Below are 72089 nucleotides of genomic sequence, written 5' to 3' on the forward strand. Positions count from 1 at the left end.
AATATTCAAAAAGAGAGAAAACACTGACAGCCTACCAGACCCCTGTCCCCAAGCAGATGGGCATGAAAGGGGATGTGTTCAGCAAAAAAACATTCTTTAGATCTCAATGTGAAAACTGCAGAATTGCAATTGGGCCAGATGAAACAAAATAAAAGCAGCCAGACTTAGCTATAACGGGCAAAGGATGCTACATGCTCCAACAGCATCAGAATATGTCAACAGTAGACAGGGAGGTCCCATGTAAAACCCAAGGCGTGCCTAGAAAAGCATTTTCAACCCATTAAAAATGTCCTGTCTGCAGGGCATCCTTTCAGCAAGTATAATTAAAGAATCTGGAGAAACAATAGACCAGTATGTTACCAAACTGCAAAATGACTGATTCATGCAATTACCAAATCTTAGAAGATGAACTAATTTGTGATATATTAGTAGTAGGCATGAAAGAGACAAGAGACTGAGAATGCTCAGAAAGACCAAACTAACATGACAAAGTGCTATAGACTAGTACATAACTAGTGAACAAGCTCACATCCAAATGTGGAGAATAAGTGGAGCAGACAGATAATTCACCAAGTAGCACAGAGAAGGCTTGAAAATACAAGGGAAAAAATCACCAAAATTTATAAGCAAGTAAATAATCTTGCTGCAAGCGAGGCAAGATCCACCTTCATTTTGCATGGTGTGGTGATGCGATTTCAATATTAGCTAAGGGGGACAGCATAATCTACACAACATGCCATATCAGACACTAAGAAACAGATTGTTGCCAAGAAGCTCACTCAGCTTGTTTTTAGGAGTGTTTTTTTTTTTTACTGCACTGGTGGAATCAAAGGTTAGATACTCAGAGGTGGCATTTGCATTTATACTGGGCAAAACATAAATGTTCCTAGGAAATACTCTGGTGATCCAGACACTTGTAAGAGAAGATTACCTGCATCTGGAATGGACTCTGAGTCAGGGCTGGAAACTCAACACCTTCCGTCAAAGACTTCGGTCCATTCGCTTAACAATAAATTGTGGAAATATTGATGGCAATTGTGTGCTTACCCATAGATTCCCCTACACAAGGGAGATTACTAGCTAGCTGTTTTAAGCCAGCTATCTTTTGCATTGCCAGAGCAGCACATAGAGGACAGAGTGAGACTAAGGGTCTGGCTCAGTTTGTGATATATTGGAAGTCAGGCTTTCCTTTTCAATCTGTTACAAAATACAAGACCAAGGGGGCACTTTGGCTTCAGTCCTGTCTTGCATGATGTGCAGTAAGGTGCAAGACTCTTGCACTTCAGCACAAGTGTGAGCAGAGGCAACATATGGGCACAAGCAGAAGCACCATATGAATTCTTCTGTACTGAAGGAAGCCTCCAGCGCACTGTCTGCCTGCTCCCTTATTCTTAAGAGCAAAAAGTTGTTCAGTGTGAGAAAAGAATGAGTATCCAAGGAGACCATGTGTATCCAAGGAGAAGCACGATCTTCAGCTACAAATGAGGTGCTTAGTCACATGCTCCCTTGTTGAGCATAAACCCCTCTATGCCCACAAAGCAGCACTGGTCATCACTCTTTTTTGCTTTGCATTCAGATGGCAAGCTTTTCAAGACAGGAACTGCCTGTTACTATAAAGGAAATGCTTATTTTTATATACAGTGTCAGAGGCATTTTTCCCAGTGTTTCGTTATTGTGGGAATTCACAAACCTCATGGAAGTGATTGAGGTAAAGAGTTGTGAATATATACACAATTTTTAAAAATCTGGAATGCTGTCCTAAGCTGCTATTAAAAGTTACAAGCTATATGAGCCCACATATCTCCAGGCATAAACTTTTTGCCTACTGTTTCAGAAACGAGTTTTATCTCCTTCAAAAATTTAACATTGTACAATTGTCTAGGTGCATTATAAAGAGTGTGTGTGTGTGTGTGTGTGTGTGTTGGGGCTGTGGAGAAGGACTCCTTTCCCTAAATGATCAGGTACTGGCCATTGCTGCAGTCATTGAAGTAGGTGCATTAATCATTTGGTCTGTATGGAAACCCCTATATTTCTGTGTTCATACTGTAAAAGTTGTTCTATTAAATGCTAGAAGCTACAAATAAACTGTCTACTGGATTAATAGCTACAATCTGTCCTTCCACCACAGAGTTTTAAAGATTAGGTTGCATTTTAAATCTCTTGACATTGTAATATAACCTACCATACTTGACAAAAGTGCAATATAAGACAAAACTCCCAATACAAAGTATTACATACAACAATTAGAGTAATTCCCAAAGAATACATGGCAAAAACATAGAAGAGTTGCTTCCATCATTGAAAAAATATAAGTATACATATATAATCTTAACCTTTTAAATCCCAGTGCATGGGTACTTCTCCTTAAGAGCAAGAAAATACCAAGAACTACATCCATGCTTGCTCTGTGTAAATTAGATGTCAGTGGTTTGCCATTTTGTAAGGCATAAATTATATCTATAGGGACTACTTTTCATTCGGGGTCTGAAAAGGGTGTCAGCCATTCATCTCTAACTTTTTTTTAACTGCCTGATGTATAGATTTACAATTTAAAAGATGAAGTTGGATCACTCCGGGATCTTAATGAAGAATGACATATCCATTCCAGGAAGCTCTGTAGTACTCTGAAGACTATCATACATTGGAGCACAATCCAGCATCACATTGAAATCTCTCTGATTGCTTCTGGGCCTCTGAGAGGCCAACCCATTCATCAGTATTTGTTTTGAGAGGAGCAAGACATGACAATATTGAACTTTTTAATACTGAATTATTTATTTTAAATAAGGTTCTACCAACAGCCAAAACACTGAGATTTGGTTTGGTTTCAAATATGCCTGGTTATCAAACCTTGCAAGAGTCCAAACTTTGCAAACAAAGGTAAGTTTTAATAAATCTGATTGTGTTTCATAAAGATAGAAACTCAAGATTAAAATACACAGTAAACATCTGCAATTCTTATACATAAATGGAAATCCTTGGGATCAGATAACTACTTTTATATACATTTCTTTTATTTAATCATCTTAAGTGAATTCACTATTAGTGAAAAGCAACAGTCTCTGATATTGAAGTCGTCTTCTTCTTTCACATGGCTTGGGTAGCTAGCAACTGCTACAAATTTATATCTAAGTTTGATAGCCAGAACATTGCTTCAGCAGTGAGCTGGTGAATGTCCTTCAGGCCGCTGGCAAAAGAAGGAAGGGGACACTCAGATATGATGTTCTTCATCATTTGTGCCTGGTGACCACACTCGCATACAGGTGTTATCCTCATTTTCCATTTAAAGAGGGTTTGTCCACATCTCCCATGTCTTGTCCTGATGTGATTCAATCTGCACCAGTCTTTCTGACATAAATCAAAAGCCAGTGGTTCCTCAGCAGGGTCAATGATGAGCTGTTTTTTTGAGCGGTCGAAACGCTCCATGTGACTCTCCATTGAGCCTCAGCATCGAAGTTGAGTGTAAGGGTTCCATAGAGGGTTGCGCGATTGAAGTAATTTTTCTGCAGTGAGCATCACCTTGGTCATCCTCAGTATCTGAACTCTAGACCTTCACAACTGAAACATGGTTTGTTATGGTTTGAGCAGATTCACATTCTCTGTGGATTAGGCACAGAGGGATATATGAAACGCGAGTTACATATTCACTGAAGAGGTATTGATTAGGTAGCAGCAATGCAGATTTTCCCATCCCCACACCTGGATTTCCATAACCCTAATCTTAAAATCCAAGTTATTTTTGTTATGGTACTGAAAGGAATATGTGGTCTTAGTTCAGTTCCATGCAACCTTGTCATCACCAGTGCCGATAACAAGGTTGCATGGAACTGAACTAAGACCACATATTCCTTTCAGTACCATAACAAAAAAAAAAATGTGGACTGAGTCAGCATAATCCTAAATCTTAAGAAATATTCTGTCTGGCCTTTGCTTAAGCACTGCCAAAAAATGCTTGAGGCCCTGAGAAGATATAACAAAACATAAGCCAAATCTATTATTTATTTAATCTGGCTGTATATGTTTCTTAATGCACATAAATGTCATGATGGTTAGATTCAATAAATTGTCCTCACTCGAGAATTGTCTCTTTTAAAACTGTAAACAAATAGCTTTAACAGATGTCATATGGGTGAGATTTTTCAATACTTAAATAGCCACATCTTTCTGTGGATTAAACCATACTTCCAGGAAGGATTTACTTTAAGCTGCACACTAAATCAGAGTTTATGGTGCTGTGCTACCGTTCCCAGAAATGCCATCAAACAGTGTGGTACTTCCAGGAATTATATTGCAAAACACGGCTACAGCCCAGCTGTTAGGTAAAGAGTCAGGTCTAGATGTAGCCCCTACCCTGAATAAGGAAAAATGCACACCATAGTGGAACCTTGGGGAGGAATGGGGCCTCAGTAGGCATATTCCCATCCATAGCTTCCCAGTATACAGGAAGGGCATGTAAACTGTTCCATACTTTAGGATAGTATAGCCTGGCAACAATCCCTATCCTGCCCAAACCAGGGACTGCTGTTTCCTACATCCCTTATGTGTGATGCCCAAGAGGCAGGGGGAAGGCTCCTTGCAGATGCATAGGGGAGGAGAATATACACTGAAGGTGGGGATAATGTCGTTTGTGGATAGTTTTTCAGGGAGTTCACATATTGGAAGTATTGGCATAATTTCAGGAGTACCCATTGCACACTTTGCTAAGGCCATGTCTATACTTGCAAGCTTACAGTGGCACATCTGTACCGATATTGCTATGCCACTGTAAGAGTGTTTGTGTAGCCGTGTTATGCTAGTGGAAGAGAACTCTCCCGTTGACATAATAATAAAACCAGCTCGAGTATTTTTTTCACACCCCTGAGCAACAAAAGTTTTGCTGACATGAGTGCTAGTGTAGACATGGTTTAAGTGTAGGCTTCAGTTTTCTGTCTGTAGTAAAGGAAGGGAAGTGCGGCTTCCAGTAGGACCTTAACAGCACAAGCGTTGACCTAATATTCCGAGATTAAGTTCTGTATTTCCACCTTGATGCTTGTGGTTGTAATTATGTGAGTTGAGTGTATAGTTAACCAACAAATCTAGCCTCTTTCCATTCGCAACATATATGTGAGCCAATTGCAATTTCCTCAGATTTCTTTGTTGTTCGGAGTTGTTTGATAAACATTTTGCATTTTTTAAAAAAAATATGGATTGCAAACAGCTGTCTGTGAGTATTCAATATTCCATTTGAGCTCCAACACCAAGTTGTGATTGGTCTGAGAAGTCACATGATTGTTTGTATTTTTCCTTTTCCCTCGCTGGAAGATCAGGCAAATGCTTCTGGCACAAATACCCATTTGTACAAATTCAAAAACTATCCTGCAAATACTTTTGAACCACTTACAATTTAACATTGATATTGGCATAATTTGTTGACATAATTTGTGGGAAATTAACACACAAAGATGGCTGAAGTAATTGTATTTAAATAGCGGAACAGGTAGTCACCAAAAAAAAAATTGCAATATTTTCCCCAATCCAAAGTGCTTCTAAATACACAAAGTTTCTGCTGCATGAATTAACTAATAGGATTGTATGCAGAACTAATTTGGAAAAGACCAGATACCCCAATCACCGGTGAAATATACTGGCCACCAAATAGTGTGCATTCTGTGTAGGTCACGGGTGATGTTCATCCCCTGGAAAGAATGTATTTGTTAATACTTTGCAGCTGTGACTGTCCCCTGTCTTGGAGTCGGCTTCATGACATGTATTGTAACAAAGCTGGCCTTTTTTCTCCCAGACATTGTTTGTGGAAATCAAAATGAACAGGTGTGCTTCCCATCATAGAGATCTGGCACTGTACTCTGATATAAGGATTTCATAGACCAGCTGCACTGCTTGCTTCAGATATGATAGGGCATAACAAAACACACTGTCATTATCACTTATCCTACAGAGTGTGGGCATAAATAATGTGCCCACATTTGTGAAACTCAGAGGGATCTCCATGGTAACACTTAATGGTTGACATTTAAGCTCCTGGTGCTGATAAGAAAAGCAGCTGACTGTGACCTATTGCTAACACTTTATCAAGGTAAGAAGCAGGCTTTCTGCCTTGAACTGGCTAGCAACAATACTGACAGCCCATCCTATTGTATCTTTCCACTCTCCTCTCTTTTCAAAGATAATCTTGAGTTTTATAATCAGTTTTTTCTTTGACCCTTTCTCATTTGGTGTTGTACCTCATTACAGAATGTGATTTGACTTGAAAGAAAACTCTCTGTAATATCAGATTTGGGGGTAAGAGTTCACCAGTTGCCCACTGTTTTTATTCCAAAACAATTTACTGGGTTTATTGTCTTCATGGTAGCCACACATAATTCCCATTAGCACTAATAGAAATGATAGCATGCAGAGAGGGTGCATGACTCACAGAATACAGAGCCTCACATCTCTAACTTGTACAAGTTAACATCTGATTACTATTTGAAATGAATAGATTGTCTTGGTATCATTCCTAGTGAATAAGGACTAGATCCATAAAGGGATTTAGGTGCCTAGCTGCCACTTCAGTCTCCTAAATCCAAAATTTAGATCCTCTAAACACCTGCTCAGTTGCTGTGTAACCTTGTAGATGCCTAAATTCCTTAGGTGTCTGTTTCCATGGTAAAGTCCCCATGGTGCTAACAAATCTGCCAGAGCTGCATACAAGTCCACCACATCCTGATGCCCAGACACCTAGCCAGGGGTGGAGTAACGCACAGATCCATGGGGCCTGTGGCCAGGGGCCCTGGCCAATTTGGTGTTCCATGGAAAAATCTCATGATGCTAGAGCAGGATGATGTAGCTGCTGTGCCCTCTGCTCTGCTGGACAGGCTGGCCGGGCTTGGGGCAAGGTGTCTTGGATGAACCGGTGAGGGGATCAGCTGGCAAACGTGGCTGGAAGGAGCAGCTGCCTCCGACATCTCTTCTTCTCCTGCTTGTTGTTTTCTTTGCTGCTGCTCATGGCTTCTCGCTACCGCAGGTGTCGGGCTCCCCCTGCATCTTCCCATGCCAGGCCAAGCACCCGGGGCTAGGCAGTGAAGGAAGATGGGGAACACCAGCTCCTGCTGCGTCTCCTCCAGCCCCAGGCTGTGCAGGAATGCCCACTCCCAGCTGGAATCCTATTGCCCCGAGCCCGAGCTGAGCCATGAGGACACAGGCTGCAACCTGCAGCACATTAGTGACCAGGAGAACATAGATGATAAGAGGGTGGAGGGGGCAGGGATGGGGAGCTCCCTGCAGCCAGGACAGCAGGGGGAAATCCCCACTACCTCAACCCACAGGGGTAGCTCCCAGGGAAATGCAACCCCCACAAGCTCACAGGGAGCCAAGGGGTGGGGAACTCGCTGCTGTCCTTCTCAAGGGGGGACACATGGAAACCACCAACACTCCCCACACAAACACCATGGGAGCCTCCATCGCCTCTTCCCTCCTCTCCATGTTCAATCACTTCTCTCCTCCAGGTGTGACCTGTTCTCTCCCCTCCTCTTCCACTTTTCCCCCCTGTATCTTCTGGTGATTGCAAAATATATGGTGAAGACAGGCTTTGTTTGGGGTTTTTATGCCTCCGTCCACAGTTTCAAGGCCTTTGGATGCCCCTACTCCTGCATCTCACAATGAAGGATTATTTACCCCATCCTAATATGTCATGATGTAGATTTATTTACCCCCCACCTACACACCAAGTCATTTGTGGATCCCACCTCCCCATGCACGTGGTTCATCACCTTGGGATCTTAGTGTGCATTCTTGCCATGTATGTTGTGATATGACATTATTTACCCACCTGCTCAGCTGATATGAGGCCTTCCATAGAATAGTTCTCCCACCTTAGCATTAGATGAAAGACTATCGTGCTATTTAACCCAGACCGTACTTTTAGGATCTTTGTGTGTACTTCCCCCCTCACCCAGCGTGGACTAATGTGGCACTGTTTACAGTGGTCCAGACCCAATTCACTTAACTATGAATCTGACAAACGAATTGTGGCCCACCAAAATTTACTTAACAAAGGTGGACAGTAGAATCAACTGCTATCATGCGTTAATGGTCATCTGTTGCTACGTGAATGCCAAAGCCAAGGTTTGTTGGGGGATAAAGCATCAGACACATCAGAGTCTTTCAACATTTTTTCATAGCTTATGTGATCAATTGCAAACTTTGTTTTAAACCAGTTCTCACCATTGGTTGGAATTTAAAGATCTTAATAATAGAGTAATTTTACCTCAGGTTAGGATTATTTCTTTTAATTGTTACTTTCTGGAATTATGACTTGTCTTTCAGACATCTTTGCTTCCACAGTAGAAAAACTGGATTGAAAACGCTAAGTCTAAGTCCTTTCTGTGGATCTACCCATAAGTGTCGAGTTCAGGTCACAAAATCCACCATCTTTGCTGGCATCCCATTTTCCAGTTTGTCAGGCATGATGTGTTTTGTTTTGTTTTCATACTTTCTCATTATTTGGAATGATAGTTTTAGGGAGGGGGTGGGGTTTAATGGATGACATCAGTGCAGTGCTAACCGAATGCACATACAGGAACACAGTTTGGTGGACAGGGCACTGATCTAGGAATTGATACACTTGGCCACTGACTCACTGTGCCACCTTGGGCAAAACCACTTGCCCACAGTGTGCCTCAATTTCTCCTTGTGTAAAATAAGAAAAATAGTAAGATCTACAGATGAAAAGAACTATTATATATGAAAGATATATATTACTACATTGGTGGTCCCCGTTGAATAGGCTGAGGCATGCTGGCCAAGCAGCACAGGGAAACTTCTGTAAACCGTGCTAGGAAAGTGTGAATCTTTAACTGCATCTGCCAACTATAATTCCTTTAACTCATGCAGCAGAAGTTTCTGCTTTTAGCACTGGCAACCCAGACAAGAGATGGTTATAAAAAGTGGTGTGCTAGGATGGGACTTGTACTTTGGGAGACTTCAGGTGCTTCCCCAGAGTGTGTATAACCAGTGACGAACTGCCAAAATCTGAAGAACTGGTTCCTTCAGTCACTCCGGGTCTTCGGCAGCACTTCAGCAGCACATCCTTCACTCACTCTGGGTCTTCGGCAGCACTGATGCACCCGCCGCCGAAGTGCCGCTGAAGACCCAGAGCAAGTGAAGGACACGCCGCCAAAGTGCCGCCGAAGACTCAGAGTATGGCCGGGTAAGTAAAAATTAAAAAGGGATTCTCAGCCAGGGAAGCCTCCCCAGCTGGGAGCTCAGGTGGGCCGGACAGCACAGTCCTGTGGGCCAGATGTGGCCCACGGGCTGGGGTTTGCCCACCCCTTTAACAACTGGTTCTAAACCGGCTTCAAAATTTAACAGCTGGTTCGCACAAACTGGTGCGACCAGCTCCAGGTCACCACTGCTGTATAACCTACACTAGGAGTAGTGTGGGTCTTTGCCTCTATTAGCTGGTGCACAATAAGGTAAGAACCTACTACAGCTGACAACTATAGAAATTATGTCATTAGTTCAAGAAAAAGAAATGTGTTTTAGCACTGAAAGTAGGGGATTCAAACCCTGCTTTCAGCCCAGGTAGAGTTAATCATACTTGCACTCCTCTTTTGCACATATTTACGTGTTCTGTGGCTATATAATTTTCTACGATTATTGAAAGTTGGCATCTTTCACAAGCACTACATTTGTTATTTGTTTGTTTTGTTTTTAGTTTATATGCCTGACCTGGAAGGTTACTGTGCCCTAATTTTACAGGGTTTGGATTATCTTTCTTTTGGAGAATGTTCCTGGGTTTGGAGTTTTTGCTGTTTTTATTTGATCACCGCCCCTCAATTATTTCTCAGGGAGTTGAGAAGCCTGATCCAATTTATTGAAAGATTTCACCATGCACCAGTGTTTCAGAAGTAACAAGTTACTTTATTATTCAGCACCCTGTACTCCCAGCATCATCAGTGCCACCCCCAGAATCTGAGAGGGATGCTGGGATATGAAGAGAAATCTTGATAAATAAGGGATAATTGTACTCAGCATCTTGCCACTTTCAATGCTGAACTGTGCATTTGAAATGGAAAGTCAGCTCTGTTCCTACTTCCATCTGTTATTAATCCTGACACACTCAGAGTTGTTTTGGTTTAGGCTGGGGGGTTTTGGTATACTCTGTTCTAACCATATTTATTTTAACTCAGTTTAGCATCCTGGATTCCCCTCCCCTCCACCACCACCCCCCACCCCCCATGACTGTAATGTATGACTTTGCTTTATCTCAGTAATCCTAACCTTTTTCCTCTGAGTAAAAACTCTTCAGCACAGCATCTTGGCCCTGGGGGAGGGAAAAACACCCTTATCTCTGCCTGGAGTGTATCACTACTTGTTACCATAGAACTAATGCTAGTTAATAACATCTAAATAATAATTAAGGTTGTAAAATAACAATTTGTTTTGTGGCTGCTTAATAAGACCAACTTCCACCGATTCTGAGTACTATCACCCGTGGATGCTTAATAATAGGCACTGGGGAAAAAAATAACAAAGGAACACGTATAATGAGACATTTATTTCTGGCCTTTCTAGGTTTTCTGAGGATTTCCAAGCCTACTCTTCTTTGAGCCAGGCAATTTTTTCTCCTCCCCATAATGTTCCTCACTGAGCTTAATTGCAATATTACTTTTGAAATCTGGCTAGGCAAGCAAGATGTTAAATAAATTTAAATATGTTATCAAAAGAGTCTTTTGATAACACATTTAATTCTGGAAATATACCGATAGTGGGTGCAGAGATATGTACAGTAAAAATAAAAAGTATATATGTCATAGGGTAGCTGGTCCCTGTGAGTACACCAGGCCCAATGCCCCTGTATTAGAGCAAGTGGAACCAGTTGAGCCCCGGGGCAGGGCTACACCTGCAGCTATAAAGGCCTGTCAGAGGGGGAGGAAGAGGGAGAGGCAGTAGGTGTGGAAGAGGCACCACAGAGGAGTAGTGCTAACTCTGGTGGTAGGGCCTTGGAGCTAGGGCATCAGGGAGGTAGCCCTGAAGCTGGTGTTTCAGAGGAGGAATGGGAGATGGCTGTGAGAAGGGATCTGTTTGCGGCTGGGAAGCTTCAAGAAGCAAGATTACCAGAGACCCTTGGAGAGAGAGGCTGTGAAACGCCAGGACAAGAAGTCATCTGAGGAGCTGTTTCTGTCTGTTATCTGCTTACATTTGGAGAAATAAACCTTGGTCCCTTTAATTGGCTCCACTTAAAGGTGAGTGGGATGCTTGTTAAGGAAAAAAAGTGAATTTTGCTTGGTAAACTGGGAAGAAGCCCTGCCATGTCACAATACATCATGGAGCAAAGACTGGAGAAAAGTCCAGGAGTTCTACCTACTGGGCTCTAAAGGGCATAAATTATTAGCCTGGTCCCATAACCCTTACCTGTGTTAAAATCAATGGGACAATTAATGTGAATAGGATTTACTCACATGTTAGGGTTGCCAGAGCAGGCCCAGTGCTCTGATAATGTGAGTGACACTCGGGGTGTGGGGAGGGGTAAAGGATCTGCAACATAGCAAATGATATTCGAATCGGCTTTGGAAAAAGAAACATCAACACGTAGCAATTTTTCTGCCTGGTGATAATAGCTGGAAAAGAGAAAGAGGAACAACTGAATGCCAAAAACAGAGAGAGAGAGAGACTGAAAGTCTCCACATCATCTGAGATACAATTCCTTTTCCTTCCCGAAACACATGGCTATAGAAAAACAGAGTGAGGACAGGTCTGTCCTACAGAATGGTATCACCTAGAAAACTTTAAGAACTTTAATCCTGAAAGGGTCTGCATGAGAAGGTAAGACAGGGCAGGGGTTGTTGGTAATCAGTGTTTCTCAGGAACAAGCCATAAGTTCTCATACTTATTGTAGCCTTTAGGAATTCAGAGACTGATTCACCAGTCTCACACGTATTTTTATGTCAGTGTATCCGTTGACTTAGTCTTATGGAATCATGAAACTGCTATAATACAATAATGAATCAGACCTTCAAAATTTTGACATTTACTAGGTGTGCATGGACAAGTGATACATACAAGAATATTTGATTTCACTCTTCTGAGGCAACCTGGTTTTTAAGACTTTCTACTGAGCTAATGACTTTTCTGATCTTCACCTACTGTTTGTTATTGATTGTTACACTAGATAGTACAGCTACAGAATATTCTGATGGGAACATGGGTCTCAGTTACTCTCTCCTCCTGAAACTGTTCCTCTTGAGCTAAATAATTAAAGAATTATGTATCTGTGAATCCCATTGACTTCAATGGAAGTAGTCAATGTGCATTAAGTTAAGCCTATGTGTAAGTCTTTGAACATGTGTAAGTTTTTGAACAATCACAGTCTAGTAGACAAGCACACTTTACAATAATGTAACTCTCTTACTATAACATACTAAAAATCAGGTATAAAGCACACTAAATCAAATTAATTCCTGATATAACTCCCAAGGATGAATTTGAACAATTATATTTATGGTTTTTGTTTTATTAATAGTAGCTGCTTTGTATAAAAATGAAATAGAGCCATACTGACTAAATGTGGATTTTTTAAAATCAGTTTTTTATTAGCTGAAAGGAGCTTTGGTTATTTTAAGAACTTTGCTACATCCAATACTTACAAAACTATGTTAGTTCATATTACTACTAGAAGTAGGGAAAAAATCCATTTTTATTAAATAACTTTCTGGGAATTAAGATAATTCTCCCAAAACCCAGTACTTCATATTTTCAAATGTGCCAATAATATTTTATTTCCAAAGCAATTTAGAAAATAAACTAAAAACAAACCATGCCAGTAAGAAATAAATGGGATCAATAACTCACCTTTCTCAAACTATACTAACAGTCTAAGGAAAAAATATTAATAAGAATAACATAATATGTAAAGGTCCTCTAAAAGAGCTTCCTTGTTTTGGACAATTGTAGATGTGATATGTGACAATACACAACATAATAGTGTTTTTGATGTCACTTATAATGCATGGCAGTATACTAAAAATATTTGCCAATTCCCAGCATTACATGCCTGCTCTGTGTAAAATGTATGGGCTAAATAAAGTTGGGGAAACTTTCTGGGCTAAATTTAACAGTGACATAAATGGTAGCGTGAGTTATTTGTATTACCGTAGTGCATGGAACACACAATTAAGATGAGGTGGTGGTTGTGCTTGGTACTGTACAAACATAGTTGGAGACAATCCTGGCCCCATATACCTTATTATCTAAACAGACATGACAGACAAATTGTGGGAGGAGAAACAGAGACACAGACAACTGAAGTGACAAGGACTCAGCTCCACAAAGGGACTTAGATATTGCAAAGCTCAAAATCGGAATACATAACTTTTTAGGCACCTAGAAATAGTGACTTAAATAATTGCTAAGCTAGAGCAGGAATGATTCCATAGTCTGGTGGTTAGGACACCCTCTTGGGATGTGGGGAAACCCAGGGTCTGAGCCTCCTGCTCCAATAATTCTTTAGTCCAAGTGGAGTTTCAGCATGGGAGACTGACTGAGACCTCTCTTCCCCATCCTCCCATTAGAACACCCTGTAATATCCAGTGATTGAAGCACTCTCCTGTGGGGTGGGAGACCCGCATGCAAATATTTTCTTCTCTGCTGCTGGGAGGAGGGTATTAAACCACGGTCGTCTACATCCCAGGGAAGTGTGCTAACCGCTGGGCTAAATGCTGTAAGGAAGACAGCATTATTTCTTCCAGCAGCCAGATTTTGAATGGGACCCAGGCCGGTAGGCATGCTCAGAGCACACCTACTAGGGAATGGTGTGTGTTGGGAAGATAAGCACTAGGATGCCTATGTTGCCCACGTCCATGGAGCATGCTGGTGCTTAGGTGGGAGATAGGTGTCTAGATGCCTAGAGTGAGGCAGAAACCTAGGCACCTCGGGAGCTCTTACAGTAAAATTTTAGGCATGGAGTGAGTTTAGGTGCCTACAGGGTAAGGCAGCAGCTGTGCATTGTGGATTGCAGTGATGCCTAAAACTGGGACTCCGGAGCCTCAATACCTTTTGTGCAGCTGGGAAAAAGTCACTAGCCCAACTGAGAATAACACCCAGCTAGCCTGACTTCCAGTCCAGTGCCCCAGCTGCTAGAACTAATTTCTTTGTAAATTGGTGTGGCCCAGGGGCTAGTGATTTGGCTTAGAAGTCTGGTGATGTGGGTTCTTTTCCCAGGTCTGCCGATGACCTGGTGCAAGTTGTCTTTCCCCCTCTGAAATATGGATTTAATGATAACCAGAACTCACATCTATGTCTGGACCAAGTCCCCTATTCAATTATATTTCGCATAAATCTGGAGCATAAAATTCCAGTGATTTCAACTGAGAGCAGACACCACTGTAAGTTTGGTGTATGTTTTTCTCTGAGAATGGCCTCATTTGGCTGCAATTATATTGTTTGTGGCCCAGGTTTCTTTACCTCTTAAACTCTTTTGACTTCCTTCAATCTCACCTATAGAACATCTTATAATAAATCCTTTGCCACTTTTCTACACAGGGACATCATTCTCCACAGCCTTGCACCTTGTGTAGTCACTTACACTTGTGCAAAGTGGAGGATTGTTTGATATCCACTTTGCATTCAGGTTGCACAGGAGTAAATGATTAGCCTAAGAGCAAGACAGTTGTAACACTGAAGTCTTAGATTTGCAAGAGAATTCTCCTTTCTACTGTGGACCAAGTAGCCGAAGTTGGCCATGTATTACATTACTACACTTGCGAAGACTCTCAGGCTTATCATAGTAACAATTTATCATGTTCCCAGATAAATGCAGGCTGTAGAGGATTAGGTCTCTTCATGGAAGTTGGGATCATTGCTTTGGAGCAGTGGTTCTCAACTGTGGTCCACTGCTTGTTCAGGGAAAGTCCCTGGCGTGCTGGGTTGGTTTGTTTACCTGCCGCATCCGCAGGTTCGGCCGATCGCGGCTCCCACTGTCCGTGGTTCGCCGCTCCAAGCCTATGGGGGCTGCAGAAAGCGGCGCGGGCCGAGGGAAGTGCTGGCCGCTGTTCCCGCAGCCCCCATTGGCCAGGAGCGATGAACCGTGGCCAGTGGGAGCTGTGATTGGCCAAACCTGTGGATGCTGCAGGTAAACAAACTGGCCCGGCGTGCCAGGGGCTTTCCCTGAACAAGTGGTGGACCACAGTTGAGAACCACTGCTTTGGAGGAACTACAGACCGGAGCTGGTAAGGTTTGGTAGCTCTATTATGATCTATTTTTGCATGGCATTATATGCTTGAATTACGGTAATTTTTGTCCTTGTTTCTATTGGTATGGTAACTTTAGTCAGTGTTATACATATCTGGTGTCTGAATTTCACTGTGCCATCTTAAGTTATTAGTGAGTTAAGAGATAAAAGATGAATTAGGAATCAATGGTGTTCTCTCTTAGTTTCTCCACTAAAACAAGAATGGTAATGGTTGTTTAATTCTGGAAGTGAGTATTATGATCTTGTGCAGACATGCTGTGTCCTGAATTTAGGAACCATTGCAAAGTTATATGAACACCATATTACTTAAATGAGAGTTGCAAGTTCTCAGTGCTTGACCATGTGGGATGAGTTTATGGTGTCATATGTAAACTCATCACATGAAGTAATTCCTGCTTCCTGAGCATTCCTATTGAAGTCAAATGTCCCTTGCTGGACCTTTAAATTATTATCAGAAATCTGTGTTACTGCTACATGATAGATATTACAATTGTAATACGTGTGTGTGTATAAATTCTTATTTTGGCTTTACATTAAAATTTAGTTATTAATAAATATCCCAATGCAGATTTTATTGTCATGGAATCATAAGACTGGAAAAGACCTCGAGAGATCACCTAGCCCTGGTCTACACTAGGACTTTAGGTCGAATTTAGCAGCGTTAAATCGATGTAAACCTGCACCCATCCACACAATGAAGCCCTTTATTTCGACTTAAAGGGCTCTTAAAATCGATTTCCTTACTCCACCCCTGACAAGTGGATTAGCGCTTAAATTGACCTTGCTGGCTCGAATTTGGGGTACTGTGGACACAATTCAATGGTATTAGCCTCCGGGAGCTATCCCAGAGTGCTCCATTGTGATCGCTCTCGACAGCACTCTCAACTCAGATGCATTGGCAAGGTAGACAGGAAAAGAACCGCGAACTTTTGAATCTCATTTCCTGTTTGGCCAGTGTGGCAAGCGGCAGGTGACCATGCAGAGCTCATCAGCACAGGTGACCATAATGGAGTCCCAGAATCGCAAAAGAGCTCCAGCATGGACCAAACGGGAGGTATGGGATCTGATCGCTGTTTGGGGAGAGGAATCCGTGCTATCAGAACTCCGTTCCAGTTTTCGAAATGCCAAAACCTTTGTCAAAATCTCCCAGGGCATGAAGGACAGAGGCCATAACAGGGACCTGAAGCAGTGCTGCGTGAAACTGAAGGAGCTGAGGCAAGCCTACCAGAAAACCAGAGAGGCGAATGGCCACTCCGGGTCAGAGCCCCAAACATGCCGCTTCTATGATGAGCTGCATGCCATTTTAGGGAGTTCAGCCACCACTACCCCAGCCGTGTTGTTTGACTCCTTCAATGGAGATGGAGGCAATACGGAAGCAGGTTTTGGGGACGAAGAAGATGATGATGATGATAGCTCACAGCAAGCAAGTGGAGAAACCGGTTTTCCCGACAGCCAGGAACTGTTTCTTACCCTGGACCTGGAGCCAGTACCCCCGAACCCACCCAAGGCTGCCTCCTGGACCCAGCAGGCGGAGAAGGGACCTCTGGTGAGTGTACCTTTTAAAATACTATACATGGTTTAAAAGCAAGCATGTGAAAGGATTACTTTGCCCTGGCATTCGCAGTTCTCCTAGATGTACTCCTAAAGCCTTTGCAAAAGGTTTCTGGGGAGGGCAGCCTTATTGCGTCCTTCATGGTAGGACGCTTTACCACTCCAGGCCAGTAACACGTACTTGGGAATCATTGTAGAACAAAGCATTGCAGTGTATGTTTGCTGGCATTCAAACAACATCCGTTCTTTATCTCTCTGTGTTATCCTCAGGAGAGTGAGATATAATTCATGGTCACCTGGTTGAAATAGAGTGTTTTTCTTCAGGGGACACTCAGAGGAGCCCATTCCTGCTGGGCTGTTTGCCTGTGGCTAAACAGAAATGTTCCCCGCTGTTAGCCACAGGGAGGGGGGAAGGTTGAGGGGGTAGCCACGCGGTGGGGGGAGGCGAAATACGACCTTGTAACGAAAGCACATGTGCTATGTATGTAATGTTAACAGCAAGGATTACCCTGAAAGAGTGTAGCCACTGTTTTATAAAATGTGTCTTTTCAAATACCGCTGTCCCTTTTTTTTTCTCCACCAGCTGCATGTGTTTCAATGATCACAGGATCTTCTTCTTCCCAGAGGCTAGTGAAGCTTAGAAAGAAAAAAAAAACGCACTCGCAATGAAATGTTCTCCGAGCTCATGCTATCCTCCCACACTGACAGAGCACAGACGAATGCGTGGAGGCAAATAATGTCAGAGTGCAGGAAAGCACAAAATGACCGGGAGGAGAGGTGGCGGGCTGAAGAGAGTAAGTGGCGGGCTGAAGAGAGGGCTGAAGCACAAATGTGGCGGCAGCGTGATGAGAGGAGGCAGGATTCAATGCTGAGGCTGCTGGAGGACCAAACCAGTATGCTCCAGTGTATGGTTGAGCTGCAGCAAAGGCAGCTGGAGCACAGACTGCCACTGCAGCCCCTGAGTAACCAACTGCCCTCCTCCCCAAGTTCCATAGCCTCCACACCCAGATGCCCAACAACTCCGTGGGGGAGCCTCCGGCCAACCAGCCACCCCACCACAGAGGATTGCCCAAAAAAAAGAAGGCTGTCATTCAATAAATTTTAAAGTTGTAAACTTTTAAAGTGCTGTGCTTAAAGTGCTGTGTGGCATTTTCCTTCCCTCCTCCACCACCCCTCCTGGGCTACCTTGGTAGTCATCCCCCTATTTGTGTGATGAATGAATAAAGAATGCTTGAATGTGAAGCAACAATGACTTTATTGCCTCTGCAAGCGGTGATCGAAGGGAGGAGGGGAGGGTGGTTAGCTTACAGGGAAGTAGAGTGAACCAAGGGGCGGGGGGTTTCATAAAGGAGAAACAAACAGAACTTTCACACCATAGCCTGGCCAGTCATGAAACTGGTTTTCAAAGCTTCTCTGATGCGTACCGCGCCCTCCTGTGCTCTTCTAACCGCCCTGGTGTCTGGCTGCGCGTAACCAGCAGCCAGGCAATTTGCCTCAACCTCCCACCCCGCCATAAACGTCTCCCCCTTACTCTCACAGATATTGTGGAGCACACAGCAAGCAGTAATAACAGTGGGAATATTGGTTTTGCTGAGGTCTAAGCGAGTCAGTAAACTGCGCCAGCGCGCCTTTAAACGTCCAAATGCACATTCTACCACCATTCTGCACTTGCTCAGCCTGTAGTTGAACAGCTCCTGACTACCGTCCAGGCTGCCTGTGTATGGATTCATGAGCCATGGCATTAAGGGGTAGGCTGGCTCCCCAAGGATACATATAGGCATTTCAACATCCCCAACAGTTATTTTCTGGTCTGGGAATAAAGTCCCTTCCTGCAGCTTTTGAAACAGACCAGAGTTCCTGAAGATGCAAGCGTCATGTACCTTTCCCGGCCATCCCACATTGATGTTGGTGAAACGTCCCTTGTGATCCACCAGAGCTTGCAGCACTATTGAAAAGTACCCCTTGCAGTTTATGTACTTGGCGGCTTGGTGCTCCGGTGCCAAGATAGGGATATGGGTTCCATCTATGGCCCCACCACAGTTAGGGAATCCCATTGCAGCAAAGCCATCCACTATGACCTGCACATTTCCCAGGGTCACTACCCTTGATATCAGCAGATCTTTGATTGCGTGGGCTACTTGCATCACAGCAGCCCCCACAGTAGATTTGCCCACTCCAAATTGATTCCCAACTGACCGGTCGCTGTCTGGCCTTGCAAGCTTCCACAGGGCTATCGCCACTCGCTTCTCAACTGTGAGGGCTGCTCTCATCTTGGTATTCATGCGCCTCAGGGCAGGGGAAAGCAAGTCACAAAGTTCCATGAAAGTGCCCTTACGCATGCGAATGTTTCGCAGCCACTGGGAATCTTCCCAGACCTGCAACACTGCGGTCCCACCAGTCTGTGCTTGTTTCCCGAGCCCAGAATCAGCATTCCACAGCATGAACCTGCCCCGTTAGCACCATGATGCATGCATTGGCAGGGCCCATGCTTTCAGAGAAATCTGTGTCCATGTCCTGATCACTCACGTGACCGCGCTGACGTCGCCTCCTCGCCCGCTATCGCTTTGCCAGGTTCCGGTGCTGCATATACTGCTGGATAATGCGTGTGGTGTTTAATGTGCTCCTAATTGCCAAAGTGAGCTGAGCGGCCTCCATGCTTGCCTTGGTATGGCGTCCGCACAGAAAAAAGGCGCGGAACGATTGTCTGCCGTTGCTCTGACGGAGGGAGGGGCGACTGATGACACGGCTTACAGGGTTCGCTTCAGGGAGCTAAAATCAACAAAGGGGGTGTCTTTACATCAAGGAGTATTTCAGGCAGGACTTCACGGAGGGTTCCAATAAGAGAGGGTGCACCTAAGTTATTGTTCTTATTGGAACAAGGAGGTTAGCCTGGCCTCTGATTGATACATGGCTAGATTTTCCTCGCTGCACCTTCTCTGTGAGTGACTGCAGTGTGACCTAGAGGAATGAGTCCCCTAGACAGGGGAGGGGGGGAAGCAAATGAGTACAAAACAAATCTGGTCTATTTCTTGTTTTGATCCACTCCATCTATCTTTTACATCTTTGGCTGGCAGCAGACGGTGCAGAAGGATTGCATGCCATCCACATCTCATGGCTGCTCGTCAGAAGATGGTACAGTATGACTGCTAGCAATCCGTATCACCTGCCTGCTCACCATAAGATGGTTCAATAGGACTGACTGCAGGACTAAAGAGAATGACCTGGTCAAGTCACTCCAAATTTAGTCCCTGCGCCCATGTCTGCCCAGGCGCTCCCAGCCGACGTGGCCAGGAGCACCTCGGACACGACGAGGACGACTACCAGTCATACTGCACCGTCTGCTGCCAGAAGGCAATGGGTTGCTGCTACTGTGTAGCAAAGCCGTACCGCGTCTGCCAGCACCCAGGAGACATAGGGTGACAGTTACCTGAGCGGGCTCCATGCTTGCCGTGGTATGGTGTCTGCACAGGTAACTCAGGAAAAAAGGTGCGAAACGATTATCTGCCCTTGCTTTCACAGAGGGAGGGAGGGAACGGGGGCCTGACGATACGTACCCAGAACCACCCGCAACAATGTTTTAGCCACATCAGAGTGCTCCATTGTGACTGCTCTGGACAGCACTCTCAGATGCCCGATTGTTTGCCGTTGCTCTGACGCAGGGAGGGGCGACTGACGACACGGCTTACAGGGTTGGCTTCAGGGAGCTAAAATCAACAAAGGGGGTATATTTACATCAAGGAGTATTTCAGGCAGGACTTCACGGTGGGTTCCAATAAGAAATGGTGCACCTAAGTTATCGTTCTTATTGGAACAAGAAGGTTAGCATGGCCTCTGATTGATACATGGCTAGATTTACCTCGCTGCACCTTCTCGGTGAGTGACTGCAGTGTGACCTAGAAGAATGAGTCCCCTAGATGGGGGAGGGGGGGAAGCAAATGAATACAGAACAAATCTGGTCTATTTCTTGTTTTGATCCACTCCATCTATCTTTTACATCTTTGGCTGGCAGCAGACGGTGCAGAAGGATTGCATGCCATCCACATCTCATGGCTGCTCGTCAGAAGATGGTACAGTACGACTGCTAACAATCCTCATCTCTTGCCTGCCTGGCAGAAGATGGTACAGTACGACTGCTAGCAATCCGTATCGCCTGCCTGCTCACCATAAGACAGTTCAATAGGACTGACTGCAGGACTAAAGAGAATGACCTGGTCAAGTCACTCTAAATTAAGTCCCTGCGCCCATGTCTGTCCAGGCGCTCCCAGCCGACGTGGCCAGGAGCACCTCGGACATGACGATGACGGCTACCAGTCGTACTGTACCGTCTGCTGCCACAAGGCAAGGGGTTGCTGCTACTGTGTAGCAAAGCCGTACTGCGTCTGCCAGCACCCAGGAGTCATAGGGTGATGGTTACCTGAGCGGGCTCCATGCTTGCCGTGGTATGGCGTCTGCACAGGTAACTCAGGAAAAAAGGCACAAAACGATTGTCTGCCCTTGCTTTCACGGAGGGCGGGAGGGAACGGGGGCCTGACGATATGTACCCAGAACCACCCGCGACAATGTTTTAGCCCCATCAGGCATTGGGATCTCAACCCAGAATTCCAATGGGCAGCGGAGACTGCGGGAACTGTGGGATAGCTATCCACAGTGCAACGCTCCGGAAGTCGACGCTTGCCTCGGTACTGTGGAAGCGCTCCGCCGAGTTAATGCACTTAGAGCATTTTCTGTGGGGACACACACACTCGAATATATAAAATCGATTTCTAAAAAACCGACTTCTATAAATTCGACCTTATTCCGTAGTGTAGACATACCCAAAGTCCAATCCCTGCACTCATGGCAGGACTAAGTATTTTATAGACTATCCCTGACAGTTGTTTGGAGACTTTTAAGAGCAGGTTAGACAATGATGGAGATTCCACAGCTTACTAGGCAATTTGTTCCAGTGTTTAACCACCATGACTGTAAGAAAGTTTTTTTCCTAATGTCCAACCTAAACTGCCCTTGCTGCAATTTAAGCCCATTACTTCTTGTCCTAGCCTCAGAAGTTAAGAAGAAAAAAAAAATTCTCTGTCCTCCTTGTAACAACCTTTTATGTACTTGAAAACTGTTATCATGTTCCCTCTGTCTTCTCTTCTCCAAACTAAACATACCCAGTTTTTTCTATCTTCCCTCAAAGGTAGTATTTTCTAGACATTGAATCAATGTCTATCTTCCCTCAAAGGTAGTATTTTCTAGACATTGAATCAATACTCTTCTCTGGATTTTCTCCAATTTGCCCACATCTTTTGTGAAATATGGCACCCAGAACTGGACACAATACTCCAGTTGAAGCCATATCAGCACGGAGTAGAGTGGAAGAATTCTTCTCGTGTCTTGCTTAGAACACTTCTGCTAATAGATTGCAGAATGATATTTGGGTTTTTTTGCAAATGTGTTATGCTGTTGACTCATATTTAGCTTATGATCCACTATGACCCCCAGATCCCTTTCTGCAGTATTCCTTCCTGGGTAGTCATTTCCCATTTTCTATGTGTGCAACTGATTGTTCCTTCCTTCATTTGTCCTTAATGAATTTCATTCTATTTACTTCAGACTATTTCTCCAGTTTGTCCAGATAATTTTGAATGTTAATCCTATCCTCCAAAGCACCTGCAATCCCTCCCAGCTTGGTATCATCCACAAACTTTATAAGTGTACTCTCTATGCCATCATCTAAATAATTGAGGAAGATATTGAGCAGAACCTGACCCAGAACTGGTCCCTGAGGGACCCCACTTGATGTGCCCTTCCAGCTTGACTGTGATTCACTGATAATTACTCTCTGGCAATGGTTTTCCAATCAGTTATGCACCCACTTTCTAGTAGCTCCATTTAGTTTGTATTGCCCTAGTTTGTTTATGAGAAGATCGTGCCAGACAGTATCAAAAATCAAGATGTATGACATATACCACTTCCCCCATCCACAAGGTGTATTACCCTGTCAAAGAAAGCTATTGGGTTGGTTTGACATTATTTGTTCTTGACAAATCCATGTTCTTACTTATCACCTTATTTTCTTCTAGGTATTTGCAAATTGCTTGCTTAATTATTTGCTCCATTATCTTTCCGGATACTGAAGTTCAGCTGACTGGTCTGTAATTACCCGGGTTGTCCTTATTTCCCTTTTTATAGATTGGCACTATATCTGCCCTTTTCCAGTCCTCTGGAATCTCTCCCGTCTTCCATGACTTCTTGAAGATAATTGCTAATGACTCAGATATCTCCTCAGTCAGCTCCTTGAGTATTCTAGGATGTATTTCATCAGGCCCTGGTGACTTGAAGAAATCTAACTTGTATACATAGTTTTTAACCTGTTCTTTCCCTATTTTAGCCTCTGATCCTACCTCATTTCACTGGCATTCATGATGTTAGATGTCCAGTCACTACTAACGTAGTCCAATCACTACTAACGTTTCGTTGGTGAAAACAAAAATAAAAAAGTAATTTAGCACTTTTGCCATTTCCATATTTTCTGTTATTGTTTTTCCCCGGTCATTGAGTAATGGGCCTACCCGGTCCTTGGTCTTCCTCTTGCTTCTAATGTATTTGTAGAATGTTTCTTGTTACCCTGTATGTCTCTAGCTAGTTTAATCATAAATAGTAATGGAAATTTTTTGAATATTTGATGCTTTTTGAATCTGTCTACTCTGGTTTATCATTTTGCTCTCTGGATTGTACGAGAGAGTTAGATATACACAATAGTACAAAAGTGATGGCTTAATATGACCCACTTTCCAAGAGACTTCTAGAACTGTGTCTAGCATAATATGTAAAGAAGGAGACACATTCAAGGTGAATTATTTAGTGTTTGTGTGGGTTGTTGGTGTTTGGAACAAGATCAACACTTTAATAGAAGGTTCTTATTGTGTGTTAAATTAGTATTAGTTTAAGAAGTACATTCTCTTTATCTATGACATGAAGTAATCCATCAAAAATCACTCTTACCAATTTGGTTAAGAGAATTTCAGTGCAAAATTTGTGTTCCTCTGTTAAATTTGTATTTGTGAGATTTATGTTGCTTTCAATTCATTCCAGCTTTTTTTAATCTTCATAGATGGTAAGCTCTTCCAGTCAGAGATGATTTGGTATATTGTTGCTACTACATTAATAATTATGACCAATATTAATACAGTTTTTCTCCAGGTTTCAAAATGTCAATAGAGAAAGTAGAACATTATTTTTGACCATTACTACTGCCAACGTATAATGAGTGCTACACTGAATGTAATTATACTTGAGCCTTGATGGCTTAAAATAACATTGTAATGTTCACAGAGTATGAGTTTACTCTTGGGTATAACAATTATGTTCTAAGTCATATTAATGGATGACTGATGAGGCAGGAAGACATTCCTATGAATGTGACTTCTACTTTACTCTTAGTCTCCATGCCAACAAGTGTCAGCAGCAAAATGTACTGGTGTATTCACCAAGGCAAGGGCAGGTAACTGCTCTCTGCAAATAAAGGTCCTGATTCTGATCCTATTTACACTGATGTAACTTCAAATTCAGTGGAGTTACTCTTGATTTAGGCTCCAGTTCAGGACAGCACGTAAGCATATGCTTAAATCCCTTTGAAGTCAATGGATGTGCTAAGTGTCTTGCCTAATCTGAACTGGGACCTTACACTGCCATAACTCAGAGAAGAATCAGTTCCACAATATCTAAAATAATCCAGACCTTCACATTTCAGATTATTACTTGTATTGTTTTGTTTCTTTTTAGCTCTAACTGGAATAGTAGAGCTGTGTTTACATTTATTCTTCAGAGACAGTTTGCATTTTTCTATCATATTATACGGTGGGTGTCTGTTAAAAAATAATAGCTGTCATATTGTCATTCAAGACAATATTTTAAATCTCAGGGTTCTAATGACCTCTTTCCCAAAAGAATGTTAAATTCCAGTTGAATCTTGACAAACCCCTGATGATTTCTTTTTCAGAATAGCATGTGTCATGGTGAGTCATATAATTTGAATGCAGACACTGTGAGATTTGAACACTGGCAAACATCTCCCCAGCTTGATGTACTCACTACCTTTTTTATTCATTAAGGGCCTGATTTTTCATATGACCTCAGCACCCATCACGCGGAGCAGTTTGAAGAAATCTGACCATTTTATTTTGGTACCTAAGTGGGAGTTAAGCATTCTAGAAAACTTGGCTCAGAATGTGGGTGTTGATCTCTTTCAAAAATCTACACCTAAAAATATACCCTGAAAGATTCTATGGATTTCAGTGGGAGTTAACAGAGGCTCAGAATCTCTCAGGATCATCCCCTACACTTCCCTTTGCAAGTCAGACATCAATGACACTGATCCATTAATCCCTTAGAAAATTTCTGAGTGAATTTTTGCAAAGACTGTAAATTAATGCTCAGTTCAAGACTACTAAGATCCCATTTGTCACAGCTGTACTTGTACTTGTAATCTAGATACTGAGTGAACCAATTAAGAGGGAAAAAATCAACTCTTCCTTTTGCTTCCAACTCAAACCCAATCTGAACCAAATATTTTATTTCAGGTTTTGAACTTCTCTATGCCTGCCCATACCTCTAAATGTCCTGCTTCAAATAGGAACAGGATGCCAGCTAGACTGAAACACTATTCAAGCCAGTGGTTCTCATGATTTCTGTCTACATTAGAATCAGGAAGACACAGAAATATCATGAACGCCTGTTCTCACAAAGTTTCTCAGTAGATGAAATCCTGGCCCTATTGTAGTCAATAGCAAAACTCCTATTGATTTCACTGGTATCAGGATTTTACCCAATGAAAAGGATCTGATATTTTTTCTGGGCTTATCCAAATTAAACCTTGGACTCTTTTTTGCGTTGTTATCACCCTTGGACACTTATCTCACATACTGTACACTAGATAGGAAACATTGTAAAGTGAGCCTCAGTTCATTGATTTTTTAAAAGCTTTTTCTTCTTAACCAGCAGAAAAACAGAGAGGTTCCACTGACTTTATTTTTTTAAGCTCTCCTTCAGCTATGAACTCCCACAACTCAAAACTGAATTGAAACATGCTGCAGAGCTAAGCACAAGATAGATCACCCACAAAGGGTAATTACTTTCATAGAAAGAGTCCTTGTATATGTATTGTGCAACCTCTACAAGTGAGTCATGAGACCTGTAATGAAACAGAATACTAATAATGATCATACTCCTTCTGCGGAAAGGTGATGTTTAGCAGCTATAAGTACAGCTGGCCAAGAAAATGAATTTCTGTTCCATGATAGGGTTGCCAGGTGTCTGGTTTTTGGCCGAATGCTCAGTCGAAAAGGGACCCTGGAGGCTCTGGTCAGCACCACTGACTGAGCCGTTAAAAGTCCGGTCAGCGGCGGAGCGGGGCTAAGGCAGGCTTCCTGTCTGCCGTGGTTCCGCGTGGCTCCTGGAAGCAGCAGCATGTTCCCCGCTCCAGCTCCAACATGTAGGAGCAGCCAGGGGCTTTGCACGCTGTCTCTACCCCAAGTGCCAGCTCTGCAGCTCCCATTGGCTGGGAACCGCGGCCAATGAGAACTGTGGGGGTGGTGCTTGTAGACAGGTCAGCGTGTGGCATGCCTGGCCATGCCTCCGTGTAGGAGCTGGAGTGGGGACATGCTGCTGCTTCTGGGAGCTGCCTGAGGTAAATGCTGCCTGGAGCCTGCATCCCTGACCCTCTCCTGTGCCCCAACTCCCTGCCCCAGCCCTGATCCCCCTCCCACCCTCATAACCCTTCAGTCCTAGCCTGGAGCACCCTCCTACACCCCAAACCCCTCATCCCAGCCCCACCCCAGAGTCTGCACCCCCAACTGGAACCCTCACAGACCCCAACCCCCATCCCTGCCCAGACCTCCCTCCCGCACTCTGAACCCTTCAGTCCCAGCCCAGAAACCCCTCCTGCACTCCAAAACCCATATCCCAGGTCCCACCCTGGAACCCACACCCCCAACCCAGAGCCCATACCCCAACCCCCTGCCTCAGCCGGGAACCCCCTCACATACTCCAAATCCCTCAACTCCACTCCCCTAGCCCAGAGTCCCCTCCTGCACCCCAAACCCATAATCCCTGTCCCCACCCCAGAGCCCACACCCACAGCCGGAGCCCGCACCCCCTCCCGCATCCCAACCTACTACCTCAACTTGGAGTCCCCTCCTGCACCCTGAACTCATTTCTGGCCCCATCTCAGAGCCTGCACCCGCATCCCACCCCCTCCCGCAACCCAACCCCCTGCCCCAGCCTGGTGAAAATGAGCGAGAGAGTGAGGGTGGGGAGAGCAAGTGACAGAGGGTGGGAGGATGGAGTGAGTGAGGGCATGGCCTCAGAGAAGGGACTGGGTAGGGGCGAGGCAAGGGTGTTTGGTTTTGTGTGAGTAGAAAGTTGACAACCCTATTCCACGATAACTTAAGTTATTGGGGAAAATGTTAATGTGCTCTGAAAGGACGCAGCAGCAATGGGGCCTTTGCAAGGTGGGTGAGGGTGCGTGTACGAAGTTTAATAAAGCTCAGTGTTTAAAACCATCCCTGCTCTGGGGGGGTAACTTTGGGAAAGAACATTTTAAAAACAATCATATGTGTCCACAGCCATTGTAAGTTAGCTTTTGCACAGGTCTGATTGTCAGTGGTGTTCATATAAATGCAAGCTAAAAGCTGGAGTTGGTCAGGTGTTCCTGGAGAGTCCAAATAATAATATTTTTTTAAATTGCTTTTATCAAACATTTCAAGCAGCTCTAGTAAAATGTGATGAGCAGAGAAACAGGGTAACTTGATGCTGCTTTAAGCATCAAGCATCCCACTGCTGCATGGCCTCTCGTTGCACTACTGCTGCCTCATAATGGAAGTATGAGCAGAGAGGACAGTATGTAACTAAGTACCTCATTCAAATCACCCCCTTTCAGTCAGTTGGTGAGTATGGGGTTGCACTCCACCAAAACTGGTCATAAGACCTGGCCCAAACCTGACAGATCCACTGAAATCTGTGGGAGGCCAAGCGATTGGGTATAGGTCCTGTTACTCAGGTCTAGTTTGCCTACCTTACCCTCATGGCATACCTATCTCCTGTTCCCTGACCATAGAAATCTGGTCTTGACTACAGAGGCCTCCAGAACTCTGATGGGGGCTCTATGGGGAAAAAAACACACAGGCTGGGGCTGCATCACTTCCCCCCTTCTTTTCCATAGACCCAGAAAAGACTGGTGTTTTCTTCTGTGTAGGTTCTTATACTACAGTCCTCATTGTAGTATATCTCAGCACCTTCCATTAGTTCATTAACCAATGTGACTAACAACTCTCATCTGATTATTCCCTCATCCTCTCTTCAGGGGGAGAAGTATGCTCAGGAGAGGGCTTTGTTTGGTAGTATTCTTTTAATGTTGCTATGTATTTACATTAGAGAAAGCAAGCTCAAAGAAATACACCTTGTACTTGAAGTGCAAGGTGGTTACAGTTGTGATGGTCCTTAGTTAGAGCTGGTCAGAAATTTTTCTAATGTAATGTAATTTTTCTAATGTTTCCACAGTATGCATCCGATGAAGTGAGCTGTAGCTCACGAAAGCTTATGCTCAACTACATTGGTTAGTCTCTAACGTGCCACAAGTCCTCCTTTTCTTTTTGAGAATACAGACTAACACGGCTGCTACTCTGAAACCTGTCTAATGAAACAGTTTCACAAAACTGTGGCGGTCTCACAAAAGCAAGTCAGGGTCAACAACTTTCACTGAATCAGAGGATGCAAGGATGTCAGTTTAACACAGCGACTGATGGTCCTGTGGAGCAAATATCATTTAGGAAATACCATGTGTCAATGTTCTCAAAACTACTTTTTTTTTTTCAGGATTTCCAGCTTGTAAGAATTTTCAAAATGCTGAGATTTCTTGTGAACTAGAAATCCTGTTTCAGACAGCTGTAACCTTAGTTCCTGTGGGAGTTCATTCCAGTCTTAAGCTGGCCCCCAAGAAAGTTCCGTCTCCTGCACAGACAAGCTTTCTCCTTATTAGAGAGTTCCTTTGTGAAGAGGAACACAGCAACACAGCATGGGGAGTAGGTGGCCAGCCCTCTGTGGAGAAAGAGGTGGTTAGGGACTATTTAGAAAAGCTGGACATGCACAAGTCCATGGGGCCGGATGCGTTGCATCCGAGAGTGCTAAAGGAATTGGTGGCTGTGATTGCAGAGCCATTGGCCATTATCTTTGAAAACTCATGGTGAACGGGGGAAGTCCTGGATGACTGGAAAAAGGCTAATGTAGTGCCAATCTTTAAAAAAGGGAAGAAGAAGGATCCTGGGAACTACAGGCCAGTCAGCCTCACCTCAGTCCCCGGAAAAATCATGGAGCAGGTCCTCAAGGAATCTATCCTGAAGCACTTACACGAGAGGAAAGTGATCAGGAACAGTCAGCATGGATTCACCAAGGGAAGGTCATGCCTGACTAATCTAATCGCCTTCTATGATGAGATTACTGGTTCTGTGGATGAAGGGAAAGCAGTGGATGTATTGTTTCTTGACTTTAGCAAAGCTTTTGACACGGTCTCCCACAGTATTCTTGTCAGCAAGTTAAAGAAGTATGGGCTGGATGAATGCACTATAAGGTGGGTAGAAAGTTGGCTAGATTGTCGGGCTCAACGGGTAGTGATCAATGGCTCCATTTCTAGTTGGCAGCTGGTATCAAGTGGAGTGCCCCAAGGGTCGGTCCTGGGGTCGGTTTTGTTCAATATCTTCATAAATGATCTGGAGGATGGTGTGGATTGCACTCTCAGCAAATTTGCGGATGATACTAAACTAGGAGGAGTGGTAGATACGGTGGCAGGTAGGGATAGGATACAGAGGGACCTAGACAAATTGGAGGATTGGGCCAAAAGAAATCTGATGAGGTTCAGCAAGGATAAGTGCAGGGTCCTGCACGTAGGACGGAAGAATCCAATGCACCGCTACAGACTAGGGACCGAATGGCTAGGCAGCAGTTCTGCAGAAAAGGACCTAGGGTGACAGTGGATGAGAAGCTGGATATGAGTCAACAGTGTGCCCCTGTTGCCAAGAAGGCCAATGGCATTTTGGGATGTATAAGTAGGGGCATAGCCAGCAGATCGAGGGACGTGATCGTTCCCCTCTATTCAACATTGGTGAGGCCTCATCTGGAGTACTGTGTCAGTTTTGGGCCCCACACTACAAGAAGGATGTGGAAAAATTGGAGAGAGTCCAGCGAAGGGCAACAAAAATTATTAGGAGTCTGGAACACATGACTTATGAGGAGAGGCTGAGGGAACTGGGATTGTTTAGTCTGCAGAAGAGAAGAATGAGGGGGGATTTGATAGCTGCTTTCAACTACCTGAGAGATGGTTCCAAAGAGGATGGTTCTAGACTATTCTCAGTGGTAGAAGATGACAGGACAAGGAGTAATGGTCTCAAGTTGCAGTGGGGGAAGTTTAGGTTGGATATTAGGAAAAACTTTTTCACTAGGAGGGTGATGAAATACTGGAATGCGTTACCTAGGGAGGTGGTAGTATCTCCTTCCTTAGAAGTTTTTAAGGTCAGGCTTGACAAAGCTCTGGCTGGGATGATTTAATTGGGGATTGGTCCTGCTTTGAGCAGGGGGTTGGACTAGATGACCTCCTGAGGTCTCTTCCAACCCTGATATTCTATGATTCTACGATTCTATGAGGAGCAAAGTTCTCAACCAAGGTCTTTGTCCTGGAGCTTTAGATGTTCTTTTAGATACTGAGCCCAGCCCATTGAGCTCCTAAAAGATAAGGATCAAGACCTTTGAACTTGATTTAATATTCTATGGAAAGCCAGTGCAGAGTGCAGACGAAAAGTGTGATATGCTTGTGGTAGCCTCTGGTGCCGAGGAGATGTTCTGTATTAGTTGAAGTTTCCTAAGTACAGAAGGCTTTGTGCCCAGGTATATTTCATTGCTGTAGTCCAGCCAATAGATGATGGTGTGAATAATGGAGGCTAGATCATCATCCACCAGGATGTGCATTGTGCCCAGTCTTCTCTACTCCCTCCCCCAGCATAGACCATGCATAGACCCCTTTGCAGTGTCTATCGACGGGGATGGTGCCATGCAAGTGGCGGAGACCTCTTTGTGAGTGTAAGGAGCACAACAGTTCTGCAGAACTTCTTCAGGTTATTTTTAGTTTCATCTTGGTCCCATGTTAATCACCAGATGACAAATAATGAAAGTCCATTTTAAAATACATGTACTCTTAACATTTGTACGCTTTCACTCTTACTATCCCCAAACAGGACCATCATTACAGTCATGGAGGTCCACAGTTTGAAAACTTCTGCTTTAGTGCGATTTATTTCCACTTTTAGAGATTAAATTACTGTAATACTCATAACATTTACCCACAGTGACTCTAGAGATATGCAAAAAGAAAAGGAGGACTTGTGGCACCTTAGACTAACTAATTTATTTGAGCATAAGCTTTTGTGAGCTACAGCTCAGTTACCATGCACACTGTAAGGAAAGTGGTAACACCCATTGTTTCATGTTCTCTGTGTATATAAATCTCCCCACTGTATTTTCCACTGAATGCATCCGATGAAGTGAGCTGTAGCTCACAAAAGCTTATGCTAAAATAAATTTGTTAGTCTCCAAGGTGCCACAAGTCCTCTTCTTTTTGCGGATACAGACTAACACGGCTGCTACTCTGAAACTTGTCATTATGCAAGGTCTAGAGATATGATGTAACTTAGCCTCCTGGGGTTCCCGTGCCACAGGGAATGGCCCTGCTAAAGCAGTGGTGGGCAACCTGCAGCCCGTGGGCCGCATGTGGCCCATCAGGGTAATCTGCTAGTGGGCTGCGAGACAGTCTTTACATTGATTGTCCGTAGGCATGGCCACCCACAGCTCCCAGTAGCCACGGTTCGCCATTCCCAGCCAATGGGAGCTGTGGGAAGCAGTGTGCTGGCTGGCCGTGTGTGGCCTCTGGGCCACAGGTTGCCCACCACTACTCTAAAGTCAGCCCTGTCCCCAGAAAAATTCATAAAAGCCTATTAGTCTTAAATCACGAGTCCAACATTTTGTTTTCATCAGAAAAAGAATTGAGATGTTTCTTGTTGTCCTTATGTGAATAACTGGAAAAATATTCAGTAGAGTATTTGACTCTGCATATTCGAAACTTTCGGACTTCCTTCCTATAGAACATCCTTTCAAAGGAATGGGATGCCAGGATGTGACAGCTATGTCCAGCCATACTGGAAGTGTGCATTAGGAGCATGTTTCTGAATCTGTTTCCTTTCCCATTCAGAACTCTGGGTTTATGTATAAAATACCTAATGCAAAGCTGCATGTGCTGGGTCAACATCCAAAAATTAAAATCCCACCAAAGGCACACCTCATAAAACTTGCATTCTTATCCCTCATTTACTCAGATCAGTGTCCAAAAAGAACTGTCATACCTCATCTGAACTTAAATGACCATAGTGCATCTTCCCATACAGTCAATGATACTGATTGAAAAACCTATGAGAATCCATAAGTCTTGCAGAATGCCAGATATTTCTCAAATCTGGGCTGTCAGGAATCAGTGAAATAGTTTAAAATGCTGGCTGTTTAAACTGGCTACATGTTTCAAACTTAACATATTAAGGTGAATTGAAGATATTTACCCCTTGTATCGGTAGGTGTTGGTGCAATTTGTCTAGACTCTAGCTTCAGACACAAAAGGACAACAATATTTAGACACCTAAATAGAACTGACCTAATTTTCAGAGGGATTTACTGAATGAATGTTTGTAAAATGTTACAAGATCTCCTTTGTGGCACTTTTCCTCCAAGCACAAAGAACTAATTTGAGATTACTTTTTCAATATATAAAAGGGCCTGATTCTGCCACCCTTATGCTGAGCAGTACCTTATGCCTTAAGTAGCCCTATTGATTTTGTCCGGATACATGCTGGGTAAGTTACTACTCAATAGGAAAGATTCATTCTTGTGTCAGGACAGGGACAAAGGAGAATCGGCGTGTACCTTTCAGCTACTGCGGGACCAGTTTGGCCCTGGTGCAGTCTAAATCAACCAGGAGGACTGGCCTAAGTTTCACCACTGCTTCAATAGGTCCTATGGGGACTTTCACAGGTACAAAATCTCCAGAGTACAGGTCTGCCTCAGCCACACCCTCCCCTACTTCTTCCCTCCCTGCAGCTCACCTTAATTCCAAAATGCCTCCTGCACCCAGGGCTGCTGCAAAGGTGGATGAGAAATCTCTACCCTGGTGTAAGGGCCTCCTGTATTATGAGTATTCACATGCCCTACTGGCCCTTTCTGTCAGCTCATGGGGTGCAAAAAAGCTCAAAGCAAAAGCTGAATCTGACCCTATATGAGAGAGGGTGACAGAATCTACACCAAAGTTAATGCATTTAAATGTTGACATTTAATAATTTTAAATGTTCCCAAAATTAAAAACCCAGGACAAACCATTAAAATCACACTGAATTAATGTGCTTGTCATAGAGTGCTCACCAATTTTTCAGGCTCCCATGACCTTATTTTGAAAAAAGTTGTGCTCTCTTCCTGTCTCTTAATTACCAAAAACAGATATTACATCATTCAGAAAGAGAAGGTCAGAAGAACTTATCCCAGGATTTCATTTTAAAAGGGGGAAATGAGGGCAAACAGAAAAATGATTTATCCAGAAGGTGTTTTGCCAAAAAAACTTGCTAAAAGTCATCTAACAAAAGTGCCTTGAGCATTAAATGATGTGTAGTAGGTTAATGTTGAAGATGCATCTTCTGCTGTCCTAGCACTGACGATGCAACTAGGGTAAAAGTAGGGAAGTTTAATAAAAGAATGTTAATTGAAATTGAGAACAGAAGTTTTACTTAGAGATTAAAAGGATCTGTAAAATGACAAGATTAATAAGAGAAAATGCAGAAGCGCTAGAGTTGCTTAGGAAGCAATTAGTTACCGTCCTGAAAGGCTGTGCGACAATCAGCCTCTAATGTGTTTAATGGGCTTAAAGGTAGTTTCTCACTTTCAGCATTTCTCCATAATTCAATATAGTCACAATACAAAATTATTGGAATATTTAATTTAGTATTACCTGCTGAGGCATAAATGCTTCATTTCTGATGGGGTCCTGGCAGCATTTTTAATACAGCTGATTTCATACAAATGTGCTTGCTTGCGTACAGAGCTCCACATAGAATTTTCAAAAATAAATAAAATTAATCCATTTATTACTTTAAAAGTAAAACCAAAGCAAAGGGTGGAGGGACAATGGTTCAAGGGTAGTTATTTGCACACTTCCTTTATGACATTTAAACCATTTCAATGATCAGTAGAAAGGGGGCTAAAGCAAAGCCCCTGGGCCATACCCACCACTTTCCCCACCTTCAGAGCAGCTTAGAATCAGAACATTAATCTAAATTCAAATTCTGCAGTTTGTCCCCTGGCTTTGTAATGAATAAAAATAAAGCCAGATATGAATGTCTCCAAATGTCTTGGTCCTCATATACTTTAAGGCCAGAAGGGACCATTACGATCATCTAGTTGGACTTCCTTCACATTGCAGGATCCAACTTGCTCACCCACTCCTGTAGTAAACTTCTAACCAAGTAACTGAAGTCCTCAAATCATGATTTAAAGACTTCAAGTTACAGAGAAAATCCTGGTTTGAGCCCGTTCTACTAAATAGTAATAGCTGCTAAAAATGTGGTTTAGTGTTTGCAAGAACAATCTAGAGGGTAGCACCCAAGTGGGAAATGAGAATATAATATAATCCGCCTACACAACACACGCAGAAGGAAACCTAAAAACAAAACACTGTGGTCCTAGATTATGGACAGAATGAGAAGAAGCTATTTCTCCCCTGCCACCAACACTCTAAGAATGCATTTCTCCAGGCTGGTGTTGTGATGCTGCAACACAAGTGTTGGAACATTACTCCTGATGACTGTGACTCTGCCAAATTCAAACAGAGTTTGAACCATCAGATTCTAATAGGCTATTTCTGGTGTATTCAAATTTGTTTCCAAACTATTAGCCTACCTGTGGTAGGGATTTCCATGTGTAACTCCAGTGAGCCTTAGAATCATAGGACCATAGGGTTAGAAGGGGCCAAAAGGATCATCTAGTCCAGTGGTTCTCAGCCAGGGGTGCACGTACCCCAGGGAATATGCAGAGGTCTTCCAGGGAGTACATCAACTCATCCAGATATTTGCCTAGTTTTACAACAGGCTACAGAAAAGTACTAGCAAAGTCAGTACAAACTAAAATGTCATACAGACAATGTTTATACTGCTCTATATACTATACACTGAAATGTAAGCACAGTATTTATATTCTAATTGATTTGGTAATTGTATGGTAAAAATGAGAAAGTAAGCAATTTTTTCAGTAATAGTGTGCTGTATGTCTGATTTTGTAAGCAGGTAGTTTTTATGTGAGGTGAAACTTGGGGATATGCAAGACAAAGCAGACTCCTGAAAAGGGTACAGTAGTCTGGAAAGGTTGAGAGCCACTGATCCAGTCTAACCCCCTACCAAGATGCAGGATTGGTTGTGTATAAACCATGAAAGATAGATGGGGTTATCCAGCCTCCTTTTGAAAACCTCCAGTGAAGGAGCTTCCACAACCTCCTTAAGCAGTCTGTTACAAAGGCCTACTGTACTTACATATGTGTAAATGTTCCTGCTATCAAGTTAGGGGTGTGTTTGTGTGTGCTCCATTAGCAGCTTTTCAGAGTTTGGCCGATTTAATCATTTTATTTCGGTATAGACGTACTTGCCTTATTTACAGCCCTGTCACCTTGCATAAGGCTTAAGACAAGGCAAAAGGCTGGTTCAGTGACTGTAGTTTCCAAGAAATATGCCAGCCTATTTGACCTCAAAATGAAATATGCCAGATTGGGGACCTTGGTGACTGAATTCCTTTATAAACCCCACAAAACAGCTATAACACATGGGATGCAGAAAAACTTGGTTTTGTCCTTTATTTTAATGGTCTAGATATCTAGTTATTTTAAAGTTCCCAATGTATCTTAACCCAAGCTTTCAAAGGATTATTGGAAGCTCTTTCTGAAAATCTCAAAAATCTGCATTATTCCAAAATGCAATATAACTCAGCTTGATTTCTGAGTTTGGATAAAATTTAATCTTTTCGATTGGTAGCTTGTACTGATCCCTGCTCAAGCTAAGTGTTGTGAACTCACCTGGCATCTATTTCATTAGGCATACTCTCTCTGAATTTTGGTTTATAGATTACTTGAAGTAGCTATAAGAATTTTCAGTGCGTTCTTGATTCTTATATAAGTTTAAATAATGAAATGTAACAGGAACTTTATAGTGTGCTTCATGTGATATGATAATGCACAAGGATTAAGAAAGTGATAATAATCACCCAGACAGTGGAACAAACCACAATCTCTCAGGAACATTGTGGGCTTTGTACATAAAATTGAGGAAAGTAGGTTAATGCTCCTGTGAAGAATCACAGACAGAGTCATCACCATTTGCAATAACCTAAGATAAATTGGGGACTATATAAACCTGCCCTTTATTTGAAATGTGTGTTTCTATACTGAGCCAGAAATCAGCTACTTCTCCACTCTAGATGCTTCATTTTTTCCTTCAATTCCACTTGGAACCATGATTGTGCCAGTCTTTAGCAGACGATTACAGATTTTCAAGGTCATGTTTTCCTTTATTTTAAGAATTAAGAACTGAAAATTCCTGCTCTTCCTGGTGTTGTCAGATACTTGCTTAACTCTTTCTTGGAAATCAAGTTGCACGCTCAAAGCTAAATGCTGCTCTCATCACGTTGGTGAAAATCTGGAGTTACTCTATTTTTGTCATGGCCATGACTTCAGTGGGGTTACTCCAGATTCACAGTCGTTTAACTGAGACCAGAATCTGGTCTGCTGTTGGCTGATGAGTTAAAGCAGATCTGATTTCACTGCTCATACCAAATCACAAGGGGTGTCCTCTAAGGTGAAATGGAAGCCAGTTTTAGCCTTCTTTCCCTGGAAAAACATTGCCATCTCAGGAGAAATATCACTAAATTCTGCATCTTTCTCAGGACTCAACAAACTGTCCATTTAAAAAATATATATAGTTAACATTCACATTTCCATACAGCAGTATTTCAAAAGCCATGAAATGCATAAAATGTACCCAATTGTAACATCTCTTGTGATTTTTAATGAAGGCAAATGAAGTCCTAAGCAATCAGTCTAAGTTGCCAAACTAGGCATCGAATGGATTAGTGTGCTATTTCAGAGAGATTTTCTTAATCATTATGGGAACTAAATTGTTAGTTTTATATACATTAAATATTTCTTTCATTGGAACAAAATATACCCTTATTACACTTCATATTGGTGAGCTTATTCATTGAAGGTGCTGATGAGGGATGTTTATATGGGAAGATAAAAGCAAAGGGTTCGATTCACAAGAGGGACTTAGGTGTTTAAAATGGTAACTAGGCAACAAAGTCCAATATTTAGGCACCATTGGCATTCACAAAACTCTGGTTGCTTTCGTTTCTGCCACTAAAGTCCCTAAGACACCTAAAATTTTGACAGCTAATGATGTGCACAGACACCAAGTCCTGATAGCCCAGCAATTCGGCACCTCCCAGAGGGACTCACAAAGTAGTCATTTGCCCACCCATCTTACCTGTGGGTCCCAATCTGATAGGCATGCTCAAAGCATGCCTGAGTAGAAAGTGGCTGTTGTTCCCCACTCCTGCCTCTTTTTAACTTTTATATTATTAGAGCGCTCACCTGGGATGAGAGACCTGGGTTTGAATCCCCACTCTGCCTGGTATTGAGCAGGGATTTGAAGTTTAGAATATTGAATATTCCAAGTGGGTCAGAGAGAGTGTGACTCTAAAGCCCAATAGTTAGAAAACTTGCAAGGAAGGTGGGAGACCCAAGTTCAAATCCCTGCTCTATATCAAGGATGGGGAATTGGACTCCAGTCTCCCACATGCTGGGTGAGTGCTCTAACCACTGGGCTAAAAGTTAAAGGGGTGGGGGTGGGGCGTGCTGTCACCATCCCCTTCTGTTTTTCTTGATAAAGGGCTGACCTGACTTAGGCACCTCACTCCAGGACAGGGTTCTCAGCTGTGAATCCTGAGTGGAGGAAGGTGCCTGACTCCCTTTCAGGGGCAGGGTTTAGGCCACAGTCCTCTTTTTGGTATTTCCTACTGGAGCTGCCTAAGTCAAATTTGTTCAGCTTGCCGGCTTCTGTGGATCCCATTCTAAGGCACCGATCTCTCCCCATGCATGGTATAGGAAACCTGGGGACCTGTGAATTCCAGCAAGAGGCAGGTCACTTAAAAGCTAGGTGTTGCAATGCTCAGCACTGCAGCACCTAAGTTCCCCTTGTGAATCCAATCCAATGTGTTTGCTGAATGTGTTGTAGCAAATTTTAAATGACTGGGAAAACTCTTACTGTACCTGGTGTCTAACCAACCATTGTAGAGAATCCCTATGTTCAACCCAGATTTCAGTCATCATGTAGAGAATATAATATTGCATACAGTACTTGTAAATGAGATGGAATTTTTGTTGTTGTTTTGTTAAAAAAATTGTTAAATTAAATATTGTTAAAAAAATATGTTTATATATTTGGCCTCATTCTTATTTGAGCAATTTTTTCCCCTGGTGTGCTAGTCTAAATACCAAATGTTATCTAAAGAGTTAAACTATGGAGCAGGTTAATGTTAGTTAATTGTCTTATCCTTTCCATAGTATAATGGATTATGTTAATAGTGTATAATATTTTTCTAGCTACCATTTTTGCAATTACCACAAATATTAGCTCTCTTAGATCTTCTGTCATTCATCAGCAAGGTATTTATTGGGGAGGTGCTAATATTAATCTACTGAAATGAGTGCAAGGTTTAGATTGGTTGTTACCGACACTTCTGTCTTTACCGAAAGCCCTCTGAAGTCAATAGCAGTCTTTCCAATTACTTTGGTGGGCTTCGGATCAGACCCATATTGCACAGAATTGATTCATCTACTTGTATGAAGCTGTTTCTAAACAAAGCCAATTGCCATATTCTATTTCTTTTCCCCTGTGAGAACAATGTATTGCTCTCAGTCTGGTGATGTTATTGTTCTAGTGCCCAAAATTAAAACAAAAGTCCCTTAGACATACATTCCAGTAATGTTTCTTTCCATGTTTCCACTGACAGCCTCTATCCCCAAACCCATTCACACATTTTCTTTGAATCTGGATGTCTAAATATATGTAGTCTAGGTCAAGGAAAGGAATGAGGCAGATGATTGCTCATTTCTTAAATTACATCAGCCTACTTTTGGGGTCACGGAAAAACTTCTTTTTAAAAAAGATATAAATTGTGATTATTTATTGAATCACTCCTCTTTCTCTCAATTTCCTACATACAAAAAAAGCTATATTAAAATAGTTTTAAAGGTTTAAATTAAATTAAAAAAAGCCAGGAAATGAAGAGCTGAGGATGCAGCTTCCATCCTGAATTCATGCCGTTGTGCCTGGAGACTCCAGCATGGATTATGTAAGATAGAACACTATTCTCAGACTGGTTTCAGAGTAGCAGCCGTGTTAGTCTGTATCCGCAAAAAGAAAAGGAGTACTTGTGGCACTTTAGAAACTAACAAATTTGTTAGCCTCTAAGGTGCCACAAGTACTCCTTTTCTTTATTCTCAGACTGTTCGTAGAATTTTTTTAAGACAATCAAATAGTGGAAAAGGTAGAACTAGTGGCTAGAGGTTTCTTAACTTGTGAAAGGTTTATGAGAAGCTCTCACAAAAGAGATTGTTAAGGAACTTTGAGGGTGACAGATAATTCCTCTTCTGTATTAAAAAGTAATATGAGATGAAGAGTAGAAGTAAACAGCTAGTTCTTAGTAGCTGGAAGAGGTTAATGCTTAGGTGCACTGTGGATCAGTAAGAGGAGCAGTCTTGTTAAATATATTTATGAATCTGGAAACTTGGATGAATAATGAGAAAATAAAATAATACTCTCTTACAGTAAATCTTCATGAACAGCTCAGTGAAGATGTCTGGTTTTTGTTTTTTGTGGAGAGGAGTTGGTGCGGGGAGCATTGTACTGGTCGAAAACTAATAGAACATAGGTTGCAATTAAACAAGAAAATAATATGGAAAATATTAAAATATCATTATAAAAAAAACAGGATATTTTGTTTGGATTTACTTGCCTAATCTCAAAAAGGCACACTGAAAAAAAGAAAGATCAAGAACAGGCCCACTGAAACTGGTAAATGATGAAATATTTATAATACTAGAATTATTTAGTTTAGAATGGAGAAAAGTATAACAACATAAAATGTATGAATGATACAGCTTAAGTAAGTCAATTAAAAAGTAATACATTAAAAAATGAATAAAAGGAAGTATTATTTTTACACAATTGTGACAGAACGTCAGGCTTTAAAGCCCTGCACAGAAAGGTAGATCTGTTTCCTTGATTCTGACTGCTGTCCAGAACAGCTGTCATATTAGCTTCAATAAAGGAGAATAAAATGGGTTGGAGCGATTCTTTCTCTAAGGCCATGTCTACACTACGAAAGTACTCCGATTTTACAGAAGTCTGTTTTTGGGAACAGATTGTATAAAGTCGAGTGCATGCGTCCACACTAAGCACACTAATTCGGCGGTGTGCATCCACAGTACTGTGGCAAGCAGTGCACTGTGGGTAGCTATCCCACAGTTCCCGCAGTCCTGCTGCCCCTTAGAATTCTGGGCTGAGCTCCCAATGCCTAATGGGGCCAAAAATTTGTCGCAGGTGGTTATGGGTAAATGTCGTCAGTCAACCCTCCCTCCCTCCATGAAAGCAACAGCAGACTATCATTTCACGCCCTTTTCCCTAGATTGCCAGAGCAGACGCGATAGCACAGCAAGCATGGAGCCCATTCAGCTCACCGCAACAGTTATGACCATTGTAAACACCTCGCTCATTATCGTGAAGTTTATGAAGAACCAGCACCTGAAAAACCAGGCGAGGAGGCGACAGCAGCGCGGTGATGAGGACATGAACACAGATTTCTCTAAAACTGCATTCCCCAGCAATTTGGAGATCATGGTGTTACTGGGGCAGGCTCATACCGTGGAATGCCAATTCTGGGCCCCAGGAAACAAGCACAGAGTGGTGGGACCGCATAATGTTGCAGGTTTGGGATGATTCCCAGTGGCTCCGAAACTTTCGCATGTGTAAGGGCACTTTCATGGAACTTTGACTTGCTTCCCCTGGCCTGAAGCACAAGGATACCAAGATGAGAGCAGCCCTCACAGTTCATAAGCGAGTGGCAATAGACCTGTGGAAGCTTGCAATGCCAGACAGCTACCGGTCAGTCGGTAATCAATTTGGAGTGGGCAAATCTACTGTGGGGGTTGCTGTGATGCAAGTAGCCAACGCAATCATTGAACTGCTGCTATCAAAGGTAGTGACTCTGGGAAATGTGCAGGTCATAGTGAATGGCTTTGCTGCAATGGGATTCCCTAACTGTGGTGGGGCTATAGACGGAACGCATATCCCTATCTTGGGACCGGACCACAGGGCAGCCAGTACATAAACTGCAAGGAGTACTTTTCAATGATACTGCAAGCACTGGTGGATCACAAGGAACGTTTCACAAACATCAGTGTGGGATGGCCTGGAAAGGTTCATGATGCTCGTGTCTTCAGGAGCTCTGGTCTGTTTAAACTGCTGCAGGAAGGGATTTACTTCCCAGACCAGAAGATAACTGTTGGGGATGTTGAAATGCCTATAATTTATTCTTGGGGACTCAGCCTACCCCTTAATGCCCTAGCTCATGAAGTCATACACAGGCAGCCTGGATAGTAGTAAGGAGCTGTTCAACTATAGGCTGAGCAAGTGCAGAATGGTGGTAGAATGTGCATTTGGATGTTTAAAGGGTCGCTGGCGCAGTTTACTGACTCGCTCAGACCTCAGCGAAACCAATATTCCCATTGTTATTGCTGCTTGCTGTGTGCTCCACAATCTCTGTGAGAGTAAGGGGGAGACGTTTATGGCGGGCTGGGAGGTTGAGGCAAATCTCCTGGCTGCTGAATATGCACAACCGGACACCAGGGCAGTTAGAGCACAGCAGGAAGCGCTGAGCATCAGAGAAGCTTTGAAAACCAGTTTCATGACTGGCCAGGGTACTGTGTGACACTTCTGTTTGTTTCTCCTTGATGAAAACCCACCCCCTTTGTTGCCTCTAAATTCCCTGTAAGCCACCCGCCCTCCCCGCTTCGATCACAGCTTGTCTGCAAAGGAAATAAAGTCACTATAGTTTAAAAAACATGTATTCTTTATTAATTGATTATAAAAATAGGGCGATAACTCAGAAGGTAGCCAGGGTGGGGTGGGAGGAGGGTAGCAAGGAAGGAAAAGGCCACTTTAAAACTTCTTGAATGACAGCCTTTTGTTGCTTGGGCTGTCCACTGGGGTGGAGTGGTTGGGTGCCCGGAGCCTCCCACCCCACATTCTTGGGGGTCTGGGTGTGGAGGCTATGGAACTTGGGGAGGAGGGAGGGCGGTTAAACAGGGACTGCAGCAGCAGTCTGTGATCTTGCTGCCATTCATGAACCTCCACCAGATGCTGGAGCATGTCCGTTTGATCCTGCAGTAGCCCGAGCGTTGCCTCATGCCTCCTCTGATCTTCCTGCAGCCATCTCTCCTCACATTCATCTGCCACTTTCCTGTACTCTGCTATTGTGTCCCACCACACAGCTCTGTCAGTGCCGGACGACTGCATGAGCTCAGAGAACATTTCATCGTGCGTGTGTTTTTTTCGCTGACTTATCTGAGATAGTCTTTGGGACGGAGGAGGGAGGCTTGAAACATTTGCAGCTGCTGGAGGAAAAAAGGGAGTGAAGTATTTAAAGGTCGCATTTTGCATCTTATATTGAGTACCTGCGGCTTTGGTGTTAGAGATCACACACGCAGTGCCGGGCAACAGAATTCTGCTTGCAGGTGGCCATGGTAAGCCATAGTCTTTCGGCTTCTACAATCGTCATAACAGCAGCACCCTCCTCTCCCATACCAAGCAAAGCACGTTGAGTTGGTCATTTAGAGCTGTTCACATGCAGCAGCAGAAACCAAACTTAAACCCCGCCACCATCCAATTCTCTGGGATGATTGTTTTACCCCTCACCACACCATGTATCAGGGTAGATCCCTGCTAGGCAAATGCAAACAGGTCAGCGCCAATGGCCCCACACCCCACCCCGTGGCTAACTGCGGGGAGGATTTCTTTTCAGCCACAGGCAAACAGCCCAGTAGGAACGGCCACCTCTGAATGTCCCCTTAATTAAATTCCCCTATTTCAACAAGGTTACCATGAACGATATCACTCTCTTGAGGATAACACAGAGAGATAAAGAATGGATGTTGCTTGAATGCCAGCAAACACCAGGACCATATGCTGCCAGGCTTTGTCATGCGATGATACCAGATTACTTGCTACTAGCATGGCGTGGTAAAGTGTCCTACCAGGGAGGATGGAATAAGGCTGTTCTCCCCAGAAACCTTCTGCAAAGGCTTTTAGAGTACCTCCAGGAGAACTTCATGGAGATATCCCTGGAGGATTTCCACTCCATCCCCAGACACATTAACTGACTTTTCCAGTAGCTGTACTGGCCATGAATACATTCCAAGTCCTCAGGGCTAATTAATCATTAAAAACAAGTGTTTTTATAACATGTATTATATTTAAAAAGGTACACTCACCAGAGGTCCCTTCTCCGGCTTCGTTGGGTTGGGAGGGTATTTCAGTCAGGGTGACAAAAAGATCCTGGCTGTTGGGGAGAACGGTGTGCTGTGTGCTCTCCTCAAAATCGTCATCCTCTTCCTCCTCATCTTCCCTGTCCGCAAAATCCTCAGGCATGGTGGAGAGTACCCCATCATCTGAGTCTATTGACAGGGGTGGGGTAGTGGCGGCGGCCCCCCTAGAATTGCATGCAGCTCAGCATAGAAGCAGCATGTCTGGGGCTCTTTCCCGGAGTGTCTGTTTGATTCTTTGGTTTTCTGGTATGCTTGTCTGAGCTCCTTAAGTTTCACACAGCACTGTGTTGCATCCCTGCTGTAGCCTCTGTCCCTCATGGCGTCTGAGATTTTTTGAAATGTTTTGGCATTTCATCTTTTGGAACGTAGTTCTGATAGCACAGATTCCTCTCCCATACAGCAATCAGATCCATGCTGGAGCACTTTTTTGATTCTGGGACTGCATGGTCACCTGTGCTGATGATCTCGCCTGGCCAAACAGGAAATGAGATTCAAAAGTTCCCAGGCCTTTTCCTGTACACCTGGCCAGTGCATCCGAGTTCAGAGTGCTGTCCAGAGTGGTCACAATTATCCTGGAGGCCAATACCTTTGAATTGCATCCACACTAACCCTAATTCGAAACGGTAATGTTGATTTCAGTGCTAATCCCCTCGTTGGGGAGGAGTACAGAAATTGGTTTTAAGAGCCCTTTATGTTGAAAAAAAATGGCTTCATTGTGTGGACGGGTGCAGGGTTAATTCGATTTAACACTGCTAAATCTGACATAAACTCGTAGTGTAGACCAGGCGTAAGAGGAAACAAGGGGCAGTGATGGGTCTTACAGGGAGCAACTGTAGAAAACACAGAGCTCAACAACCAGTTATAGTTTTGTTTTTATTCAAGTTCACAATAAAGGGATCCCCAGGAAGACAGTAATTTTATATCACATTCATTGTCTGTGTACTGTGTTCGGAGCAGAGCAGGAATGTGACCTGCTTAGAGCAATGCATAATTAACATGGAATTCTATAGGTTAATCTTAGTAAGAATTTTTTAAAAATCATAAGAATAAATTGGATTAAAATTAAAAAGATTGTCACAGTCCTTATACTTCAAAACAAAAGTTGATGAGGTCTGCAATGCAGGATAGGGAAGAAGGCTCAGATCCACAGAGAGACATAGGTGCTTTTCAGGTTAGGTCCTGTAAACTGAGCAGGGGTTTTGTGAATCACAGTAGTGCTTCAGTCTGAGGTCTAGGTGCCTAAGTACCATTGTTGATCTGAGCCAAATTTCCTACACACATACAAACCATACACAGAATGGTCTCTTGTACTGTTTGGGTCAAATTCCCCATTGGTGTAAATAGTCTCGACTCCATTAACTTTTGCCCATGTATACCTACAGAGAATTTGATCTTTGGTGTTCAACAATACTTTAAAACAATAAGGTCTTTAGGGCATGGGCCTCGTTCACCTTTTACCACTGACCTAATTCTTCATAATACTAAGTACATTTACAACCCTATTATCAAGCCTCAATTCAGGGAAGCACATAAGTTCATGCTGTAGTAATGTCCTGAATAGGGATGTTTTCCTGAATAAAGACCTATGATATTAATGGTTCCTAGGAATATGCTGATGGGAGCAATTGATCTTTGTATAGCTCCCATACTTAAATCCATGTAACAAAGAGCAGAATTGATCCCATTCATCAGCTTATGAATGCTAAACTGCTGAATGGTAAAACCACTTACCTGAATCTTCGTTCTATCTCTGCTGCTGAATTTTTTATACAAATATAGGGCCATGTGTGGGACATGGCTAAATTGCACAGAGCATAAGTTTGTGTGAAAAGGTAGCTCAGAACTCATCTGATCCAGCTGCTGTTGTGTGAAGGACAGTCTTCCTGGGATGCTCTAATGTGGCCCAAGTGCTGCCTTGATGCCTTAATGCCAAATCAAAGCTGGATGCCTTTCTAGGAGATATGCTAGTTATTGAGCTCAATCCAGGGATAATTGGGTGAAATGTAATGGCCTGTGATACACAGGAGGGCAAAGGCTGGGAATGGGCGACAGGGGATGGCTCACGTGATGATTACCTGTTCTGGTCATTCCCTCTGGGGCAGCTGGCCTTGGCCACTGTCAGAAGACAGGATACTGGGCTTGATGGACCATTGGTCTGTCCCAGTGTGGGCGTTATGTTCTTATCTAATGGTCCCTTCTGGCCTTAAACTTTATGAATCTTGCTGCTGTTGCCACAATGGTCTGAAAATGCAGCTGAGGATCAGAATAGCTCAAGCAGACTTGGTTGAAAATGTTCTGTCCAAGTTTTCACAGCTGTTTTCATGGAAGAAATGTCAGTTTGGAAATGTAGTCTGGCCCAGGGAGTCTGATCTATAGATGAGACAGGCAACATGAGGCACCACAGCAGCATTTCAGAATTGAAATATTTTTCAGTTTTTTAAATAAATGAGTTTGTTTCCAGGTCACAGTGGTCTATTCCCAAGAGTAATAAGTGCCTTAAAAAGTTCTACATTATGGTGGTTGTGTGTTTTTTGGTTGTTGGGTTTTTTTTGGTTTTTTTTTTGAGGGGGCAGGGGAGTTAGCTTAATACGTTGTTTATCTGGTAAAAGCTCCTTGAAATGAAGGGCTTTACAATAAATATTTGCTTACTGTGCAGTCAATGGGAAAAAAAGCCCTTACGGTCATTCCAATCACTGTACTTTTGACTAGGTCATTGTTCTCCACATCAGTTTCTAGCAGCTGATGGTCTGAATCATGCAAACAATAAAATAGTCCTTTAAACATGTCTTCAGTTCAGAGCATCATGGTTGGTTGGTTTTAAATTACAAGGCAAAAAAGGGCTGAAAATTGGAAACCCCTAAGTAAAATGAATGTATTAAAGGACTTAACCAGGCACAAGAAATACCTAAAGTTTCATAGTAGTTCTTAAAGCCACATTTAGGCACAAACAAAGAAGCCTGATTTTTTTTTCAGAGACAGCCAGTGGAACGGGCAGTTGCCGAGCATTGCAGAAAATCATGCCACTTTTATTTAGTGCTTAAATATGGATTCCGTAGCCTAACTTTAGGCAGCCATGTCTGAAAATGTTGGCCCTACCTTTGAATAGTTCTGAATGAAGAGCTTGTAAGATAATTTATTCAAATTTCTCATTTTTTATGTTTAGCAATTATGCTTGTTGAAGCGAACATTTAGCATTTCTCCTGTTGTGTACAAAAGTATTTCTTTATTACTGGAGTTTCTATAGAAATATTTTCTGAGATAGCACTAACATAAAAACAATTGACAAGAGCAATCTGTTCCAGATCAAACATGAACCCAAATTTGAAGGCACAATCAGAATATGTTTGCACAGGATTTCTTATTCCTGAAGGGAGAATGGAAGAGAGATTTTCATTACTGTAAGGAATGAAAATAAGAACTCGCTACAGAACTAGAGAATGCTTCTTTTCACCTTATAGAATTATCCACTTAATAATCTTCCTTCACTGTGCATTACACCAAATAATATTTCATTTCTGTAAAAGAGACTGAGAATTAGAACTCTTAAGTGGACAGAACTGTATATTGATCCAAAGCAACACTTCTCACATGATAACATTTTGCTGCACATTTCTAGACTATCACCTACATGGCCTTTGTGCAGGGTCGGCATTAGGGGGAAGCAAGCAGGGCAATGTCCAGGGCCCCTTGCCATGGGGGGCCCTGCATGGCTGGGCTTGGGCTTGGGCTTCATGCAGGAATCCAATGTGTGAGCAGATAAGGGCATTGGGGTGGGAGCCCACTACTTAGACTTGCTGGGGCCCAAGGCAGAAACTAACACTGGCCCTGCCTTTAGGGATGGTTAATTTTAAAACAACTGGCAGATTACACCCTTGCCTTCTCCAGTCCCCCTTATTCGAAGGTACTGTCTAAGTCAAACACCTGACTAATTTTGAAAGAACAGAATAGAGCCTTTACAATCAAGATTTCTCTTTCCTTTACTGGTAAGTGATTGTCATATATAGTTTCAAGTTGGAAATAACTATGCAAATCCGCTCTTGTAGGATAGGTTCTTTATAATTTTAAGATAACCACTTTCAATTATGACTAGAATAATATAGGTAAAAATGGACCAATATTGTTTTTAAAAATAAGGTTTTATAATATTGATTATATAAATAATGCACATGGCCTTTAAATTATTGTAGCAGCTGAAAAAATATTTTGTCTGGTATGCTTTGCTTCCAATCTTAGAGTACATTGGCCTCCATTGAAAATGACTTTTTCAGCAAAATGTTATCAAAATGAAATCTCTAACTTTTCCATGCTATAGCCACTTAATTATCCAGAAGTCACGTGCCCTACACTATGAGCACATGATAGTGGTGGCCCGATATCCAAGATGGGAGCAAGTAATTATGCCTGGAAGATGAACTAAGGGATCAATTTCCTTATTACAGATTACTTTTTAAGAAGGCAGCATAACCAAAGCATTATTGTGATTTTAAAATAATAATACAACAATATAAGAAAATTGTTTCAAAAATAGGTTTGTAAATGAGTAAGTAGATTAGTAACTTATTCACCTTCCTTTTCCTGCCCACTATCCAGCTACAAAATGATCATGTGCTAAGTTTCAGACCTGGCTTATTTTGCAAAAAAAATGTACAAGATTTGACAAGATTGCTCACAGCTCTTGACCTCTAGTCTAATCAGATTGCTTGCACTGGATACCAAAAATTCCCGTGGCTATATTCAATTCAAAGTATGTAGCAAGTTTTCATTAGGCACAGTAGGATACTACTTGGGTGAGTAAAGGCTGCTTGTGTAATTAAGAACATGCAGGAGTGGGATCCCCGTAACTTGCATACTATGTAAACACAAACACAAACAGACCCCATGGACCTGATTCTCCTTTTTGCTGTTCCTTAAGGGCGCAGCTAGGAAAAGGGGGCAAAAGTAGCTTCAAGCTTTAACCTTTTTGCTGCCTGTGTTCTAGGGCCAACTGGGTGTCTGCCCAGCTACTAGTATAGGCCAGGGATGCTCTAATTTATACGCTGGCTACATCACCCCTCCCACTGTCTGCCAAATCAGAATGGCCAGATCATGGTGCACTCCAGCCACACTGCTTTCTTCTCCTTCCCAAGGAAACTTCACAGGCTCTCATTCCACTCCGTTTTTGTCCCTCTTATGCCACAAGAACTAGGAAAAAGGGGTCTGAGGTAGGGTGTGTGTGTATAGGAGCCATGGTAAAATCTCTCTCCCCTGGAAATGGAATGTCCATTGGCACTTTCAAACAAGCATGGAGATAACTTGATTTCTTCTCCCCCTTCCACCCATCCACCCCTCCTCCCCAAAAAATCCCACCACATTGATTTGGCTTTAACAGTAAAACCTTATCCAAGTTTATTTTGTTTAACTTTGTAATTAACTTTTTTGAAATTGTATTTGTTATCACTCGTGTCTGCCTCACCATCTCGCTGCAGTCAATCCTCCAACGACACAGCAGCAGAACAAAGCCGATGGTGTATCAGCGGAAGTCAAGCTGAGGCACTCAGTGCTAAGAGAAGGTCTGGAAAGGAGTTGACGTCAGTCCTTTTCAATGTATCTTGTTTCCTGATGCCCTTTAGTACCTGCTGCCCAATGCATGGGAGAGAAAAGTGCTGCTTGCCCACAAAGATCCTGGGATGCCCCATCCTAAACCCAGGTCTTGCACTTCGGCTTCTTGTACGAGCCGATCACACTCTCACCCCAAGTGTTAGGATTGGGGGAGCTAGCTAGAGTAGTTAGCTGAGTCCCTTTCTTATTCCCTCCCCACAGGAGGAGGAGTTCAGTGGGAAACACATAGCATGTTGGGAATATTTTTGACAAAAATGGTGGTGGTGATGGTGTTGGAACGTACCAACTTTGCAGAAACCTACTAGGGTACATTGAAAATTTTGTCAGGAAGGTCCAAGATGAAATTTCTGGTCAAAATGAGAAAGCAGTGTATCTACACTGCCCACAGTGCAGACTACAAGAGTGTGAGTTTCAGCATGCATGAAGTGTTGTGCTGTAACTGCCCTGTGAACACCCTGCTTAGCATGAATTAAAAAGTACCTAGTTTTGAGTTAATGTAGTGTACTATGTTAACTCAAGCTAGGCACCTTTTAGTTCATGCCTAAAGGTCTACATGGAGCAGTTACAGTGCAACACTTTAGTGAGCCTTACAACTCCCGCCCCCCATAGTCCCTACTGTGGGGCTGGGGAAAGAGGAAAAAGGGGGCAGGGAGAAAGCCAGTCTCTCTCTCTCTCTCTCATCCCAGAATAGCCAATAGCCTAGTAGTTAGAGCACTCACCAGCACTAAGGGAGATCCCTAATTGTGAGAAGGGCCTTGCACCGGAGTCTCCTGCAGGTCTTGTGAGTGCCCTGGCCAGCAGGCTATTATGGGGAGGTTGGGGGTTGTTTCATTTTTCATGAAGCATTCAAAGAGTCTCGGTTTTGTTCCATAGGGGAACAAAACATTGAAGCTTTTTGTGAAACGGAAACGTTGTTTTCTGGCCAGCCTCCAAAATGAACTCTTACTCTAATTGTGCCCTGCTGTATGTATGATGAGTGGCAGGGCAGAACAGTGAAACTGGGAGGACAGCACTATTTGACATGACAGTCCAACCCTTTCCCTAGTCAGCAGCAAACTGTGAGTGTCAATCTGAAACTCCGCTTTTTCTTTTTCTTCTCTTTTTCTACGTTGTCTTCCTTTTGCTCCTGCTTGAGCTCCTGTTTTTGTTTTCCTGGTTTAATCATATTCCGGCTGTTGTTACCCACCATTCCTTTCTAAATGTTTTAAAGGGATTGTTTTAGGAGCTAGTTCCCCACTGTGTTTGAATCTAACGCTGTTCTGCCCATGCTAAACAACACAAGACCTTCCTTTCATCTTTATATATTTTTCTGTATCTTAGAGAATCTGCATCCACTTCAAATGATCACTTGTTGTACTGTGGAGAGCTTGCTTTCTTCACTGTTTTGTAATCTCTTGATTTTTCAAACACTCTTGAATTCTGTTTCTCTTTTAAATAGCTCTAGGTAATCAAGCTGCTGCGGAACATACAAATTGTGGAAAGGGGGAATTCATAATGCTACTGGATGCCTCAGTCTACTGTGTACACAACAATTTCCCGTTGATTAAATTTAATTTCTACAAAAATAAAAAGCAGTGCATTATTCAGAATGACTTCTTTGCTGTACATGTAATCAACAGCCAGTGTGGGAGGTTTTTTGTTTTTGTTTTTTTCGCTTTGATACACCGATCTATTTTTCTCTATTGCCTTAATACAAAAGGCTCCCTTTTTATTTCAGAGTTGGTATGTATGATATTTAATGTACATTCTGGCTGAACAGAAGCAAGCAGTGATTCAGCTTCTGCAAGCTCCATGAATACAAATGATGGTGAACAGCTTTAGGTTATAGTCCTTAGGTGCAGGCATGATCTTTTATGAATCACAAAATGGAGGTTGTTTATTATGTGGATTACTCTACAGTTAAGGCTGTGATCAGATTTGCACTTAAAGCAAACTACAGTCCCTCTGAATTGCATATTAATAATGTAATTTAATCTCCTCCAAATTTAACATACTAAGGTTTCATATTAATGCTTCATGGGCCACCTGAATTTTCTATACATTTCTTTTGTGAAGAGGCAGGGAGTCAAATAGTTACTCGTTTGTCAAAGGAAATGTTTAAAAGAGAGAAATTTCCCCAAAATTATAACTTTTTCTCAGGTTCCCCTAGCTAAAGAACCACAGTCCCTACAACTGTGTCAAAAGCCATCTCCACAACAATTCAAACATAAGCCACTTTTTCAATGTTATCCTTAACCACAAATAGAGCCATTTCCCCTGATTTCTTGTAAATCTATTTATGGCTGCAAAGAAAATCTGGCTGAACTAAAAAAGTCTGCCTGCTATTTCAGTTACCCGTTGCTAGTTATCTTCAGTGGCCATGTCTAGACTAGGATTATGAGTTGCGTTTTATTTAGAGGCCCTGATGTAAGGCCTGTGTGGTCAGTGCGGTGGGACTAAATGTGACAGGACATTTCCCAGACCTGAAGAAGAGCTCTGTGTAAATTCAAAAGCTTGTCACTCTCACCAACAGAAATTGGTCCAGTAACAGATATTACCTCACCCATCTTGTCTCTCACTAAGTCAGGAAGCCACTGGAGTCGGGGTGGAGTTGTAGAAGACAGGAGAAACTGAGGCAAAGCAGCTGCAGCATCCACTCTGCGCCATGATTTTAAATAGATCTTTGTACTTAGTGTACATGAAGCAAGTCATGTTAAAAAAGAATGTTAACTGAGTGTGGTCAACGCTTGGTTTCCTACCCAGGGTGAGTTTTAAAAGACAACATTTTTTTTAAGGTTTGCCCTTGAGTTACCACCTTTGCTCAGCACAAAGGCCTTAATGACCAAGACAGGCAGGGTGGGTAGCCAGCACTATGAGGAGAAGGTCTGTGGTGATGAGATGAGGCTCAGAGAGGAGAGACTGTGGAGGGGGGAAAGAGGGGCAAGGTAGAGGTTGCCTGGGTAAGGGGAGCTGAGTATACATGTGACACACAGAGAACCTGTTTCATCTAGAGCCAGTGTCTCAGCTCTCCAGTGCACCTGACTAGCCCTGGAGAACAGTTGTGGAAGACCCACAACATGGGGGGAGAGGGATGGGAGGGTGTGGGTTGGGGGGCTAGGAGAATGTATAGGCCTATTGGGATTAGCAGAGCTTCAGGCAGCACGATGGGTGAATATGGATGTGCTAAAGCCTGAGGCAGAAGAAAGTTGTATATAGAAAAGGCCTGGCTGACAAGTAGCCCAGTGCCTCTGTGCCAAGCCATCAGCGTTTGAAGTGGAATGGCATTGTTAATTTGGCTTCCCTGGAGCACTATGCAGCAAGGAGGGTCCACTTTAGACAGTGATGCTGTGGCAGAGCAGTACTGGTGAAGCACAGTATCTTTTTCTTATCTAATTATTCACAAATACGTTTTTCCACTCCAGATTTAACCCACTCCAGTAAAATTTCAGCTAAATGTTTATATTTGCATTCTGAATAGCCTACTGAATTCATGCCATTGCATGTTTGTATTCAAGTACACTGTTGCTATTGAGGTGGTGCCCTTAGATGCACATGACCTGTAATGTATTGGTTTCTCCTCTTGTTCATTCTCCCCTAAAGCAAAGTTTTAATGCCAATCCAAGCAACTCCTGACTTTCTGAACATGGAATATCTTCTTAAGAAAGCAATGAGCTTTCTAATGTTCAATTGTAAGGAATGAAAATCTCCAACCTCCCTTTGCTCCAACTCACCCATTCTGATTTCTCTAGCTTACTCTGACTGAAATCCTCTTCTCTATGCAAAATGGATTTGTTGGGGCTTTATGCAAAGGACTTCCATGATGGAGACAACAGAAAGAACCCTCTACACAAGTTGCTTCTAGAGCCCCAGGAGTAGCTCTGCCTCTCTGTGTCCCTTTTCCCCATGCAAGTAAGTTTGACTAATGGAACCACATTAGCTCTTTCCCCCAGCCTCCCTCCACCCTGCACCCAGCCCCTAAGCACTCCTCCATACTATCATGCCTGTAGCCCCCGCAAAGTACATCTCCAGAGAAAAGGAGAAGCTGAACCCCAATGCAGGCTCTCCATATCCTGCACTCTGCCCTGCACAGTGGAAGCACACCAATTTCAACACCTTTCCATCAGTATCCAGCCACAAGATTTGCATCTTTGTGTTTTACTTGCTAAGTATATCAATTTGCCATTTACAAGGTAACTTCTTTCTCTTTCCTATTCTCCTAAGGGAGGCAGTGTGACCAGAGGATAGGACATTGGACTGGCCATTGGGAAACCAATGCTTTGCTCCAGGCCCAGCTCCCAGATTGGTGTGCGACCCTGGGAAAAATCATGTCTCTGTGCCTCAATTCCCTTGTCTAGAAAGTGGAGGGTGACTCTCTCCATCAACCATTTTACAAAGTGCTCTGAGGTGGATGGATGAAAAATGTTATTTCAGAGCTCATTTGTTATTATCAGGTTACCACCTGCACAGCCTTGAAAAATGCTTTCTGGCTTGCTGCTCCATTCCTGCTGTTTCCTCTCTCAGACAATGAATGTTTGTCTGTTTTACAACACATTAAATATTCTGTGCTGTTTGTGAGCACATAAGACATTCTGGACTATAAGGCTGTGTGCTTTAATGCAGGTCACCGAGTCCCTCTGTCATTTGGCCCTTGCTTCTACAAGGTATCCAGTCATCATCACCATCTTCTTTGCTAGCAATTTAACACTTGAATTCCTTTTCATAAGACAATGCATCATTGAAGAAGTTCTTCAATTACTTCCCTATTCCCCGATTGGTTAAGCTATGTTTATGGTGCACACAAATAGCTTTATTTGCATCATTTAAGGTAGGGATTTTTTTAAAGTAGCTTTGTTCTGTAGGTACAGGGAGATGCCATGTGTACAGCAGATGCTGCTCTGGAGTCTTTATGAGAGAGAAGAAGGATCTCCAGCATCACCCTTCAGTTTGCAAGTCGGGCAGAGGCATATTCAACCACACCATGCAAAACAACTGACCAAACTGTAACTTGGTTTGCTACATAGGGAACTGGGTCCAAATCCAAGGACCTGTTCATAGCCTGAGTAAGCAGAAGGGAAATTCTCATCGGTGGTGCTCCATGAGGCCTGAGGTCAAGGGGAGTTAATCATGCCTCCATAAAATGTGGCCATGGCAGAGCTGTTCCATGGACTGCAGATCTGGATTGCAGTTGGCTTCCTTCCTTGATCTACAAAGGCTAGTAGATCTATGTAGTCAAGCTTTCACTGGCTCCAACCTTTTCATGTTCTCTTTCCTCTCCTCGGCCCCCAATTCCTTGCATGCTGGCATACTAGAGGCCCTCCAAGTGCTTTGTCCCATAGTACACAGAAAGTTCAGATCTCTTACATAGATTCCTCAAATCTGCAGCCTTAGCATGGAATAGAATTGAACTGATTCCACTATATGCTGGGCCCCTCATGCCTATATAATGACTCCATACCATGGGTTATCATCACAAAGATTTGAAACAGGGTTCTTCTCACCAAAGAACAGATCTGTGCCACATGAACTAAAGTAGTAACTCCATTTGCTGGCAGCGGAAGGAGGCTATTATCCTCTATGTGGACCAGCCTCTAGAGAGGAGAGGGATACAAACTTACAAGCCTATCACATAGTATATATTGTTTAGGAAATAAAATGGTTTGAAAATTTTTCAGTTTTTATATATCTATTTCTATATAACTGAAAAATTTTCAAACCATTTTATTTCCTAAACAATATAAATTATTAGTTCCCTTTTTTAAAAAAATATATACATGCCAGAACTACATTTTCCAAATGTTGTCATACCGGCACTGTTATGCATGTTTGTTTATGCAACTCTGTGGCGTGGGAAAGTTGAAAACACATTACAGCTGAATAATAAACAAAAGAACAACTCCACATTTCTTGACTAAAGAGAAGGAATATTTTTAGAAGTAAAATAAAATACAGCGCATTAGTCATGCAATCCTCCAGTGGAAACTCCAAAATTAGAACACAGGGTCCTTTTACTGGGCAAACAGTCTGACACTACTCTCACTTACGCAGGTTTTACGCCACTGACCTGCACATGCTGAGAGGGGAGTGGGTTGGATGAGGGAGGGTGGATGAGCTCTAGTTTCTGACTGCCTCCAGAATCTAACATCTGTGAGGGTAGTATAAAGTCACTTCTTGCCTTGACCTGAGCTGCAGTCCATGATTAGATCCTCTCATATCTCAACCAGTACTCTGCAACAGAAGCAGCTCCCTATCCCTGTGTCCTACTTCCAATATTCTGGACCTCAAAACCTCATAGGGATATATATTACCATCAGTCCACACGCAGTTCCCATTTTGCAGATATGACAGTTATGCATATGCATTCCCTCACTGGACAGTGGATTATACCTCTTAAGCAAGTGAAATGCTTATCCTTGATCTAAGGAGAAGAAGGTATCAGAGGCTGTGAAGGTATCGATGGACACTTCATTTATTTTCAATTCCTCTTGTTAGCTGCTTCCTGAAGCAGCATGCTATGCCGTCATACATCCTACCCAACTACATGAGGCAAAACACATTTTGCAGTTCCTATAAAATAGGTCAACATTTCTGTCACACAAAATGCCTTGTCCCAGACAAACTGCAGAGCAAAATGCTGACTCTCTCCCCCTTCCCCCAAACGCCTGCAATAAAAGGTAAGTTATAATATAATAGTGATCCTTGAAGTCATGGTGAATGAGGGTTCATTTACGCTGTGCTCTGATGCTCCATTTTTACTTTGATTACCAATTACCTCTCCTGGGACAATTGGCTTTGCTGAACACCTGACTCGCAATGAGTTTTTAAAATCTTTTCATTTCTGTGACATTGGTGTTAGAGATTTTTGGTTCCCTCCCCAACTGACTTCAGTGTACTACATCTATATATTCCTGTGAGCATCCTGATATAAATTATGTAAAACTCTGAATAGGATTTCCTAGAGCCTGCATTTTGATTGACATCTATGTATAGAAAATGCGGGAGGGGAGAAGAGGAGAAGAAAAATGCCTAACAGCTGAGCCAGAAAAGTCCTCCACACTGTTCTGAAACAGCTGCTCACCAAAATGCCTGTGAAGATAGTCTTTCAAAAATGATTGCAGCTGACATGCCAGGTCCCATACCATAAACAGAAATAGCATTTTTTTATCTGAGTTTCACAGTAAAGGTCTTTACCAAATGGCCTGCAGTGATCCCATCACCTAACAAGGAAACTGAAAGTGTTATCAGAATCCTAGATGAGATTTATTTATTTTAGCAGTCGTGGTTCCGACATTTTTACACTACCGTGAACAAGATCAGAATTTGGAACTACGATACTGTCTGTGGGAAATTTGCCTACTTGTGGTTGTGATAGCCTCAGCTAATGCTCGATCATGCACATCTGCAGCGACTGGGGGCTTCTCCAGTGGGCCTGGGCTAGAATCTGTCAAAAAATTCCCTCAGATGTGTTGACACACAATGGCTTTTTGTTGAAAGACACTTTCATGGGAAATGTCTGTTTTCAATAAGTGTTTTGGGCATCTCACAGAACTATCAATTCATGGCAACATCCTCTTTGGGTTTCTTCTTTAGCATTCATGTATGAAACTTTTAATAATGGTTCAAAACAAAAAATCCAAGATACCTGTTAAAATAGATGTAAGATTAGTGTAAATAAGGATAAAAGCTTACATAATTGTTGCAGTTGACACCATGAGGGGGAAAAATCAATTTAATTTAATCTCTGACCACCAATACCAAATATTTTAATTATATTGTTAGTGCATGGGTGTCTCTATGGGGCTGAGTTAAACTTGTTTGGATGCCTTAACTGCATTTCTGTATCTTAATGTTTGGGTTGCTCTTAAGTGTAAGCTTAGCTCTGAATTTTCTGAGTTTGGGGGAATAATTACCATAGCTCCTGTAATTTTTTTACCCTTACGTTACTGATACATACTCTCACCCTTAACATCTACGTTGGGTTTTTTTAAGCTTGAGATATATTACAGTGTGTTCATTGGCTGTCTGCTGAGTCTTCCACTAAGGGAGATAACTGCAGCTGTAGAGCTAGTCTTCTGTCATGTGGCCCACTCCAGTTCTTTAGTAATTGGGTAGAGACTGCCAAGTTATTTCATGTCGGTCAGTGAACACACAAGTGGCGGCAATGATTTTCAGTAACTATTTCTTTCTATAAAAGTTTGATGTGGCGTTGCTGTGACATTTTCATAGCTGACTGACAGTCCTTGGTTTTAGTAGGGACTCTACTTTTGGCAAAACCAATCCTTCAGCTGCCGACGGTAAGATTAAACCTTTGCAGTCTGAAGGTTATAACGTGTGTAGCAATAACCTGCATGGGATCTGATAAATACTAGTGATGTGTCTCAATTGATTAGTGAACTTTTTAGCCTGAACACATTTCTGACAGTGAAAAATGCCACTGGTGTCTGTTAAACAGACAGTTGAGACTGGACTCCCTGACATCTCAGTGTCCTTAGAGAGCTTTCTGAGCTGCACATTGATACACCTACTGGTACAATACCTTTAGAGCTGATGCTGCTCATTATCAGCCATATGTATGCAGTTTGGCTTCCCATTGAACTTCATTGTGACCACAAAGATGCAGGAACTTCTTGCCATATTTCAAAGCTTCACAATAGAATGAATACTGCAGGAACAACCTGGTACACACACTATTAAGGAAATTAAAGGGAAGAAGGAATCTAGGAAACAAAATATTAAGGAAATAAGGACAGCCCAGGGAATTACAGACCAGTCAGCTTAACTTCAGTACCCGAAAAGATAATGGAGCAAATAATTAAGCAATCAATTTGCAAATACCTAGCAGATAATAAGGTGATAAATAACAGTCAGCATGGATTTTTCAAGAACAAATCATGTCAAACCACTTAATAGCTTTCTTTGACAGGGTAACAAGCCTGGTAGATAAGAGGGAAGCAGTGGATGTGGTATAACTTGACTTTCATAAGGCTTTTGATACTGTCTGGCATGATCTCATAAACAAACTAGGGAAATGCAATCTAGATGAAGCTACTATAAGGTGAGTGCATAACTGGTTGGAAAACCATTCCTAGAGAGTAGTTATCAGGGTTTCACAGTCAAGTTGGAAGGGCATATCAAGTGGGGTCCTACAAGGATCAGTTCTGGGACTGGTTCTGTTCAATATCTTCTTCAATGATTTAGATAATGGTATAGAGAGTACACTTATAAAGTTTGCAGATGATACCAAGCGAGGAGGGGTTGCAAGTGTTTTGGAGGATAGGATTAAAATTCAAAGTGATCTGGACAAACTAGAGAAATGATCTGAAGTAAATAGGATGAAATTCAAGAAGAACAAATGCAAAGTACTCCACTTAGGAAGGAGCAATCAGCTGCACACATGCAAAATGGGAAACAATTGCCTTGGAAGGAAAACTGTGGAAAGAGACCTAGGGGGTCATGGTAGATCATAAGCTAAATATGAGTCAACAGTGTAACACATTTGCAAAAGAAAGAAAGAAAGAAAGAAAGAAAGAAAGAAAGAAAGAAAGAAAGAAAGAAAGAAAGAAAGAAAGAAAGAAAGAAAGAAAGAAAGAAAGAAAGAAAGAGGTTTTTTTTGTAGGAGTGGTGGGTGAAATTCTGTGGCCTGCGTTGTGCAGGAGGTCAGACTAGATGATCATAATGGTCCCTTCTGACCTCAATATCTATGAATCTATAAAAAGGAAACATCATTTTGAGATGTATTAGCAGGAGTGTTGTAAGCAAGACACAAGAAGTAATTCTTCCGCTCTACTCAGCAATGGTTAGGCCTCAACTGGAGTATTGTGTCCAGTTCTGGGCGCCACATTTCAGGAAGGATGTGCACAAATTGGAGAAAGTCCAGAGAAGAGCAATAAAAATGATTAAAGATAAAAAAAATTACCTATGAGAGAAGATTGAAAAAGTTGGCTTTGATTAGTCTAGAGAAGACTGAGAGGGGACATAACTGTTTTCAAGTACATACAAGGTTGTTACAAGGCGGAGGGAGAAAAATTGTTCTCCTTAATCTCTGGGTTTAAGCAATGGACTTAAATTGCAGCGGGGGAGGTTTAGGTTTGATATTAGGAAAACTTCCTAACTGTCAAGGTGGTTAAGCACTAGAATAAATTGCCTAGGGAGGTTGTGGAATTGGAGATTTTTAAGAGCAGGTTAGACAAATACCTTCTCAGGGATGGTCTAGATAATACTTAGTCCTGCCATCAGCACAAGGGACTGAACTAGATGACCTCTTGAGGTCCCTTCCAGTCCTATGATTCTATTATTATTATGACTCTGGCACCTTTCAAGGCATGACTTTCAGCTGTTTCCATAATATCATTTTATTCCACATAATCTTTTTTGTACCAGACTGTTCTTAATACAAGGATGTAACAGTATTACTGATAAAGTTAGAGAGTAAATATGTAGCAAGCTGTGGAATTATAAATTATGTAATATACATCATTCTAAGGAGAACATCAAATGTTTGTCAGTTTCATCCTGAGAATAAAGCTGAAGGATACAAAGTTCTATATTTTACAAAATGTCTTCTGAAAATAGGGCTCCTTCTGTGCATTATGTAATTGTACAAACAGTGTCATTTAGTCAGCTCTAAAACATATGTTTGGTGTCAGTCAGTGTATCTTTTATTCTAATTTCCCTAGAAGCTGTAGGATTGTCTTAGTTATAATAGAACACAAACTCTTAGTGTTGCATTATAGGTTTTGTAATATGAGCATATATCAAAAAGTATACAGTCAGAATTGCTACAGTGTAATGCATTAATTATTAAACCAAAGGGATAGTAGCAACTAGTTAATCTTCCACTTTTATAAAGCACTTGTAATTGTAGATATGATAAGTATAACCACAGTGTAATTAGAGAGTAATTTCAGTGTAACTCCTCCCTATAATAAGAGATGTAATGGCTATTTTAAATGTGACCCTTGTTGCTAGATATCTTATTTTTCCTCCCCTTCTTGTGTTTTCTTCCCTATCAATTACTCCAGTGAGAACTTGCCTTGGCTTAGAACAGAGAGGATGAGCTTACTAAAGAATAAACAAAGCTAGCACTTACCAAGTTGGCAGGCAGCAACAACTACCCTGCACTAAATTGCATATTTAAATTTCAAATTTAAAAAAGTCCTGCTCACAATGAGATCTGAATACAATGAATGTATTTAAAGTAGTATGCCTACCATTTAAATTGGTTTTGCAGCTGCTCCACTGTTCTCCCAGCTTCTCCATCCCTCCAGATATTTATACCACACTAATTACCATGGTATCTTAGTGCCTGCAATTTCAGGGGAGTGCAGGGAGGCAGATTTCAGTGTATAGATTAAAAACACCAGTTATAAGCTTCTTAAATGTCTGCAGTCAGACCTGGTAGTGGTACTGCTACCATTGACTTCTGGAAGTGCATCCAGGTTACTGTCTCTGCAAACAGCTGGTTCCAGCTTCTGCAGTGCAACTTAGCCCCTCAGAACACCTGCCACATGGAATGGCCCTTTTGTTTGCTGTGGTTCCAACCAGTGAGTCACACAAAAGATACAGAAACCAACAGACTCATACACAGAATTCTGCTTCTTAGCCTCATGGGATATATTTTTTTCAAGTGTATCCCCCTCCCCCTGCCTCCCTCACACCTTTCCACCCACACATCCCGCTGAAGGTCAAAAATTGGTACATTTTATTCTGTGGTGTATTTTATTTACTAGCCAGAAGACTAGCTCCCCCCACCCCACCCCCACACATTGCATGTTATTAACTATTAACCTTGGTTTTAGTTGCGCTTATGACTTCTGCTGACAACCTGACATACACTCCTACAGTATTAAAATAAATGTCAAACTTCCACAAAATGTCTACTTCCCACAATACTGTAGTTATTCTACTTATTCAGCTGCCAGTAAGTCTTTTTACTATATTGTATTTCTGAAAGCATTACAATCACATCCTCCAGCCCACACTCTGTTTTGTCCTTCTGTCCTGTTGCACCCTGTTTGGTACTTGTAAGCGCTGTGGGGCATGGACTGTCTCCTTTGTTCCATGTCTGTATGGTGCCCAATGCAAATACTCCTTGTTTGGGGTTCCTAGATGTTACCATAATCAAAACAACAATGCATTGCATTCCTTTTGATGTAGCTCATCACAGAAGAGCACAACTAAGGAAGTGAGATCAAACACTAATACTGCGACTTGTGAAAAATCCATTCAGCAAAAATACCAGGTGGAAAAGTATATAAAAAAGCAATGCAAAGCAACAGAAACAATATTGTGTCATATCATTAGTCTGTCGTGTTCAGTGTCTTGCTCCTCAGAATGGTCAGTGCCTGATGTTACAGAAGAAAGGGGCAGAGGTGAGGGGAAACTTCCAAAATGCACTTGTCACTTTTGTAATGCTACACATGAGGAAAAACTTTCTTCGGGACTGTTGGGCTCATTAGTTCGTGTCCTCGAGTATAGTATTTGTTTACTCTTACCGTAGCAGGCATCATTACAGATAAATGTTCACCCAGGGGTGATATTTCACAAAATAATTGCTCTGTTTCTGAGCTCTTACTTGTCCTCTTCAAAGGAAACCTGCACACCACTTTCAAAAAGATGAGCCTGGGAGCTTAACTTTATAACTTTGCTTGACACTAATATTAATGGAATCAGAAAACACACTGGATTATGGCTCCATATTACACTAGTCCGTAATCCACTAACCCGCCTTTGTCCTATGAGTGCAGAGATGTTAATTGCCCGCTTCACCTTGAATGGTCTCTTCCACATGTGTTTACTCCTTATGCTTAATAATCCTTTCCAACTTGTATTTAGCTGTGACGAACTTTTCCAGACCTGAAGAAGAGCTCTGTGTAAACGCAAAAGCTTCACCAACAGAACTTGGTCCAATAAAAGAAATATTTGTAAGAGATAAGGTGAGTGAGGTAATAAGTATTGATCATAAAAATATCCAGCTGTTTTAAAAATTCAGCTGCAGTTTATGACTCTGATGTTCTGCCGCAGTGAATTCTACATACTGACAACCAGTAAGAGCCTAAAAAGCCTTTAATCGTTAGCAGTAAAAGGTGAGTCCAGCAATTCTAGTCCTTTGAATGTCAACTCACTGTGTGAAGTATAAGAAATAAAAGCTTTCAAAAATACTAATGTTGCTGTATTAGTCAGGTCCTGGAAACCAATTAAAGGATAATATGTATAGTATATGTATTAATGGTCTGGTTAGGGAACAAATGGCTTGCATCATTAATGCAGCAATGTGCATATAAGATATGATCATCAGCTACAACAATAATTAAAAGAATACAACAAATATGCATAAAAGATTTTAAAAAAGAGTCCAAGCATAGATAAGCCTTTATGTTTTATCCATGTCACTCTTTTTAAAAAGCAACATAGATCACTTTAACTTCAGCCAGAAATTGATGGTATGAATTTGCAATGGACCTTTCAGAGATAGAATCATAAACTACCTAGATATGCAGCAAGAACAATGATATTTATCATTGAAAAAGTCTATGATATTTATCTGTGGGGCATTGATTTTATAAAACTATGGTATGGTATGGTTCAGATCGGGACTCAGCTTTATTTTAACCAGCTATGTTCAGAAAGGTTTGGATACAAGTTTCCAGTTTGGGCCTGCATTTATTTGGAGATGCCAGACAGAGTAACAATTATTAAAGTGCTCCCTGTTCTGTCTTGGAAGCATCTAAAGGTAATATATCTTCATACACTGAACACGAGGAGTGAAGTATCTGCCATTCCTGGTACAGATTCTGATCCCCTTGTTTACATTGAATAGTCCCTTACTCCATGAGCAGTCTGATTGACTGATATGTGATGTAGGTTGGAATAGCTATGTGTCTGAGAGTATGTAAGATGGGTTGCTTTCTAGGAGCACAAATCATGGTGCACCTTTTTGCAATGTTTAAGGATTATCAACATGTAAATAATGATAGGTTAAAATCTTCCTTCATGTTTTCAATTTAAACAGCAGTTATTAGTCTTGTCATGTGGCTCACATAAGGAATTTCTAACCAAGCGCTCAGGTATTTGGATACAAGAAGATGGCACAACATGGTGGTTTGATGATTTGCTTTGGGGTAATACTCCACCCTACAGTCGAGTCATTTGTCACCACAAATGCAATGTCTTAGAAATAGCAATGACTGGCTCTTGTAGAATCATTTTCACCCAGCAGTGCCTGTTGTAGACTAATCTTCAGCTTCAAAGATTAGATTTGATCCTCTCCAGATGTTACTTCCCCCTCCCCCGCCTTCCCACACACACATACTGACCAGCCCATCCAAATAGGTTATTTTTACTGTCAAGCTTTCTTTTTTTAATCTTCTAATGAAGTTAAAGTACCTTGTCATTCTTGGCATGTAGCTTATACAGGAAATTTCTAACTGAATGTTCATGTCTTATGGACTTTGGGGACAAAGAGATGGTACAGGATAGGGGTCCAATGTATATGTATGAAGGAAAGATGTTCAAGTCCATTGGGGATGCTCTTAATAAACTGGAAAGATAAAAATGTCTAGGACACAAGCAAAAATATCTGACATTAACACAGTAGACAATTTGATTATAACTGCTGATTAAGTTATTCATAATTCACTATTCAAGCTGCCACCTGTGGCAAATTACATAGTACTGTTTCTGTACATTGATTGGATGGCCTAATATTTATAAACAAGAGTAACATCTAAACAACCCATCTGAGCTTTGATTCCCTCAGAGAATGTAGGAATGGCACTTTGCAGAGAAAGAGAGAGAGAGAATGTTGGAGATAAGCAGGCATAGGAAATTATACAATAGTTCAATATTTTCCTTCTTTACATCAGAAAAAAACATTTTTATTTGCCAATATATGTGTGGATCCACGATCTTCCTTCCATACTGAGTCACATGAAAAGACATAAGTCTAATGTTTTATAATTCATTTAACAGATTTTATGTTCAGTTTTTTCTTGTCACAATCACACAAAATAATTACATTGTAATTTAGGCATCACTCAGGAGGTTTAGAGAAATTTGCCAGGGAACTAGGCAGGGATGGAGGTTGGGGAACTGTTTTGTGATGTGTCCCATACCATATACAATAAGATTAAATATAGTTGCTAAATACATTGATTAAATTCACTGATCTCCCAATTCCTGTCACCAGATGTCACCACATTTACCATCAACAAACAATATAATGGTCATGTGTTCATTCTTTATCTCAGCTGTAAAAGAAGTGGCCAAGCACCTGCCTGTAGTCTGGACACAGTTAGTTTGGTTGCTCCCCACAAATGCGCTGGCTTTGGTGGATCTCTTTCTTTAGGTGCCTATCTCTCCCCATCTACTGGGGTGTGGTCACAGCACACTGCTTCTCTTCCCACAGAGGGTTGATAAAGCAGGTTCAGTGATTCACATAGTCAGTAGAGGCTTCCCAGCTCCCTTCTCAGTGTCCAGTGATTCCCCCTTGCAGGGGAGAGTGAAGGAGAGGCTGTCTGCAGGGAGAAAGACAGTTAGTACCTTCTGGAACAGAAGGGGAGAGAAAAGGGGGTCAGGCCCCTGGCCAGGCCTCATCCACAGTCCAGGCCCTTTCCCTGAGGATAACACAGAAGAAGCAGGGGGATAATTTTGTGACCTAATCAGAATATAAAATAGAGTTGCTAGCAAGTATTCATTCCTCTACCATTCTGCAGTGTCTGTTAAACGAAACTGTTCAGCTGAGTCGTTTAGCTGGAGTCCATTAACATCTCCTTAAGAGTTAGTTACAGTGTCAGCAAAGTGGGCAATAACAGCATTAACTTGATATTCTCATAGCCTGCTCCAGTTTATACCCAAAAAGGACAAAATTACACCATATAGTAGTAACTGATGTTTGTTTGTGTCTCAGCAATTTCCATGTGGAATGTGCGTTATTTAAAGGGATTTTTTTTTTTTTTTTTGGTAACTGAACCCTGGCTACTCAACCTGGGGATCTGAAATTCAAGTTGGATTCTTTCCTTCTCCTGTATCGAAACCTGTATTTAAATTTCGAACTAAATCAAGTCTCAGTTATACCCGTGCAACCTAATTGTCTTCAAATTAGACCAATCAAACAGTTAAGCATTCAAATCAAATTCTGGTAATTTTAAGATTATATAATCTTTCCCATGGTTATTTTTCTCTGGCAAAGAATACAGCACCCAGAAGGTGCAGATTAAAAAGTAAAGCATTGTCAATGTGTGTGATTCACTCATATTTTTCACCTTACACCAAGAAGAGGTAAATCAGTGCATTCTTTTTGAATACTGTATTTTTGTATACCATAGTTCTGCCTCTTTGTATAAACAAACACAGGGAATTCATCATGTTGCTGTGACACTCTGCACCCCATGTTCACCATAGTGATATGATAATGTTATGATTATGACATAATAATGATGCATCTTGTACAAAATATGTCATGTGAGGTGTCAATAGAAAAGTTATGGTTTGCTGGATATGATTATTCTATTGGTATACATGTATTATTTTTGTATCTGGAGTTATAAATATTGACTATGCATCTGTATTTCAAATGTGCTTGCTCCTGGGTAACATCCACAAAGCTTTATATCCAGTCTAGCCAGCATATTAAGAATGGACCATCAACAAAAACAATGGACCATGGGAAAAGCTTATCCTCACCTGTGGATGCATCAGTCGGCATCTAGATAACGGCTGGCCATGACTCACTGAAGTATGCAAGGTCATGTGACTAGATCGTGTGATCCTGGAATCCATTTTAATGCCTGTATTTTTCCACAAATTGTGGCGGGGGGGCTTGGCTTGAAACAAAGAAGTTCCTGCCACATGGAAGAAATTATAAAAGGGGTAAGTGACATCACCATTGGGCCTCACTCCCCTACAACAGAACACCTGAAAACACCTTAGGAACAAAGACTGAACTGAGGAAGTGCTGGTCCCAGGCTAAAAAGGAGGATTCCTGCCTGTGTATGCAAAAGCTAATCTGCTTGTACTATTTAACTGGGTGAGAGCTTGCTTGATTCAAATCCTAAGTAGTGTATAAAACTTAGATTGCAATTTTGTTTAATTTCTTAGGTAATCTGCTTTGATCTGTGTGCTCGTTACTTATAATCACTTAAAATCTATCTTTCTGTAGTTAATAAATCTGTTTTATATTTTTACCTAAAATAGTGTAGTTTGCTCGAAGTGCGAGGGGAATCTGCTCAGGAATAAGTGCTGATGCATTGTCCTCTCTACATTGAGGGAGGGGTGGATGGGGTAATAATCTTTAATGGTCAGGCTTTTGACCACAGCAGGAGAGTACAGCTCTGGGGTCCTAGGCTGTGGAGCTCAGAGGGAGCTAACTGGAGTCGCTCTATTGTTAGTTCATGAGTGGCTGAGGAGAAGCATTCATGTAACTGCAGCTGAGTGCGTCCCTGCCTGTGTAAAAGTCTGTGTGAGGGTATTCTGCAGTTTGTCAAAGTAGCACAGTGTGAGAGGGAGCCCAGGCTGGTGAGCCAGAGGGCTCATTTGGTACCCCAGTTCCAGGTTGCACCAGAGTGAGGTAAACCCATCTCAGTTGCAGTGCAGTATAAAGGCTTTATCAGCATGAGTTCTGGGATGGTAACATTATTCACAAGGGCCAAAGGAAAGACTGAGTTGTACCCATCATCCCAAATGATACATATTTTAAAATCCCACATTGCACAAGCATGTGTCCTGTATATTTTATAGATTCATAGCTTTTTAAGGCCAAAAGAGACTATGGTGATCATCTGGTCTGACCTCCTGCCTTTCACAGAAAAGAGAATTTCACCCAGTGATTCTTGCATGTGTCCTAATAACCTGTCATTAAATCAGAGCAGAGACGTCATAGATTCATAGATACTAAGGACAGAGGGGACCATTATGATTCTCTCCTCTGACCTCCTGTATAACACAGGCCATAGAACTTCCCCAAAATAATTCCTGGAACATATATTTTGGGGAGGAAATCTAATCTTGATTTTAAAAAATTGTCAGTGATAGACCATGACCCTTGGTAAATTGTTTCAAAGGTTAATTAACCTCAACATTAAAAATTTACATCTTATTTCCAGTCTTAATTTATCTAACTTCAAATACCAGCCATTGGATCATGCCTTCCTCTGCTAGACAGAGGAGCCCATGTCTAGTTTCAAATACCAGCCATTCGATCATGCTTTTCTCTGCTAGATTGAAGAGTCCATTATTAAATATTTGTACCCCATATAGGTATTTATAGACTGTCATCAAGTTACCCCTTAACCTTCTCTTTGTTACGCTAAATAGATTAAACTCCTTGAGACAATTACTATAAGGCAAAATTTCTAATACTTTAATCATTCTCGTTGCTCTTCTCTAAACCGCCTCCAATCTATCAGCTGAACTGCAGAAATGGACTCAGTATTGTCAGCAGAGGTCACACTTGTGCCAAATACAAAGGTAAAATAACTTCTCTACTCCTACCTGAGATTCCCCTGTTTATGCATCTCAGAATCACATTAGCTCTTTTGGCCACAGCATCACACTGGAAACTCATGTTCATTTGATTATTCACCATGACCCCCAATTTTTTTTTCAGTCACTGCTTCCCAGGATAGAGCCCCATCCTCTAAGTATGGCTTAGATTCTTTGTTCCTAGTTGTATATATTTACATTTAGCCATATTAAAATGCATATTGTTTGCTTGTGCCCAGTTTATCAAGTGATTCAGATCACTCTGAAACAGTGACCTGTCCTCCTCATTATTTCTCACTTCCCCATGCCAAAGATATCCTAGTAAGGAATTTCCAGGTGGTTTCCACTCCATGGACCTGGCTGAACCTTTTACAACTTTCAGATACATTAGTTCACCCTATACCATTAGACTGACTAACTATGCCGACATAAAATAAATTGCAACTGTGAAGTGGTTAAAATAAAGTACAGGGATCAAATCCAAGCCACACAAAAGATTTCCTCCATAATATAAAATTAGCCTGTATAAACTGAACCTTAGGTTCAGTAATCACAAACCTCCTGCATCCTTTCCCATCTACACTGTCATTCTCTGGATCGTTTAATATCACTTTTCTGTAATCAGCAGAGCAGTTTTCAGTCAGGCAGTGAGAAAATGCTGTGGCAAGTGGTTTTTCCCAATTCCTCTGGAGTACAGAAGATATTCTTTGGGTCTAAACACATCAATTAAATGCTCATCACAATTAAAGTACTTCTTTATGTGGACTCTCAGTCAATATAGCAATGTCCCTTTCAGTGGTACTGTCACAAGAACATGGAAGCTGCTTCTAAGTGTAACCCTGACCAGTGAACCAAGGGAGTTCTGGGAACAGAAGGTCCCCCAAAAGGGCACTTTGGGATTGAGGACTTGTAAAGAAAGAAGAGAACAGCACAAACAGACTCTATAGAGGGTAAAGTGTATGAATGTCCTCTCGGAAGATCATGTAAACTTACTGACATAGAATGGCCAGTCCATCCCCACGTGCAGGGAAATATTGTATTCTGAAGCAGTTTTCACTGGGACCCTCTGCATTTGTTTTATCTAAAAGGCTGGCTTTGACCACAGGAACTTTGGTGCACAAGTTCCACATGACGCTCTATAGTATCAGTGCAGATCATCTCAGTAGTCAGACAGGTTTTTCTACCATAAAGATGATGAACACTGGGTTGCTATGAAATTATAAATCAGTAGAAACAAATGACTATGCGATGGTCACCACAGTGGCTTTAGCTTAAGAATTGGCTGAGTTGGATATGAAGACCACGATGGACAGGTTCCTTACACTCTACAAAAACAATTCACACGGGACAGCTCTTAATGAACAAAGTTAACATTATCAGCTATAGCTATAAAACAATGGGATGAATTCTGTCAGGGTTGAAGTATACAGTTGTACCAACTGTTCTCCACATGAGCATTTTTACAAAGAAACAACCACCAACCCTCTCTTGCTTCATGTAATCAATGAATCAGATGAGATGATTAGCTCCAGTAATTCTGTTAAGGAAAACAGAATTTCTTCTCTTTTGGTGTTGAAGGTACTTTCAGTTAAATATCAGGGGGTAGCCGTGTTAGTCTGTATCCACAAAAACAACAAGGAGTCCAGTGGCACTTTAAAGACTAACAGATTTATTCAGGCATAAGCTTTTGAAAAGCTTATGCCCAAATAAATCTGTTTGTCTTTAAGGTGTCACCGGACTCCTTGTTGTTTTTTCAGTTAAACAGATACCCCATAAGAAGATAAGAATGTCCATATTGGGTCAGACCAAAGGTCCATCCAGCCCAGTATCCTGCCTACTGACGGTGGCCAATGCCAGGTGCCCCAGAGGGAGTGAACCTAACAGGTAATGATCAAGTGATCTCTCTCCTGCCATCCATCTCCACCCTCTGACAAACAGAGGCTAGGGACACCATTCTTTACCCATCCTTGCTAATAGCCATTAATGGACTTATCCTCCATGAATTTATCCAGTTCTCTTTTAAACCCTGTTATAGTCTTAGCCTTCATAACCTCCTCAGGCAAGGAGTTCCACAGATTGACTGTGCACTGAGTGAAGAACTTCCTTTTATTTGTTTTAAACCTGCTACCCATTAATTTCATTCGGTGGCCCCTAGTTCTTATATTATGGGAACAAGTAAATAACTTTTCCTTATTCACTTTCTCCACACCACTCATGATTTTATAGACCTCTATCATATCTCCCCTTAGTCTCCTCTTTTCCAAGTTGAAAAGTCCTAGACTCTTTAATCTCTCCTCATATGGGACCCTTTCCAACCCCCTAATCATTTTAGTTGCCCTTTTCTGAACCTTTTCTAATGCCAATATATCTTTTTTGAGATGAGTGGACCACATCTGTACGCAGTATTCAAGATGTGGGTGTACCATGGATTTATACAAGGGCAATAAGATATTCTCCGTCTTATTCTCTATCCCTTTTTTAATGATTCTTAACATCCTGTTTGCTTTTTTGACTGCCGCTCCACACTGCATGGGTGTCTTCAGAGAACTATGCACGATGACTCCAAGATCTTTCTCCTGACTAGTTGTAGCTAAATTAGCTCCCCATCATATTGTATGTATAGTCGGGGTTATTTTTTCCAATGTGCTTTACTTTGCCACCTCACTGTTTACCCCTTTCTCCAGATCATTTATGAATAAGTTGAATAGGATTGGTCCTAGGACTGACCCTTGGGGAACACCACTAGTTACCCCTCTCCAGTCTGAAAATTTACTATTTATTCCTACCCTTTGTTCCCTGTCTTTTAACCAGGTCTCAATCCATGAAAGGATCTTCCCTCTTATCCCATGACAACTTAATTTGCATAAGAGCCTTGGTTAGGGACCTTGCCAAAGGCTTTCTGGAAATCTAAGTACACTATGTCCACTGGATCCCCCTTGTCCACATGTTTGTTGACCCCGTCAAAGAACTCTAATAGATTAGTAAGACATGATCTCTCTTTACAGAAACCATGTTGACTTTTGCGCAACAATTTATGTTCTTCTATGTGTCTGAGAATTTTATTCTTTACTTTTGTTTCAACTAATTTTCCCGGTACTGATGTTAGACCTTCTGGTCTGTAATTGCCAGGATCACCTCTAGAGCCCTTCTTAAATACTGGCATTACATTATCTATCTTCCAGTCAATGGGTACAGTAGCTGATTTAAAGGACAGGTTACAAACCATAGTTAATAGTTCTGCAATTTCACATTTGAGTTCTTTCAGAACTCTTGGGTGAATGCCATCTGGTCCCGGTGACTTGTTACTGTTAAGTTTCTCAATTAATTCCAAAATCTCCTCAAGTGACACTTCAATCTGTGACAATTCCTCAGATTTGTCACCTGCAAAAGACAGCTCAGGTTTAGGAATCTCCCTAGCATCCTCAGCCATGAAGACTGAAGCAAAGAATTCATTTAGTTTCTCCACAATGACTCCTCAATAACCCTCATTTGGACAGGGTACAGATTATTCAATGCTGGGCACAGACAATTTGACTCCTAGTTTCTCTCCCAACCCCACTATTAAAGTGTCCTTAAGCCCCACTATTAAAGTGTCAGTAGATTAAGTATTTTAACTCCCACCCATCTCTAATCAAGGGATATTCACAGCCACCTCACTTCTACTGAACTGTTTAGCATATTTCCAATTCTGAATTCCTTTCTCGGCTTGTGATAGTGGCTGATTTAATTTTATGTGTGATACAATGCTTAAATGACGTGTCGATAAGTATAGCCTGATAAATACAGGGCACTGATATTTAATGAATTCATCTCCATACTGCAAATCTAGAAACCGCAATGAGTGATTAGAAAATAAGCCTAGCATGATTTTATTTACGGAACATGACTAATGAATTTGTTTACTCTGAATAATTGCAACAATTTAATTCAAATAATAGCAGAAGTGCACAGTAAATAGGTCAGACAATGTAAAATCTTGAATGCTTTTCCCCAGATATGTCTTCCTAGCAACGTCCATCAACAGGACCCTACAGCATTTTCGTGCTGGTTTCTAACCATATATTTCTCTTCAGGAGAGCTCTGCCTAAAATATAAGGAAAGGCTGATGAAAAATCTCTGATGGCCAATTACCTTGTATTGCTAATAGAGACAATAACCACATTGCAAAGTTTTTCCTTTTTTTATTGCCTAATAGCATGGGGACTAGTACAAAAATAGGAAGTAACAGTTTATAAGGATTCTTTGTGAAGGTCGCTGACTCTTTTAATCTACATCACAAGACAAGTTGTGAAATAATGTATTTGGTTTAAATGATGTCATAAAATTCATTCACCTTCAATTTGCCCACAGTGAGACTCTAGACACTATAAAATAACCTATTGTAGTTTCTATAAGTAGGCTTAGAAGAATTTGATTTTTAAGAAATTGACAGATAATATTGATGTTTATTTTTAAGTTTTTTTAATATGAAGAAATTTAAATATTCAGTGC

The sequence above is a fragment of the Lepidochelys olivacea genome (assembly GCF_965140295.1).
Source record: "Lepidochelys olivacea isolate rLepOli2 genome assembly, chromosome: 1".
NCBI classification, from domain to species: domain Eukaryota; kingdom Metazoa; phylum Chordata; order Testudines; family Cheloniidae; genus Lepidochelys; species Lepidochelys olivacea.